The sequence below is a fragment of the Balearica regulorum genome, chromosome 5, assembly GCF_011004875.1.
Source record: "Balearica regulorum gibbericeps isolate bBalReg1 chromosome 5, bBalReg1.pri, whole genome shotgun sequence".
Classification (NCBI taxonomy): Eukaryota; Metazoa; Chordata; class Aves; order Gruiformes; family Gruidae; genus Balearica; species Balearica regulorum.
Genome location: NC_046188.1, coordinates 45744985 through 45805932, shown reverse-complemented (window position 1 = coordinate 45805932; position 60948 = coordinate 45744985). Strand labels below are relative to the sequence as shown.

Sequence of the window (60948 nt, the reverse complement as noted above, 5' to 3'; positions counted from 1 at the left end):
CATAGGTCCTGGCAGCTTGTGATGGGAGAAGCCCTGCTCGTACGCACGGTGTGGTTAAATGCGAACTGGTTCCCTCTGAGTACCAAGGGAGGCACCTCTTAGCATTTCTGAGGAGAGAAAAGAGACAGTACTACTGGTCTTTTCTTATTCCAATAAATATATATGACATTTGATCTAGCAATGGTGTATCATTTAGGTAGCGTAGGGCAGTCTAGGCACTATAGAAATACTTGTATACCTTGTTAACCTGAAACTTGACATTTGGTTGTAGCTTATTTGGAGCCTTTTCCAAGACCACTAAATATTCCTGGACCTTGAACTACAAGATCCTCTAACACTGAGCGTGAGGAGGGAGGGTAGGGTGACACACAAATTTTTATGGGAGTAAAATCCTGTAGTTCCCTTGTGAATCTCGGAGACAGCTGCCTCAGCTCAAGCTGAGCTTGCATAGCCACACTGCTAATTCAGTGGGGTAAAAGGACATTCCAGAATTGCTCCGGGCACTACGAGATCATTGAAAAGTTTGTAAAAGATTTAGCCTTGCAAAGGAGATCTTACTTAACAGTTAGTGCTGTGCAGGTAAGAGCACTGGGAGGGAAAAGCAGGGAGGCACATTGGCTCAGGCACACACCATGCAAGTTCTGGTGTCTCCTGCATCCTCTGTGAGATGAAGAGGATCTGAGGTGGCTGGAAATGGGGCAGCATCGCCTTGTCCAACCTTGTGTCCCTTCCCAGACTGGTCCCTGTGCTGCCCCCCCTCCCCCCCGAAGATGCTCGCAGCGGCTGTGGCAGCTGGGCCCTGGCATGGAGGGCTGCATGGAGGAGCTGTCATTGCACTTCTCTGGCCCCAGGACAAGGTGTATGAGGAATACAATGGCCTCACGCAACCATGGCCATGTGCTAGCGCTTGAGCTGTTTCTCAGAGCAATCTCTTTGTGGACCTGTGGATTTACACAGCAACTGCACTCCCCTCCCATACCTTCTCCCTCTAAATTGAGGAGAGTAATTCCCAACCCAGTGAAAGCCAGAGGAAACATTTTGCTGCCTCACCATGCACATGAGCCTCGACACTGACCATGACTGTGGCAAAGCAAACACCAGGCGCTCCCTGGGGCAGTGAGCTGTGCTGGGAAGCTATTGTCTGCTGGGGTGCACCTCCAGCCAGGTGACCAGAGAGCAGGCAAAGACGCCCAGCATGGCGTCGCTGTGCTGTTGGGAAGAGAGGCATTCCCTTCACAGGCCTCTACGGCTCCGTGCTTCACCTCAGACTGCAAGATGGAGAGGAAACAGGGTAGAAGGAAACGGGATAAAATTGCTTGCTTTCTAGCCTCAGGTATCTTCCCAACCCTGTTCCCCTTTCAGCTGTGGGAAGCCGTGGCTCCTGCTAAGAGGATGGGAGCAGCCTGACAGGTGTCTCTTTGCTGGTGCCAGAGTCCCCTGCCCAGGGCAGAACAGATCTGAGCAACACTGTCGACAAATTAGGAGGGGAGGTTGTGTCTGTGTGTCTATGGGGGGTGACGGGATGGGGGGAGCCGCTGAAATGCCAACGGGCTCTTGCTCTTTGGAAAGGCAGAACTGGTGTCAGAAAAAGGAGTGGGGAGAAAAAATGCCCAGGTTATTGGGGAGGTGGCAGTGAGAGGGGATGCATCCCAACCCAGATCTCACTGGAAGAAGTGCTGCTCCACAGCCTCCCTCTCCCCGCCTGATCCCAGGAAGCTGGGAGCTGCCGTGTTCATGCTGCAAACACTCCACTTACGTTAACATATGTACTTTATATGCCTAGGGTAGCTAAAAGTGCTGCATTCAGATCCCCGAGGAGGCAACTACTGTCTGGAGTCCAAGCGGATGGATTTATTCGGCTGTCCCCATGTGCTCTCTCCGTGTCTCGTGGGCGCTGCACTGCAACCCTGTCATGTCGCCCAGGAGATAGCGGCGCTGTGCTCCTTCGCTTTCATCCTCAGGGCAGCGATGCTGGACGTCTTGCGGTCCGGCTCGCTGTTCAGCTCGTAGCCGTTGAGGCCAGGGCTCATCCCGGCTGTGCCGAAGAGGCCGCCCATGTGAGTCTGTCCCACGTGGCTGCCAGGGCCAGAGACGCCGAGGAACTCGGAGACGCCGCCGGCCGCGTGGGGATGAGCATGGGGGGACATGCAGGAGGGCACCGTCTCGCAGGGGACGACGCAGGCGGGCACGGGGGAGGCAGCTCCATTGTTGCCGATCCAGGAGGGGTTCTGGATCTGGGGGTGGGAAAAGAAGCGTCAGGGCAGCCTTGTGCATGAGGGGCAGCTGGTGCTGTGAGATGAGGTACACTGGCCCCCGCCAGCAGCATCCCCCCCCAGAGCCAGTGGGTGCCCTCCAAAATCCATATGCTAGCCCAGACAGGGGCAGAGAGTGTGGGAGACTAGCTCACAAGAGGGCAGAACTGTGCCCCTCCTCTGATGTAGTGTCTCCCTGTTAATCTGTTCCCCCTCCCAGCCATTTATCTTTTATTTTTTTTGCACCATGAGCACTTTCTGGAGCAGGGTTGCTCTTGGCACAGAAAACCCGGTGCTACCCACGGTGTTTCTGTGGGCCTACCCACTACAGAGGGAACAGGCAGAAGGGGCTGCTGCAAGACTGCCGATCCACCCTCCTGCCCCAGCTGGGGGTAGCTTTGCACAGGCAAAGGCTTTTTTGTACCACGCAGACATGTCCATCGGAGCTGAGCTGCCTGCAGCCCCCAGTACAGGCAGTTTCCCTGCCCCTCTCCGCAGCAGGGCTTGCTCCCCGTTGCAGAAGCGTCACCCTCCTTGCTGCAGAGCAGAGCCTTTCGGGACCGCCTCGCACGGCCGTCCAGGCTCCTGCAGCGTCACTCATAAAATGGTATTGCAGAAGAAGAAGAGAGGGGGGCTCAGTATTTGCCAGCAGGAGTAGGTGTGCTGCGGCGGGGGGGGGTGGGGACGGACATGGGCATGCAGGATGAAAGCAGGGACAAGGCGAGCAGCTGGCTGGAGCAGGAGAGCAAAGGGCCCTTCATCCCACCGCCCTGCTGCACCGCTCACCCTTGGGCCCTCTCTGATCTCTTACCTCCTGCAAATTGCTTTTCATTTTTTTGATCTCAGGCTGGGAGAGGAGGGCGGTGTGGAGGGAGGGAGCAGTGTAAGTTACAAAGACAAGAGAATGGAGTGCTGAAAAGGCTGCTGAGAGTGTCCTCTGCTTGAAAAGCTGCTTTGGCATCTCTCAGCTGTTTTATAAGGGCTTCTTGTTCAGTTCAGGGGAGACACCAAGCAGGAGAGAGGTCAAACGCTCTTGGCTTAGCTGCGAGGGAGCTTTGGTGCGGTGCTGGCTGGGAAGGTAGCTGACAGCCAGGGTGTCAGAGGGGGAGGACTCCCAGCAGATCTGTGAGGACAAGTCAGGTTCAGAGCATCATGCCAGCAGAACTGCGCCCTCAAGCAAATTCTGGGTAGTGGGAAGAGGAGTCGGCAGGATGGAAGGAGTGCTTGGCGGGGGCACAGCCTAGCCCTCAAGCTAACAAACGCCCGTCTGCCCTGTCAGCATCTGAAGGCAATGTTGTAAAACAGAGGCTGGCCCAATGCTTAGGAGGCTACTGGGGTGACAGGTTTCCCGGGACGGGAAACTAAGGCAGGGAGGCAGCTGTGTCACCTGCCTCCTGGGCCAGGGCAGGAATGGTCTCAATAGGCCTCAGGAGCAGTCCCAGATACCCCAACAAGGCTGCTCCCACTTCCCCCTTCCTTTGGAGCACAAACACACAAGCCCCTTGGGAAGCATCCCCAGACGTCACCGAGTGTGCTGCAGGTACCACAGCCCATCCCTGGGAGATGGCTGTGGGAATTTGCCAGGGAAAATTGCTTTTGTCCAATTGCCTGAAGAAGGGGCATGGAAACCTAGGCATGGCAACAGGAAGCCTTCCTGGGAACTGCTGTTTTTTTACATGAACTAGCCTTTTCAACCTCTTCCAAACCAGTAGGAAGTTAGTGGGTAGCGGCGCACGTGATGGAAGGAGGACAGTGTAATAGGACATGCTGAGCAGAGTGACCTGTGTCCAAAGGGTGGCTGCACCATGTCACACAGGGCTGGGCTTGGCGTCTGCTTTAGAGATGGTTGCTCTGGGCCAGGGCATGAGGGAGCTGGGCAGGACACCCAGCTAAATAGCTCCTGACCCTTCGGTGCTTGGCAATACAGCCTTAGCGTTCTTGCAGCCTTGCCTGAAGGCAGGTGGATGAACCCACGAAGCAAAGCGTCACTTGGTGGGGACTGGGAGCAGAGGCGGTGTGTCCAGAAGGCATTGGGAGAGACGGACCAGAGTGGGGGGATGTGCTCACCTGGGCGTAGTTCTCAGCACGAGTGAGCAGGGGCAGCTCGTAGGCAGTGGAGAAGTGGGTCCGGACCTGCTGCATCTGCCCGAACCGCTCCCGCTTGCGCCATTTTGCTCGCCGGTTCTGAAACCACACCTGGGGAGAGGGCAACAGGGAGCTGTGAACAGGGCGGCCAACAGTGGCTGGGAGCCCGGCAGACCTGGGGACCCCACCAGCAGACAGCTTTTGGTGTCCTGCCTCCCACAGCCTGGTTTGCCCTGGGATAACCCATCTTCCCCATGCCCCTAAATCAGTGTTACCTGGGGCTGCCCACAGCTCTCATGTCATCAGCCAGCCTCAGACAAGAAGTGTGAATACATCCATGTGTGCTGCTGCCAGGCTGAAACCAGCAGCGCTGAGGCTTTCCCCAAGCCTAATCCTGGCTATGATAGTGCCACTGGCTGAGAGCTTGCTTTTCTCACTGAACTCTCAGTCTTATTTTTCTTAACTGTTAAAAAAAAAAAAAAACGCATAACACACCTTTCCTCCTTAGCCGCAGGAAAGGACACATGCCCTCTACAGAGTTACATGTCCTTTGCTTTACACCAAATTTTCTTCGCAGGGTTTGCAGCTCTCTGCTTCACAGTGCTGCTCAGATCCCTTCAAGGCAGAGGAAAGACCAAAACTGTGTTTCTACTCTTATTTTTACTGGCTTGACATCAGTGTGGATTATTGCACTGTTGTCAGCACCATTGCTCCTGATTTGCATCAGCATAAGAGAGATCAGAGCCTGGCCCAGTGTCTTCAAAGCCTCTTGAAGCTTGTGAGTCAGGGAAACACATCAATCAAGAACCGCTTTGAAGACACTGAGAGATGCAGGCGATCACCAGGGGCTGGGTTGTGCAGGTCACGCCAGTGGATGAAAGGAGCAGTCCTAGAGCCGCTCGGTTCTGCTTCGAGTTTTACACGGTGACTCGCGGGGCAGGGGGGGGCATCACTAACGAACAGCTTGGCCCTGCCTGTGCCTGGCCGTGGGGCAGCTCCGCTGCTTGGCAGGGACCTAGGGAAACCAGACACCGGGTGGGAAGCTCACGTCTTTGGAGTCTAGCGGGGCGAGCCGGGTGCTCAGCACAGGGTAGGGCGGCAGGATGGCTTTCGGGGGGCAGGAGAGCGGTGGCATTTGCAGCCTGCATCAGCTCGAGGGTCTGTGGTTTCTGGTCTGAGCTGACCTCCTTGCTTGTGATAGAAGAGTCATTTAAGGCTCTCCTGCTCCAGTTTCCCCCTCCCCACCATGCAGGCAGCCTCGTGCCGGCCTCTCGCAGCTCCCTACTGCAGCCAGCCCTGTGATACGAGTGGGCAGCTGAGGATCTCGCCACGTGTTGTGGTCTGCTCGGTGCAGGGAGTGGACAGTGCAGCACCCAGGCCTGTTGTTCCCATGTGGGCTGTGGATGGTGTAGGGTTTAGTGCCCTGCTTCGTGGCCATGGCAATGTCACTGGCATGGGCCATCCACAACCTGGCCAGACTAGCCATACTCAAAGCACCAACCTGATATTAACCCCCCACCCCGAGTCAAAAACCCTATGAGGATTTTCAGCAGGTGCAAAAAGAACCAGCAGAAAGGTCCCAACTTTATCCCAGCTGAGCACACACTACACATGAAGAGTGTCCTACTGGAGCAGGTTTGATGCCCCAGGCATCTGTCTGCTTTTCTTCTACATCTTCTTGGCACAGACACTCCAGCCCAGCTGCAGGCCAGTCCCAGGGCTGGCCCAGATCATGCCGCTTTGATCTGCAGATTCAAAGTTAGCGGTGGTGACCCGGTTCCTCCTCGGGCGGAGGAGGCCCCGCTGTGCACAGAGGGGTGGAGAGCAGGTAGGGAGCAGAGCACTGGCTGTGCGCAAGGCTGGGGCGAACATATGCCAGGCATATGCGGCCATTCCTCTGCCCAGCGAAGGCACCGGCTGGCCTGCCCGCCAGCGTGGCTGCACACCTGTGCTGCCGTGCAGGGGAGCCCACCTGAGCATCCCACCTGGGGCACCTGCCCAGGAGTGGGGCAGCTGAGCGCAGGCTTCCACGGTGGTGCCTGGCTCCACAGTGCAACCTCCAAAGCCATCAGCACAGGGTTTGCACGCTCGGGTTCCCCAGGACGGCGTGGCAGCTGCCCTGCCGAAGCTGCAGGGGCCGGCTGAGGTGGAACAGTGTCTCCAGCACAGGCTTTTCCTCTTCTGCTTCTCTTTTACACCTTGGATCTAACTGGCACTAGCAGAGCAAAATGGTTTAAACTGGCAGCTCCCAAATTGCAATCCCCACGCAGCTGGTGGGCTGGGAAGCTGTTAGGCTGAAGAGTGTCTTCAGTCCAGGTGCTGGTGCCAGGGGCACTGGAGATGCTCTGAGGGCTGGCAGTGAGCCACTGCTCTGAAACGCTTGCAACAAGGTTTGGACCTCTTTTTAAATTTCGCCTTTCTCCTCTGGTCCAAGACCTTTTAGGCCATTTGGTATCTTGCAGTCAGGTTTCTCCAGTGCTCCAGGGGAAAGAGGGCAGGCAGGGCAATGTATAATGCGAAGATGTCAGCAAAAAGCCAACTAATCCTAAGTATTTCTTGGCTTCCTCAACCTTAGAAGACACCTGCTTTTAAAAAGCAAATCTAAAACCCAACAAAAGTCCATTTTCCTTTCATTGCCTGTCACCTTTCGTCAAGAGAAGCAGCTTTGGGATGGGGTGTGACAGTTGAGGTTGCAGCAGTCAGTGCAGCGTGTCCTCTGGGGTCAGGATGGGGTACTTCGTGCAGGGATAAGCAGTTGCTGCAGGCTGCATCTCAGTGTTAACAATTAGAGTGGGAGTGTAGGGTAATGTCATGTATCTGACTCCTGCAGACAATGCTCTGATAAGCCCTGATGTACCCAATCAGACCTATAAAAATCTACAGAACAAAAAATGTTTCATGTCTCCATAAACATTCAGCCATATGCTGGTACCTAAATCCATATGCATACACAGCTGACATGCTGCGGGGGGTGGAGAGGCCAGGAACAGCCTAAGACAAAGAAAGCAGGAGGCTTCTGCTCGTTGTCTTGCTGTGGCCACCCTGGCACCCACCCGGTGCTGCCGGTCCGGCCCTGCCACCAAGCCCCACGCGCCCCGCACAGGGTGTGGGTAGATGGGCTGAGCTGGGACCTCACCCAGGCCCCTCTGGCCATGGCTGGGGACTACATGGCTGCATTCATCCTTCCTCTAAGTTAAAGAAGAAGGTGAATTCCCCTCTCTCCTACCCGCCCCAGCGCAGCAATGCAGGGGGCGAGGCTAGCCATTGCATGCGCGACGGTGGGCTGGTGGCAGTTGCGGGGCCAGATCCATCCCGGCGCCCCATGCCCTGTGCTCAAGCCACCCTCGCTACGTGGCTGCCCGGCTATGGGCAAGAGCTGCCCACCGCGTTCAAGCCTCACGCGCTCCCGCTCTCCTCTGGCAGCCTCACAGCATCTGTTCTGCCCATCCCTGTCCGCCAGCCCCACTGCTCTCCTCCCTCTGCTCAGCCTCCTGGCTGTCTGTCTGTCTCCAGGACCCCATCCTTCTGCTAAAGGCCAGGCTGCTTCCCCTCTTCCCAGAGATGGCCACCAGTCCTTTGCTTTCCAGCCTGCAAGAACAGAGCCAGAATTCATCCTTGACTGCTGAAACTGGACACCATTTTATCAGTGGCCTGGAATGGGAAATTGGAGCCTGGGATGAGAGAATTGAATAACTTGAGCTTGTTTTCATTTCATGTTTAATTTCCTGCAGGCTTAGCTCAGTCTTTCCGCTCCTTCCACCAGCCTCCCAGGGTTTTATGGGGGAAAAGGGATCAAGATATATTACTTCTTGCTTTGCTTTTTTTCTTTTTTTTCTGAGGCGGTGATTTTGCTACAGCAGAGTTTGACATTTCCCTCTCACTTTCAAGCCCCTGCTGCATCACAGGGTCACCGCCGAAAATATTTCATTAATGGTCCCAGCAATCATAATGCTGGCTCTGAGGGGGGCTGGCTGAGGGGTTATATTCCCTGGTCATGAAGCCTCCTTCCAGCCCCATCTCTTTCTCCTCTGCCACAGGGCAGACCAGGAGGCAGAGATACTCACAGCCCAAGAGAGATGAACAGCCAAGGCCAGGCTGGCGTGGGCTTGGAGGTGTGTATATGTGTGTGCATGCAAGGGGAAGGAGCCACATGTGAATATACATGTGTGCCTACCATGTTTCTTTAGTGTCACCACCTCGGACATCTGCTGCAGCGCTGGATGGGCTGGAAGAAGCTCAGGCAATTGCTGGTACCAAACAGGAGCTCTTTCTGGGGCTTTGCAGCCCCCGACATGGAAGAGGAGGAGAAAGGAATGGGATATGCACGCTGTGTGGGACCTACATGAAAACAGTGCCTGCTGCACACCCTTGCAGATTTGTTTGAGCCCTAGCAGCCTCTCCTTGGCTGGGTGGCTCTGCGCAGGACTTACGCGTGGCTCCTACTTCAGAAAAGAGGGACCTGCAGTAGCTTAATAGTACTTGGCAACAAGGGGCAAGATCGTGGGGGGCATCAGGGAAAATGTTGCATAACACTGCAGGGGGAACTAGCTTTGGCGTTGTCAGACACCAGCACTGACAGCTGGAAACCAAGGCAGGCCGTGAAATGGAGCAGGAGAGGGATCAGGCTGCAGGATGCCACCACTCCACAGACAGCATGGCCCTCCCTGTGCCCACTACTGGCACGAGCTCTTCTTCAGGCACTAAGATCTCTGTCAGCTATTTCACTAATGAAGCGTGAGCTTGGGAAAGGGATGGGAAAAAACAGAGCTGCCACTTGCCTGTCCGGGCTCCGCATCTGCTTCTGCCTGCAGCGCAGCAGCTGGTTCCACTCTTCAGGGAGCTGAGCCTGGCCAAAGGGGATGACCTCCAGCCAAAAGCTGGCTCAGCCATGGGAGGGAGCATCACACCTCAAACCTGCTGGGCACCTCACCTTCCTGCCGCTCTGCTTTGCCTAGTTCAGTCTCGCAGGCAGCTGAAGGTGGCCTCCATGAAATTATCACAAGATACTCACCACCCCTTAGAGGACTGTACCTTCCTTGGGAGAGGGACAATTGAGCTCCCCTCAAAGTCCATGGGGCTGCAGTTTGTGTGTGCCCAGACATCCCACAGCAGCCAGAGTCCCTGCCAGCTTGATGGAGGGCATCTGAGTACATAGCTGCTTTTTGGCTTGCAGAAGGAAAGAAGCAAGCGACTTGTGGCTTATTTGTGATTTCCGCTTTCTGCCTTGGCCCTGGTTGGGTCCTTGGTCCTTGCAGTAGGCATTTGCTTCGTCATCAGTCTCCTGGGCTGCTGCCCCACGTCCGTGCCTGCTCTTCAGCTGTAAGCTGATGCCCTCAGTGCTGCAGTGCTGGCATGGGGAGGCCCCCGCAAAGCAGAGCCGCCCAGAGCGGTGGGAGGCCAAAGCCAAGCCTAAACATGCTATAACACAACCCTGAGCTGGAGACAGGTGCTAGGGTGATTCACTAAGGCCTTAGTCCTGAAAGCCTCCCTTGTGGGAAGCTCAGCCCTGTACCATCAGAAGAGCCCTATGCCACCTCAGGCTGTGTCCCTGTGCCTCCCGGGGGCTGCCACCACTGTGCTGAAGCTAAGCAGCTTGCCAGCTGGCAGCCCCAGCACCCTGGGAACCCATATGAAATACCTGGTACCTGGGGTCCCCCTGAGCCCAGCCAAGCACCCACAGCGCTTGGTACGAGCCTGCTGGTTCTCGCTCTCCAGTGACACGGAGCCAGCATTTCTACCAACGGTGTGGCAGCCCTTCATCATGGGGCAGTGGCTGGGTGCCAGCCTGCAGCCTGAGGGATGGGGTCCTTCCCAGTGGGGCTGGGGGAAGGAGTGAAATGCAAGTGCTAACCCCTTTCACCCTGGGGTAAGTGCTCAAGCGGCCAGGCCACTTAGACAAGTCTTTCAGCTGCTCCATTACATGAGCCCTGTCATCGCCATCTGAAGTGAGAGGTGCAAGGTGGCGGTCGTGAGAGCAGAGAGGCTGTTCTCGGCTGCCCATGGCGGCAGGCTGCTGGGGCATTTATCTCAGGGCAGGGTGAAACCCACGGGCTGCCCCCTCCCTCTGCCAGATTTCCTCCTGGCTGCATGGGGAAGTGCTTCTGCCCTCGGCCACAGTGTTATCCAGGGGTAAAGTGGGGAAAAAAACCCCTGAGATTGTGGGTCATATGTAATAAACTTGTGGATTGCATCTGCCTTGCCTGCCCTGGCTCTGCTAGCCAGCCCTGCGCACTAGCTGGGACGTGCTAGCTGCACACCCTGGCTCAGAGGCGAGCAGGAGCTCGCCACCCTCCAGCACCTCATTCTCATTCCTGAGGAAAAGGAATTTCATGGACTGTGCAGTCAGTAACCCGATGCTGCGCCTGGCCTCCCAGGAGACCCCAACCAGCACTTGTGATGTGTCCCTGGGAAATCAAGGGCTGCGTCCAGCGGCAGAAATAAAGAGCTGACGTTTGTAGTGCTGCCTTCCTCTGCCCATCCCGCAGTGCTCTGCACGTACGTGCAGGACCAACGGGAATCACGCTGCTTTCTACTGAAATGCAGCCATGTCCAGCCTGAAGAGAAACAGCTGCAGGGAAGAAGAGCACACCAGCCCTGCAAACCAATTTAGGCAAGCAGACAAGAAAAATCCTGCAGCTAGTTGAAACTGTTGGTGAATGTACAGAGAAAAGTGGACTTATGCAAGGATGCTGGCCTGACTGCTTTGACTATTTTCAACAATTTGTAAAGGTTAGAGCAGAGGGCAAGCTGGGCTGCCTTGGACCTGGGAGTCTTCCTGGTATGAGAGGATAATCAGATGCCTCCACACACCAGCTATTCTCAATGCTAATGTAGGTTCTGGGGGTAGTGAGCTGATACATGCCTGCAGACGGGAAGTCACAGGATTAGCTAGACTGGAGAATGAGAACCTAAGCTTCAGCGGGACCTTTGATGGCCATCAAGGCGTGAGCTGCAGATGTCCACTCCAAGTGATGGCACTCTTTTTTGCAAATGCTTCTGAGCTCTTCCAGACCTTTGGTTTAACCTTGACTCAAAGACCAGCATTCAGAGAATCATTCACTCCCTTTAATGTGGATTTTGTCTCTGCTGGACCCCCAGGGTAGTTCAGGGGAGCTGGCACCTGTGTGGTGGAGGCAGTGAGACTGCAGCATGGCTGTTTCACTCTCCTGCTCCTCTCAAGATGGTGGGAGCACCTTTTTGCTCCAGATCACCATGCTTTGTGCAGTCTCAGCGCCTGCTTAACCAAGCAAGCGGCAAGAGCTGCCTCTCCTGTATCACCTCATGCTCTCTGGTACTGAACATCCTGGTCAGCTCTGCATCCCCATCTTGCCAGAAAGAGGCCATACTATGGGAAAGCATCCTCCCACTCAGACTAATGAGCCCGTGTCCCCTGCCAAGTCTTCTGAAGAAAGTAGTTTTTGTAATAGATTTGTTTAGGGTGACGGTGAGGCTTACCTACCTGCTGCCCAGCTAGCTGAAGGACAAGACACCTCTCTCTGAACAGTGCAGCTCAGGACACCAGCCCAACTAGTGTCAGACATGGATGTGCCTCCCCATCCTGTCCCTGTGCCTCAGCACACTGGAGCAGCGTGCCAGCCTGCGGCACGGGCTCTGGCTAGGGCTTGGCTGCCTGCAGGCTGTGGTGGGGCTGCAGGTGACCTCAGGCGCAGCATGGGACAACACATTTGCAGGGCTTATGTTTTCATTCCCCAGAGAGCAGGGGCTGGTTTGCAGCTCACCCACCCCTCGGGCATCCCCCGTTACCTGTACACGAGCCTCGGTGAGGTCTGTCCTCATGGCTAGCTGCTCCCTGGCATAGACATCTGGGTAGTGGGTCTTCTGAAAGACCTTCTCCAGCTCCTCCAGCTGGTAACTAGTGAAGGTGGTGCGGTTCCTCCGCTTTTTGCCCTTGTTGCTCTCCGAGTCGGCCTTGTCCATGGGGCTGGGGAGGTCCGTGCTAGCCCTGTCCTGGGGCACTTTCACCCCAGCCTCCTTCACGCTGAGGTAGCTGCTGTCCATTCCCGAAGGGTCAGAGCTCTGCTGCAAGTCGGCCTCTCCCAAACTGCTCTCCTTACCTATTTGGGTGGGAGGACAGGGAAGGGAGAGGAGGGCAGGTTTGAGCAGGGTGAGGGGGGTAGGGGGGGGAAGAGAGAGAGAGAAGAAAACAGATGTAAATCTTTCAACCAATTAATTGGTTCAACCAATTAAAGCTAGCCATGGCAGCTAGGCAGCAGCCCCCAAATGCAGGTAGAGAGGCTGACACCACTCTGGGCAGAGGTGGGAGGTGAGGCAGATGGCTGCCCTGGGTGCAGGAAAGCTGCCAGTCTCAGTGGGTGCTGGAGCTCAGCTCGGAGGCAGCACAGGCACCTGGCTGGGCTCTATTTAAGGGAGGAAGTGGCTGTTATGGTAGGGGCGCTGATCGCAGACTGTGGGTAACAACACAGCTGGGGAAGGAGAGGTTGACATGAGCTCTGCCAGCTCCTCCTGGTCTCCCTCTGGGAGATGGGTGGAAGGCTAAGCCTGGCATGCTCATGTGCATGTACTCCAGCGAGACCCTCCTTCACCCTCCCATCACCCACAGTGGGACTGAACCCCACTGAGTGCTACATTCCTTAGTCCTGGCCACAGGAGAGGTCTGTGAAGACAAAGAGGCCCAAACCTGGGCCTCAGCGGACAGTCCCTAGTCCCCAGCCCATCTGTGCACCCCTACCAACACATGCTAGAAAGCCAGGGGCACGTAGCAGCTACGTGTGTGCTCAGTGGAATCTGTTTTCTGCTCATACATCCCCAGGTAATGGTGGTGTGCCAGCAGAGTGTTCCCGACTGACACCTCATGGTCACCCCCACAGCCTTCTGCAAGGACTTGCGCTGCTTTCGGCAAAGAGGCCATGAACGGCACTCAGCACCACAGAAAAGGCTGGTGTGGGATGCCTATGGAAATGATCCTTGGAGCCTTGGAGGCTGTTCCTGCCTGACTGCCCTGAGCAATTAATAATTAACGGGCCATGACATACGAGAGCAGTATGGCAAAGCAGGAGGTGGATATTTCAACCACTGCAGTGAGCTGGTTCCTCTCTAAGGCTTAGCAGCTATGAGTGAAACCAGGTGTGTGTGTGCTTTCAGGTGCAGGCAGAGGGTGCTGTGATGGGGGTCCTCTCCTGCCCACCTACTGCCTCCAGCAAGGGTGGTGTCCCTTTCATTAGGAAGACCATTGCCATACCAGCAGGATCCTGGTGGGGACCCAGTGGCATGTAGTGCCTCTGATGACAAGTGGCCGTGGCTCTCCTTTGCCTGCTGCCACTGCTTCGTGTAGCAGGTCGTCCCCAGAACAGAAAAAGAAGGATTTGTGTGAGCAGCTGGCCCACCCGGCATGTGCTGCACAGCCTGGTGTCCTGCCTGCCCGCATTTCTGGCTGGGATCTTTCAATAAAAAACATGGTAGCCCTACTGCAAGGTTTAACCTTGAGCTGCTACACTCGGCTCCTAAAGGTCTGGGAAGGAAAGGGTGCAGTGGTACTTCCTATCCATGCTCTCCTTACCAAGCCAAGATCATGCCAACTGGCTAATCTTTTGGTTTTTAAATTTCACATTAGCCTGTTTTCAAATGTTCTCAGTCCTGGATTGATCTTTCTGGGAAAAAGCTCCACCATCTAGTGACATCCCCACCAGAAGATTTCCCTCAGCAGTGTCATATCCAGGGTCATTAATGCCAGCTTAGGCATCTTAGCTCATGTCTTTGGAAGTCACCATTTTTCCCAGCATGCATCCCTTGTTACAACATCCTACCACCTAATTAACTGTATATGTGCAGTTTAGCCCTTCTGTGAACAGCTCTGTCATGGCTTCACAGCCAAAAGCCCACGTGCAAGCTTGTGAGAAGATGCACATACCCTCGCCCTTTTCTCACTTTCGTAGCAGAAAGACTGCATTGAGGTGATCGGCATGAAAACAGGAAGATGAAATGTATCTGTTACTCTCAGGTATGAGGGCAAGGAAGGCCCAGGTTTAAGCTTGGAAGGATTAGCTATATCAAAGAGATTTGAGAAAAAAAATTGCCCAGTTAGTACAGAAGAGTCGAAGGCAGGACTGGGACGAAGGCACCAGAGATGCAGGAGCTATCTGCCACTACTACCCTACTGTGTTTTCAGATCTATTGCTTTCTCTAACACTGTTCCCTCAGGCTTTTGAGGAGCTCCCTGTAAAGCTCAGCAAAGCCTGATGTTTTCTACCTCAACTCTCTTCACTTTGTTCCTTAGGAACATTTTGTCAAGATTTATACTCCCTGGGCGCCAGGACGGCTGTCCAGGCCAGTGACTGCCACCCTGCCTCCTCTTTGGACCTGTGCTCTCCAACGGGCCGAGTTTCTCCGCCATTCCTGGGGGATGCAGGTGGACAGGCCCATCCAAAATGGACTGAGACAGTGCCCTGCCCGACAATCTGGGTAAATCGTATGCTACAGCCATGATATTTATTATTTTCAAAACTAGTGATAATAAAACAGTTCCAGAAAGTCTGCAGCAATGGACTACTGCCTATGAAAGTCAGTAGAGATGGAGTAATACATAAATAAAAGTATTCCAGGAAACTTTTTCTTCCTTTTTTTTTTTATTATTTATGATGTCAGGAAGCTCAGTACCTTTTCCCCTATGCCTTTGTGCTGGCTGCCCTCCTAACTCCCAGGTCCCCTGCGACTCCAGCAGCAGCAAACACAAGACCTGAAGCCTTCTCTTGGGAACTCCTCTGTCGTTTCTTATCTGCTCAAGTGGCTCAGCTACATGGGAAAGGGTCTGCACAAACACACACACAGAGAAAAGCTCTGGGTCTAATCTAATTTTATTGACTGCATAGCCCAAACTGCAGCTGGGAGCTGGGCCCAGGGCTTTCAGCAGCCACAAGACATCAGCCCCAAGGACCAAGCAACTGTCCCCGCTGCACACACGGTGGGTGTCCCCATGCCTGCCTGCCACCAGCCCAGAGCCCTCCTTGCTGGCTCAGCCATGCTGCTTTCATGCTCCCACGCTGCAGCTCCCATGGGCTCCTTCACCTCCAGCTCCTGTGGGCACTGGTAGGGATGAGTTGTCTCTGTGAGAGGGGCAGCGACAGTGGGATAGAGGGCAGGAGGCAGGGAGCACGGATGGTGGCGTAGGGAGGGGATGGCGTGCATCCATCCTTGGCTGAGCATCTCAAGAAGTAACTCTCATTCCCTAGGAACAGGCTCCCTGACCTCAAAACAGTCATGCTAACTGCTGAAGTGAAACAAATTGCATACATCTGCATATGGATATGCCCAGACTTCCTGTAACTAGAGATGGCCTCAAAGTTTCAGTGCAGTTTGGGGTGTCTGTTTCTAATCAAACCTAGAGAGACCTTGAGTTACATGTTGTGAAGATCTCCATGACAAGGAGGTAATGTGAGCATCATTGCACCCTTACAAGCCTGACAGGACTGCTTGGTGCCTCCTTCACTGCTTACAACTCCGTCCTTGCCCTCGGCAGTAGAAGGAGGATATTTTCTGGCTTCCCACACTTACACCCTGCTCTCCCAGTGCCTTGGCTGCCTGCTAGACCATCAGGACTTCCAAGACCTTCCCTGAGTCACCCTGTGTCAGTTGCCAATGGACAGGGACAGCCCAGGACAGCTGGGAACATGAGCCCCGAGCATCACGCTGCTCCTCTTTGTGCAGGAGAGCTACTTGCATCCCCAGTTCACCTGGAGGGGATATGCCTTTCCAATCTCACTGCATCTGCCCTTGGAGGAGGAAGGGGGTGTGGGAGACAGACCATGCTGCACACATGGCCATGCGGTGAGCCCTCGGGACAGCCAAGCATCATGCTGCTCTGCTGACACCTTCCTGGGGGGGAACGGTCATTTTAACCATGGTGTCTCAATCTTTGGATTCACAGCTTATACCTCTTTTGTTCTGGAAGTGTGCTGTTTTGGGAGGGCTATGAAGTAAAATCTTCTCTATGTACAATCTTATCCATGAAATTTAATTTAGAGCAAAGTCAGCTTGGTGCATGCAAGCATGGCAATGGAGAGTGGGACATTTCAAACACACAACTTTGGGCTCAACTTGAAATGATAGGTCTCCTTTGCACAGCACATGAATGACAAGCCACACTCCTTCATGATAGATTCCTTCACATAGATCCTGTGATTGCAGCCCCACAGCCTACAAGGCTGCAAGACAGCTACATGGCCAGCAAAACCCAGGGACACAGCCAGCACAGGGCTGTTTGTTTGCCCCGGGCGCCAGGCAAAGCAGCCAGCAGGATCTTAGCATTGCTAATGCACTGCTCCAGCAGCATCTTGTCCAAGCTATTACGGTCTCAGTGAGGACCCCCACGCTATCCCAGCCCCAGGGGGCTCCGAGCAGAGCCTGGGACACCTGGACACCTACTGGCATGTGGTGGCTCACAGAGGCTGCCCACAGGTGGCCGACCCACATCCAAAGCACGTGGCACGGGCGGCGTGTGGCTGCACCAGGCGGCCTCTCTGCTCCCACACCAAATGATGTGTGTCAGAGCCGTGCCTTCCTGCCCAGGGGTTTTCTCCCCTGCCATCCCCAGATCCCTATGGATTCCTAACACTGGCCATTTCATGGTGCCTCTCCCTCCCTGCACAGTCGTGGTCTGACTCTTACTTTTCATAGCAATGATGCTTTTTTTTTAAAAAAAAACCCAAAACCTCTAGCGCAGATGTTTAAGAAAGCCTTTTAAATCCAGTCCTGGCTCTTAATGTGATTCTCTCAACTCTTGCTTAAATACCAGTGCTAAAATTTTGCCTAGATATGGTTTGGGCAGTGTATTCTACATTTCTTACCAAGGAAGATTTTCACCACTAGCCCAGCCAGCACACCTCCAGGACTTGGCCGGCTGTAGTAACCTTATCCAGTCATCGTGATCCTGCCTTAACACATGCTGAAGCCTTTATACTTGTTCCCAAGTTGTCTGTTGCAGCCTTCTGCCTCCTGTCTGTCATTGCAGTCCAGAAGTCAGCACAGGGCTATGATTTTAAAAATATCCATATTTTTGGTTATATAGGATAAAATGGAGCATCTGGATTTTAGAGGTACAAAGGCCCAAATCTTTAGGTTTATTTCCATTCAGGGAGTGAGTGCTCTTCCAACCTGCAGATCTAGAGAAGAGTTTAAAGATGGAGAGAAGACCTAGAATTTGGAATCACCGGGTTTATTAGCAATGATCAGATACTTAATCATACCTTCACTCTTGAGCCCAACTGAGGTGTAAAACTGGGCAACATTCACCTCTTAAATGCAAGTGGTAGAAGTCTACATAAGACATAAGCCACTGACATTGTTGTGGAAGCCAGTTATCCTTGTTGCTAAGCAGAAACCATTTGGAGCATCTCCATTTCAGCTCTGGATAAGGATGAACACATCTCCTTGTATCCAGCCTACGAGCAGTTCCCTTGAGTTTGCATAAAGCGGAACTGGTTCCTGTATGAATGTCTACTTGTAGAAGGAAGGAAGGGAGATAGAGGTGTTTCTTCCTACTGTGCTTCTCCTGACTGCACCTAGGGCCCCTCTCTTCAAGAACAGACTTATTTTTCTGAGGAGAGGATACAACGGGACCAACACTAAGGCCTGGAGCAGAAATATCTCAAAAACTCCTTCTGCTCCTGAAAGGCAGTCTGGGAACATGGCCTATGGGTCCATAGGCTTTCTGCCACCCCGCAGCCAGTGTATAACTTAAGTCACTGGCTCTGTCTCTGCTCTGTGTGCCTCAGAGATGCTTTCCCAGGAGTCAAAACCACCTCAGCTGCACTTAGACCCTCTTGTGCTTGGCTGGTTACGTTCTCCTGGAGTAAACCATTGTGTGGGTTTGGGGACAGACAGCTTGATAAACATTAACTCTAGCACTGCTGAGAAGTTTACATCACAGCAAGCCTGGGGAACGTGTGCGTGTGTCCACATGTGTGTTATTTGTTTGTGGAAGTTGCTGCTCCTCTTGGGTTTTTTTTCTGAACTAGCTTTTTTTCCCCATACAAACATCTGCTTTTGAGGGCACATATTGCTTTATTCGTTGATTAGCTGAATTCACACACCCTGTGGCTACTTGGGGAGAGCTCAGCACCATCTGTATAAAGGCAACATGCACTGCTTGCTGCTCTTTCATGTTATTTAAAGGACACTAACAAAACTGGTTTTTGTATAAACACATCAATTCTGACAACTCCGCATAGAAGCTGTGGCTAAAGCAAAAAGGCACAGTTTATGCCGCAAGTCCTTCTGGATGTGGCACATTCATTTGAACAGCAGGAAAGAGCTGACTAACAAATTTTGAAGACGCAAAATTGTTTCTAGCAACGTTCTGTAATTGTGGCTCTCTTTCTGGCTCCCAGAATGTGATATAGGAAAAGAGCCATTGCCTCCATGGGGAGAAAATGAAACTGCTCAGTTGCATACCACAGCTTCCTCGCTACTGAATATGAAAGGAGATTATTGTTTATGCCAAATATTCTGGAGCTGGGCATCTTGGTTCTCTCTGATGAACTCCTTGATTTCTTAGTGACCTGGTTCTCTCCTCTCTAACACCTGAAGATGTTCCTTCAGTGGCCGCAGGAGATGACACAGTGCCTTGGGGATGTGCTCTGCTGTGCCAGGACCAGCCACAAGATGGCTTTTTAAGTGACAGCAGAGGGATGTGACAGCCACCTCTGTGCAGCTCAGTGGCAGCCAGACCCTCAGGAGATCCCACAAAGGCAGCCCCAAGCATAGGGCTGAGGGTGGTCAGCTACGGGTTTTCAGCATGCCAGGCTACATGCAAAGTCCTGCTTGAAAGTAGGACAGTCAAGATGGGTCAGCGACAGCATTTTAAAATGTCTCTTTTATTTCCCACTGTAGGCATGTCACAAACAGCTGGGAAATAATTGTGGGTTTCTGCTATGTCCTACTTGGGTCTCCACCTAAAACAGTGCATGTGAACCAAAAGCCACCTAGTACCTCCAAACTGATATATCACCAGTGCTCATCTGCCAAGGAAGATGGATGAAGCAGGCAAGGATCTGAAGGGGGCTTGAAAGGGCTTTCAGTTTCCTTTTGGCTCTGAATTTGAAACATTTTGCATAAGTAGTCTCCTTCCAAAGCAATCCTGCATTGCCTTGCCATGGCCATGGTCACCTGAGGGTCTTGGCTTTTCTCCAGTTCCTCAGAACCAGATGTGAGCACCTAACTGCTCTGAAGATCGGGCTCAATGCTGAATAAGGCAAAATATGGGAGCTCATCAAGAAAAAGAAATCAGCATCACTAATATAGGACAAAGTATTGAACGGATGGTCTCAGTCATAGACTCATACCTACACACAGGCCAGTAGCTGTTTATTGGGAGCCAAGTCCAAAAGGGTCCACAGACCCTTGGATAAATGAAAGGCAGAACGGGCAGGTCCTCATGCTGTTTGCTGAAGACTTCCATTCTCCACAGACAGGTGCTATAGGGTTTTGGACACCTGGATGCACTGACCTCACATGGGGCCTCTGCCCCGCTCCTGTCTGAGCTGAGTGTCACTAACTGACCATCAGCATCTGGGGAAGCACCTGTCCCATCCACCTGTCTGCCTTATTTTAGGATCATCCAATTCTGTCAGGGTTGTGTTTCCTTTAGAAAAACCTAGAGACAGCAAGGTTGCAAGGTCACTCCTCCCCTGTTTGGAAGTTATCTCCAGCTGAGTTACATGGTGACAGTGTTTAAGGTAGCCAGGATTCAACCCTCCTCCCTGCTCCCAGGCATTGTGAAGCCAGGCTCTGTACCTGCAGCAGGGAAAGGTAAGCACTGGGGAGCTTTGGGGCTGATGGCAAGCAGTGACATTCAGTGCCTGTGGAAATGCGAAGTATTGTTCAGATGTGAGTGGCAGATGAGGGTGATGCAGGGCGTAGGGCCAAGCTCTCACTCTGAAAGGAAGAGCATAAGCCTCCCCATCGGATGCTGATTTATGTATTCATCTTAACCTCACCCATGCCCTTTGGCCACCGCAAGGACTGGAAAAGATCCCTTGCCTGAGCACTGCAAGACAAAAGGGGGCTCTTCGCTGCAAGTTGTCATCTCCTCCAGAGCTTTCCCCTACAACCAGTCAGCGCCTCCCTCTTCCCCACAACACGCCCCAGACATTTCCCCTACAATTTCCATCCAAGACTGGATGCTGGGTCAGCAGGGCATCTGCTCGGTCGGGGAGAGAGGGGGGCACAAGGCACTGATGCAACCTTCCACAGTCTCAACACATGTTTGCCTTCCACGTTAACCGCATGCTAAGCGAAGCAACACCGGCCATCACGTATGACAGCAGATACAAATCAGCCATTGAGTTAGAGAAGAATGGGGGACGCTCCTTCTAGCTGGTGGGGAGGCCTGGTGAGGCAAAACCGCCTGAAGGGAATTGAGCCTTGCTCTGATGTCTGGCTATGGCACAGTTTAATTCCCTGCTGCCAGCTTGGAGAGTGATTCACCCCGTCCTATGTGCCTATGCCTGCCTGGACAGTGTTCACACTGTCGGTCGGTAGGTCTGTCCGTCAGTCTGTCTCTCTCTGCATTCTTCTGTCTGCTGCTTTGCAAAAGCAACCTCTTCACAGCAGAGGCAGCAATGCGTTGCTGAAGTTCAGCTGCCTCCCAGAGGTGACTTCCAGTGGCCTGTTTTGTGCTGCTGGTGACAGGACTGAAGCTGCAACCTGAAATAATCGGCAGAGCAGAGGGGCAGGAGGAGGAAGATTAGAGCCATTTTGTCACGAGCTGAGCAAGAGCTCAGCTGCCTCTGCATTATGGAGTCCTGTTTCAAATTAGTGACAGACGAACTTCAAAAGGCTTGCAGGCACTGGCCGGAGAGGCATCTGAGCGGGCTCTGCCTAGCTGAAGCAGCCAGCCTGCGGCCCTAATCCAGCAAAGCACTGCAGCATATGTGTGTCCCTGGACTACCCTTATGCTTAAAGTGACGCATTATGTACTTCAGACGGGCAGTCAGACAAGCCCAAACAAATCCGCCCAGCACAGCTCCTGTGCTGCTTCTCATGCTTTCCAGCGTGGACCCCCAGGTGCCCCTGTGGAGAAGAACTGGGGACTCCGAGTCTGGATGAGATGCTGCGGCAGCCCCCATTGCTACCCAAGTACAGCACATCGCAGGGGGGGTTTGGGTGCTACCATTTTTGCTTGGAAATTGGAAAGCAGTAGTGATGGGAAAGCTGAAGTAAAAACAGAAAACACCCAAAGCTGGCTGAACCTCACTGAACCACAGAAAGGGTTGAGTTTAAATGTTGGGCCAAAGTTTGGGCCAGGTTCTTTAAGAAAATAGTTCTGCTGTTCTTCAGTTTTATACAGCTGATTAGTAAAGAAAGGCCTGGACAAGGGAAGAAAAACATTCAGCCTTCCCCAAACCTGCCCATTCTTGGAAGCACAGCCAAAACTTATTTCCATTCTGACTGCACATTGCAAAACTCAAGGCTGGCCAGGTCTGGGAATTGCTAATGTTCCTACAAGCACTAGGCTTTTAGAAGTGTTCCAGAAAGAAATTAGGTTTCTGGCTACCAAACCCACCAATTCACAGTCACTGGGACTGCGTGACAGGCTGGCATCAGCTTTTACTGGCAGAGAGAAAGAGGGCAGCAAAATCACAAACTGAAGCAAGAAGCAGCACAACCAAAATGGGAATTTGCCAACCAAGAATGAAGAAAAAATAACTAACAGCAAACCTGATCGGGCAGGTTGTTTCCCCCAACCTCTATACCCCTCCTCACTCCATCGCTCAGGTGAACCACTGCATGAAATCTCCCTGCCGTGGGGTCAGGAGATGGGAATGGTGCAGCAGCACTGTGGGGTTTTCCTGCCAAGAAGATGCGGGTGCCGAGGGAGAGAGGGAAGCTTGGACTCCTGACAGCATCTGAGGGCACTGGCCACCCCTGCTAGCCAGGGGCTGTCGTCCTTGGTCCCCATGAGCCCCCCATGCAGTACAGGGGGTGCACGGTGGCCTCAAGGTCTCACTGACCAGGAGAGCTGTTTCAAAGTGTTGGGGGGACATAGGTACGCTGTGCGGCCTGGCCGTGAACCGCAGCGTGTCTACGCTATAGCTGGGGAGAAAGGGCAAAGAAAGAAAAATCCATCTGAGACTGACCTGCCAGGAAACTCCAATTGCCTCTTACACAGTCTAAACAAATATTTATTTAAATTACTCAGAACGCCCCAGTCGTCTTATATGTATCCCCAAAGAGTGTCATAAAACATCTACAAAAAGGACTCCATTAACCTCTGTTGCCCTGCGTTACAGGAACATATTTCACCTCCAGTTAAAGTGAAGTTTAATAAACTCTCGGCCCTGTAGGCTCCCTCCAGCCTCTGCGGCAGCTGGTCCTCCTCTGCCCCAGCCTGGGTCTGGGTCTACGTCCACCACTGGCATTTGTCACGAAGAGCAGCGGCCATGGCAGTGGCTTGTAATCACTGCTCCAGCCTCTGATGGGAGCCCACCATCAACTGTGGCTGCTATGCTCTCACGCCTTGCATTTCTTTCTCTTGGGGCCATGGGGAAGAAGAGAAGGATGTTTGAAACTCTCCCCCATTTATGCTCAGCCCTGAAATCTAACCCCCAGCTTAGTGCACTTTTCTCTCTGGAGGCTTAGCTCCGCATCCTTTGTATCACAGCAGAGATAAGGTGCGTGTTTCCCATGGAAGACAGGATAATCTAAGTCTTTTGAATAATACCAATCGCTGGTGCAAGCTGCTCTGGTCAGGAAAACATTGGGAAACCCTGCTTGCTTCACAGTTTAAGTGTAATGCTTTCTTCATCCAGAAAAAATACATACGTGCAGTTTAATAATCTCCTCTTAATGAAGTTTTGACAGCTTATCAAGGAGTAAAAACGATACTACATGATTTGACCAATTACTCTCCTGAGACATTTGTGCAAGAGCCCAAGCACATGGTTCACAAAGAAAAGGGATGAAAATGATTTACAGAAGCAGCAAGGCAAAGGTTTATTGACAATGAGGCACAAAGAGGAAATGGGATGAATGTGTCTAAGATTCCTCTGGTAAAGGAATAATGAATAGTATTCACAGCCAGCAACTTACATTTTTCATTTTGAGTTGAGAATAGCAAGATGCAGGACAAATGACAGTTATTAAAAAAAAAAATAATCCATTAGGTAGTACTGAACAAGGAAAACATCCACAAAAGTGTGTTCTTACTTGCGAAAGGGGAGCTGTGAATTGCTCAAAGGGTAAACTGTGCTTGTCAAGTAATTCAGAGCATTATGCACTTCGAGGCCTGAGAAGGGAGATTTCATTTCACTTGAGGACTACTTCACCTTGCAAGATGTTTAACTGTCACCAGGGGAAAAAAAGAAAGAAGTAGGTTTGCATGAGCCAAGAGAATTCGACCTTTACTTTCTTCTCCACCTCTGTGGCTCACTTTTCCCCCCAGATTGCCCATGCCCAGTGAGCCGCACTCCCACAGTGTCTGCCTGCCCTGTGTGTGTTCTCCAGCCACTCGACCCTGACCACTGAAGTTACCAGGGTCTGGCCACTGCACTTGGTGGTGACCAAACCAGCCCAGGATGTGGATCTCTCACCATTACCTGCAGCACTGAATTCTTTACGAAGCTACTCTGGGACCAAATTTTTCTGGAGACGGACTGGACTGGAGAGGACATTTGCTCCTGATGCTGTTGTAGCTGTGGATGGCATCTGAAGCGGTGTGGCTCCACCAGCACTGATGGACTTGATGGACTGCAGCTGCCTCTGCTAGCTGGGGTGGCCCCTGGCTGCTCAGCACCATGATTACACCCAATGCAGGGACCAAACATGTCTACAGGACACAAGGAGAATGAGCAACGAGAGCACCATGTGAAGAGTTTTTGTGCCTTTCCTTGTATTTCTTTTCTAACATATTTTTTTTTCCTGGGTCTTCAGATCATATGTATTGCATCCCTACCACTGGTGAACAGTTCTCCATTTTCTTTTCATCGTCCAGCATGTGAAGGCAAGCCTTACTGCATGGCATCCACACCCCGTTCAGTAGTGTCCTCTGGGTTTCCTGCAGCATTCACCAAGCTATATCAGAAGGCTGCACAGAGATGCCTGTGCCACAACAAGCCCACTGAGACAAGACATCACTACTGCTCATGTTGTAGGGATGGCAAACCAAGATGGAGAGCCACCAACCACAGAACAACTGCTCTGAGATACATAAGTCTGAGTTTTATAAAGTACTTAGCATTGTCTAATATTTTTGCACCTTGGAGATGAATGTCCTGCTGGCCTCAGTATACTTCTCAGATGCCTTGAATCATGCAATACCTTTGAATCTTTGCCAGCCATTCCTAAGCCCCCTTTCGGTCTGACACACTCCCCAGCCTTCAGACCATTCTGCCACATCCAGATTTCTTATCCCAGCCTTCTGCTGCTTCCCCAGATACAGCTTTTCTCATGTCTGTAGTTACATCAAACAATGTGCTCCCCTACTTTGCCTGTGTCCAAGGAACGCTGGACCATCTATTTGAATAAACGGCCACTGCAAGAAGAGTGACTTCACACCTGCCTGGAAACACGCCCAGAACATGGGAAATTTGCAGTGTATTTAGGTGCGAAAATCAAAGCTGTCGCGACTGAGCAAGTGAGAAACACGGATCCTTAGGGCTTGTTCTTAGATAATTTTTCAGAGGAAACACGGGAAGCACTTTTCCTACCCAAAGCCCAGCTCCATGGTGAGCCTCATGTTCTTGCTCGACAGCAGAGTGCACCAGAACTTTTGAAAAAGTCATTGTCATTTTTTTCTGACACGGAGAAAACAAAAATGTGCTTAGTTTTAGCTAGGTTCTTGGAAACAGCTTAATTGATTCAGATGAACTTTAAAAAAATAGTATTATAAAAACAGCCAGAGGCAAACAACTGCTGTGGGAACTTTTAGGCCAAATTGTTAAGTTTTGATTAAGTTAGAAGCAACCAGAGGCAGGATTTTGGTAGGAAGTGTCAGACAGTAGACACAAACAACAGTGACTCTGGTAATACACTTCCTAACAGAGAACAAAAAAAATCATGAATCTTGGAAACAGTGAAGCTCCTGGAGCACTGCTAATTCTCAGCAGAACTGGCTGATTACGTGAAAGATGATGACCATGAAAATCGGCCTAAATTAAAAACTGTATCCACATCAGCTGATCTCATGCCCACTTTTGTGTTTGTTTCCAGTTAACATTCCAGGATGGGATCATATCGACAGGAATGACTGCAAATGTCAAGTAAACATTAGCAAATATTTACAGAAATCATCTTTAGGAACTCGTGAAAAGGAGTATTTGTCCCAGAAACGTGCTTCTGCCAGTGATGGTCATCCATCCAGGGAACAGAAGACTCATTTCATGTGTCCACCATGTATCTACCTTCCACTCACCAGCACAGTTCACCTTTCAGCTGCCTACCTCTTGCACCAGTTGACACACATGCACCATCTGCTGACCAAAGATTACTCATAAACATCATCCCAAGAACAATCCTGGGTCCCAGGCAGACCTCGAAAAATCATACCTGGCTCACAATTTGCAAACATAACGCAAGGGGTGTTCGTTCCTCCTGCCCCGTCTCCCAAAATACTCCCTTAGGCAAGCCCTTGTTTTGGAAGATTTCTGATTTACATGTGGATGTCCTTGTGCTGACACAGCCCCCAGCTCAGAAGAGATCTGCCTAAAGAAGATGCCATCCCTACGCCAGTGCCACAACCAGAGCTTTGGTGTTTAAAAGTTGCCTTTTCCAGCAAGGTGGGAAGCACGTGGAAAGAGTGACTGCAGGCAGGATGGCCTAGACAGGAGAATAAAATACTCAGTTATAAAACATGGGCTGGAACCAATACATGTCAAATGCACTGGTCTGAAAGGTACATGCTGTTCCAGAGTTTCCTAGCTGAGAGTAAGCAAGACCCCTTTTCACCCGTTCCGTCTTCCTCTACTCTTTAGAAATAAGCCTATCTGCAAGGTTCGGGAAAGAATGAAATTTGGGAAGAACAGATAAACACTCCAGTTTCCAATGTCTGAGGACTCCTGGTATTTGTGGCACCACTAGGCACTGGCTAGCCTCGGCTTCCCAAAGCATGCCCAGCTCTTGGGCTCAGAGCGTCTGCAAGGAAAACTGCTGAGAGGTGCAGTAGGTTGCTTTCTCCTCCCTTCTCATCTCAGAAGAGGCTTCTTGCACACTGTCTTCTCAGAGTTACTATCTCGACATACATTTGGGTCATGATTTTGCGGACTTCACAAGAGGCAAACATCCCTGTATGTGAATGTGTGATTTCTGCTGCAATTCATTTTGTTCATAAGGCTCTCAGGAGAAGATATACAGTCAGATGTAAACAATGGGGCTCCAAACTACAAAACTCCTTCAGTGAACACAGTTATGAGGCTGTAGCTTTCAACAAGCCAGAGGTTTAGAGCCAAGGTGTCAAGGTTTTAGTGCTAGAGGAAACTGCAGAAGCTCTCCATCCCAAAGACGTCAGAGAGCTCCTGTGCTGCATCTGCCTGTACCGAGAGGCTTGCCTGGAGTAAGAGACTCTCTGAGTACTTGCAGCTTGTGTCCTCTGTTTTCCAAAGCAAAGATGAAGCTTCCTAAATCATATTAAATCACACTGTTCTTCCCCATTGACACCTCCTACAGCTGATGAAGCTGAGGCTTATAAACAGGGATAGCATAAGTGCTATACAGTCCAATTCGCTTCAAACTGTATTACACACTGGACTAAATAACCTTCCCCTGTAAGTAACTCCTTTGTAAAACAACTGAGATGTGTGTGTGTGTAACGTTGTCAAGAACATGACCTGACACAAGCAGAAAAGGAAACTTTGGTGCTCCACCTCCTGTCAGTGGATGGACTGTGATGTTCAGATGCTACAGTAAGAAGCTCTATAGATTACTACCAGCCAGGCACAGTCTGGAAGCCAGCATGCCATCTCTTTATTTAATGGGTCTTGCCTCCAGTGGAAAGCTCAGCCAGGAGGGCTGGGGGCTGTGGAGCAGGGCTGCCCACCTGGGAGAGGGGTGGCCTGGCTCAACATCCCTCCCTTTCTACAGGACACTGCGGGGCGAGGAGTGAGCAGGGACAGCCCTGCTGGGCTCAACCACGGTGCTACGCTGCTACCGTCACTGCACCACCGGGTCCCCTGCTTACCCCTGCCCCCTGCTCCGGGCGTACCCAGCCTGTTCTGGGATGTGCTTCAAGCAGTGTTCAGTTTTTCAGTGCCTTCATCTGCTGATTTCATCAGCTTGCCCATGCTCACACTGCTGTGTCAGTACTTCTGGCATGGGACTGAGCAAAAGGGAACTGCTTCGCCCACCACTGCCAGGCACCCCTGCAAAACCACCCCCTGCTCAGCTTCCTGCCAGCAGAACCCAGACCCATGGGCCTGCTTCATCTCAGATAGATGGGGAGGAAGAGTGTCAGAACAACTGACTTAGCTATTTACATACTCATATTGTGTTTTCCTGTCAGGCCATTTTCACAGAGCCAGCTCAGACTGACTCTGCTACCCCTGGGATGCCACTGCAGGCTTTCAGCTGCTGCTGCCTTTCCTTTTGACCCCCTGAGAAGGAGTTCTCAGAAAAATTTTTTGGTTTAATGAAATCTGTGGGCTAAACCAGGCCAGTCCCTATTTTTCCCCAGTGGGGAACTAATTTCTGTCAGACTCAACATCCACAGCTGTATTCTTGGCTTTTGGGACCCACTCAGTTCCCCATATAACTCCTCCTCTGCCAGGACCCACTGGCCTCTGATGTGTTAATGCACATATGTGGACATTGCTATACACCACGGTTTATCTGCTTTGGGCTCCTGATTTCTCCATCTCCACAGGATGTGGAATCAGCCAGGTTTCCACACGTTAAGCCTACTTCAGAGAATGCGTATGCTGCCTGAGGCAATACTCGCATTTGTTTTTCTCAGGAAAAATCCGAGTCATTCCATTTGATTTTTTCAGAGTCCAGATAGGGCAGACCAGTGCATACTACATGGCTCAAATTTAGGAACTTTTTGCAAGGAGTGTACTATGTTTCTTGGCTAATGTCTAAAAAGGAGGACTGGGGTCAGACTGCACTTTCCCTTTTCTGCTTCTCTGAAAGTCATTAAAATCAACAAAATAGAAAATGGGTTGGATTAGTCCTGGTCTTTTTGTCAATCTCATATAAAATATCTGTGGGGTGATTCAGTTGCCCACTCACAGGTTTCTGGTGGCGTGCAAGATGCACTAAAGTCTCTCAGATGCTGACATGGGGTAGGCAGATACCAAGGCCTTGAGGAGCAGTACTGGGAGACCAGGCAATGTAAATGGGGGCATCTAGGCCAAGCATCATGCACTTGGCTCAATGCCTCCTCCCAGCATCAGCCAAGCTTCCCCACTCCACCATCCGTAGGATCCTGGATACCTCCTATTGCATTTATTAGCATCTGACAAACCGAAATACTTTGGCCTCAAAGCCTCTGCCTTATTGCACGCTCTTCATGTCTAGGTCCCCAAATTTGGTGAAAAATTCATCCCTTAGAAGTTTGGTTGCAATCACAGCCTCTTGGTTCCTTTTTGGATAAGCTTCAGGTCATTTTCTAAAGAAATCCATAGCTACCAACAAATATTGTCTGGCAGATTCCATCTCAGGCAAAGACCCAACAACATCAACAGCAATGAATCACAATAAGGTCCCCAGGAGACCCTGCTCAGTAGGGTTTCTCCCCATCTTTGGGGACCCACTTTTAAGATATATCATATGCAAGAAATGCATCACATTTCCTGTAGTAATTTTCCATCATCTGTCAGCACTTTCCTCAAAACCAGTTCTCTCCTGGCTTGACTAAGGATTTTGCAACCTCAAGATGTCCAACAGTTTTGACATCATAACGAAACCTCAGAACCTCCTTTTTGAATGTTTCAGGTATAATGAGCTCTCATGAATACTCATCACCCATTGTTTTATTTCCCCATCTCCTATACAACATTTCGTCTTTAAATTCCAAGCTTTCCCACCATGACCAGAGAGCTTTTGTCCTGCTACTCTGAAGACAGTCTATCCTCCAAAGCTGATATGGTTACAAAATGAGGGGTTTGCTTTTTTTCAGTAACACCTTGGTTTGATACCAGGACCCTTTTTGAGGGATACTTTTAGCTCCTTGAACTCTGCTCTAGCGAACCTACATCTACTGGATGAAGCAGGAGCGTTTTCATTCCTGCAGACTGTGAAGGAAAGGAGAAAAAAAAGGATGCAGTCTCAATCTTTTCTTGCTGTCCTGTTGAGGGAGGTGTCTGCCCCAAAAAAGCCATTTGAACAAGGCGTTGGCAGAACTAGCCTTTGGTGACTTCAGTCTTGTGTCAGTGCCATCCCCACCCTACAAGCACCCCCAGCTGTGTTCAACAGAAACTGCTTCTGCTCTGAAGATGTCCAGCTGCTCTCCTCTGGCCACTGAGGCAGTTTTCCCTTCTCACAAGGAGCATGTGAAGCTTTTGTAACCCTGGCAAGTCCACAGCTGAGCCTCCAGCAGCAGGATCAGTGCCCTGCAAGGCCAGGCAGGCTGACAGTGCCCTGCTGCCCTCCCTTGCATCGGGAAAGCACTGTCCCATCACCCCTGGCTGAGCGTTTGCCCAGGGTGTGTGTTATACCTCTTTTCAGCTGGTCACCTCACTCTGGGTTCAATTTCAGATTGGCAGCCTTGAGTGCATTACAGCCTGCTCATAAAACATTATCAGTTCCTGTTAAAAGGTTTACCATACACCAGGATACCCTCAGCTATAATGGAGGGATTGGATGGCTGTCCATATGATGCCGGCTCTGTTGGTCTCTTGAGTGAGGGTTGCCTTATACAGGTTGTGGGACACCCACACTACAGTTTGTGATGGACTTGTCCTAACACGAAAGCCATTTTCACCTTCAGATATCCACTGTGGAAACCAAAATGAATCTAGTAAGGCACATCCCAGATACTATCTATTAATGGTATGGCATAAGCACCCTTTGATTAACATATTAGACAGCAAAGCTCTTGCTAGCCTTTTTTTCTAACCAGGACAACAGATAAAGTCCAAGAGTTGGCTACAACCTCAAAAAGACAGCTCAGGGGCCTGCCCACGGAGGCAGGCACCACAAACAGATTGCCCAAACCTCTTTCTTTCACATGAGCCATGTCTTTAAATAAAACACTGCAGGCTGAAAGGCCCTGATACTCACTGACAAAGTACCAACCACAGTGATGTGCATGCAGAGTGTTAGTTCACCTCCCACCTTGGCTATGCTGAGCATTTTCCTGAATCCCGGTGATCCAGTCTCCTGAACGCCTTTCTCTCCAGCAAGGACACTTTACCCAGTCCTTGCCTTCCCTTATACCCATGGGGTGGCTCCATTTTGGACTGTCCCATCATCTCCCTCTCTGTCTAGTTTCAATTAGCAACTGCAGTACCTGAACGAGCAGCTGCAAAGCCTATTAATCACACACGCAGCAACCCCTCGCTGCTTGGCTTTCCCCATGGGCATCCCTCTGAAGTGAATTGCTGCCAAACGGAGGCAAATAGGTTGTTCAACCAAAAACTACATTTTTTGCCACCAAGGCCAAGGAAAAGGGGATTTCCAGTACAACCAGCCACAAAAATACCCTTCCCAAAACCAAACTAATTAAAGGCTACAGGGAAGAGGGGGGTGCTCTGAACTCCAACTTAATATCCAGTCCTGGGCACCACAAAGCCTTGCTACAGCCTCAAGTCTAGCTTAAAACCAGTATCACCCAGCTTTGTAAGTGCAGCTTCAAGTCCCCCTGTTTCCTGAGTTGAGTTCGGGCCTTTCAGTAGATTTTCATGAAGCTCTGTCCTGACTAGCCATATATTTATAACAACTCTCTCTGTGGATATTTCCCCTCCCCATCAAAGCTGCACTTAACCTAGCCGCTGCACTCATCTTTGATGTTGTAGCCAATCCTCCATTGCTTTCTATCCAGCATAAGTCCCCTTTTTCTAATACCCTGAAGTGGTATGAACTGGACAGAAATACTCTTCTTTAGCACAGGTCCTTGTATGACTTAAAGCAACCAGCTTCCCTCTCTTCCAGTAGCAGCTTTCCGACTCCCATTCAAGGGCTGAAATGCATTATTTAAGCTCTGCCATAAATCCCACAGCTTCATAGAGTGTTTCTGGCCTCCTCTTACTCCACAATCTGCCTAAGTGTCTAGCAATTGGTCCATCGGCTATTTATCTTGGAAGTCCTCACTGGCATCTGGAGATACAAGGAACACAAAATGTCTGCAGGTCCTCTGCCAATTTAGGTGGGTCTCTTCTTCCTCTTGCCTTCTAGCATTTGGCTGTGTCCTGTCTAGCTCAGACTGATATCTGGCTCCAATCTGCTTACGAAGGTTCAGACCAAATCTTGATAAGCCAGGTTATGTCTATAATACAGTGCTTCTCAGCTCTCAGGTATGGGTCCTTGCCACAGTTGTGCTCCTGACTCTGCTCCAGGATAAGGTCTGGGCATGCACCATCCCAGGGAAGGCTGGAAAAGTGCTCCACACTGCTCCAGAAGGTCTCACAGCCTCCCAAACCAGAGACCAGCACCGTGGTCCAGGCTACGGAGCGTGCCCTCACGTTTGGCCTCAGGCTCTTCTCTGTGAACAAGTGCTGCAGAGTCGGGCTCTGTCTGGTCTGGCTCCTCTTTCCAGCTGGCCACACAGATGTGTGTTGGCTTCCCATGGCGTCCTGTCTCAAGTGGCATCACTGGGGCTGGACAAACCTAATGCTGCGGAGCTCCTTGTGTTTGTGTTACAGAGCACACGTGCTGCAAATGGCCAGTCCTATGGGTGACCCAAGCCGTGGGTGGCAGACCTGACAGCCTGAGAGCAACTCCAAGCCCAGCAGTCTGGTACCTCAATAATCCTTTGGTTTCCTTTTTGAGATGATTTTCTACCCTTTCAGAAACCTTGCTGTGACTCAGGCCTCCTATTAAGTTTCAGGCTGAACAACATTTTCCTATTATTTCCCCTGTTTTGTGAAACATCTTCTGGCCTGTGTCATGTGTGCTCCCCAGCATCTTGTGGAGTTGGGGTCTTGCAACTGTGCCTTTGGATCTCTCTGGGCACTGTCCCAGCACAGAGTTATTCTCAGATTGTTTTCAACCATTTCTGGGAATATTCCCAATATTGCCCTTACTCCCTGTGCACAGTTTACAATTATGTTTTGTTTTGATTTGATTCTGATGTGAATTCCTGTCACTTTCTACTGCTCCTGAATAGGTTAGACAGCTGCAACACCTTTATTATCTGATCCTTCTTGCATCAAAAGAATTAATACAGTTCCCTGTTTCCCTCTTTGTAAACTGCATCCTACCCAACACCAGCGTCACCCGACTGAAGTGGTCAGCCAATATACCAAGTCTCGAGGAGGCAGTTTTCACTACAAGGAGGAACTAAGGTGGCCCAAGGTATTTGTTTTATGCAGCGGTGTTTGCACACAAAGCTCTGTCTCCCTAAATGCAGTAGGTAGCAATCAGATAAGAGTCATTTCGAGACATTACAACTTTCTTTTATTTCCACCAGACAGAAGCCTGCCCAAATGTTTGTTCTATCTCTTCCTCAGGTTCCTCATTTTGATAACATTTCTCTGATGGGCCTTGACTTTCTATTGACTGCCCCTCTTTGGTTTCATAGTGTTTTCAGACTTTTACTGAATAAAGGCGGTTGCTACCTTCATAATCCCCACAGAGTTTTCACCCAGCCTCAGCGTACAGCACGTCTATCAGTAACTAAACCAGCTTACTTTTCAGGCTCCATCACCAGCTAAAAACCCACTTGCCTGACAGCTAATGAACACAGTTCTTGCCAATAAAGAGTAGATTTAGAAATAATACTGATTCAACCATCTGTTTCCAGCAAGCAGATTAACTGCAAAGGATAAACCTTTAAACTGCATTTTCACCAAAAAAAAAAAAAAAACCCCAAACAACCCACCAAACAGAAAACAAAACAAAAAATCAGGTTTAAATTGGCATTTAACTGCTGAGTTAGGCAATGCAATGGTCTTCAATCAGTGCAGATAAGGACAGAGCATAGCTCATAACATACCAGCTTGTCATGGCTAAATCCTGCTGGGACCTGAAGGTAGTAGCTACTAAATATTGAATCACAGCTATTCTCAACAGAGAGATAAAGAATTGGATGCTGGTAAATTCATACTTATATAGTCCATAAAATCAGTTGCAGACCACTCTCCATAATAGTAGTCAGTCTGTCACTGCTCATCATCCCTCCAAGATAGCTCCTCTTCTTCCCTTGCCTCTTCTCATTCATTTCTGTTCCTTCCTCCTTCCATCCTTCTCCCCTATTCCTCATTGACCCATCTCTCTTTGATCAAAAAATGGCCCTAGAAGTATCACGGTGATCACAATTGATCTTTCACATCATGCCTATTTATGTAACAGTCAAAATATGAAGACGGTGTGCAAGTATGAATGAAAACATGACCAAACAGAATCACCAATATGTATAATAGTATTAGTTCATCTGAACTTACACAGAAAAAAAAGTGGAGGTTATTTATTTAATATATGTAAGCAGCTTTCCTGCTTTACTTAGGAACTTTCATTTACAAGTTGAGGCAGCTGACAGACGTGTAACTATGGTAAATTACTCTAACGCTTAATTCATATGAAATGTTCCCATCCATCTCTTAGTGATTCTCAAGTCACAGGGGTCCTATATTAGCTGTGTTACTGCTCAGGCTTCTCCTAATCTAGACCTCTTTCTCTTTTCCTTTTGAAAATGTATCTACATGAAGATACTAGACATACGCTTTCCAAGCTGATTAACAATTGAGATGATGGAGTGTTTTGGTTTTGGTTTTTTTTTTTCCAAATGTGTAGGAGGAATACCTCAGAAACACGTGACTTCTGGGGCAAAGATTTCTCAGCATTTTCTGAAAAGCAGTGACCAACCCATATCTTGTTTTGGCCAATATAGGTTGCCCAATGTTTTAAAAATGAGACCATTTGTGTGGATTGGCAGGTTGAGCTTACTTTATGTACTGGGAGACCTGTTGCTACAGTTTCTTGCACCAAATAAAGACCTGGCCATCGGGAAACCTAAGTTCAGTCCCCTCCAAAATCTAATACAAGACCTCTGCTCTGTGTGTTTTCTGACTGCTGCAGTGGGCTCCATCTCCAGCCCGCCGAGATGCTCGTCCTGCCCGAGCCCGGGCCCCGGGCAGGTCACACTGACGCCACTGAGCGGCGGCAGCCTGACCTTGCACAAGCCACTCGCAGGTTCCGGCTGCAAAATGGGAAGAGTCGTCCCTTACTGCTACAGGATGCATCACGCTTTTTACCTGGGGAAATCGCTACAGCTACCCAAATGCCCTGAACAAGATTTACAAGACTTAAGGACTCCAGGGAGCGAAAGTGGCTGAAAAGCCGGGAACTAGGGTGACTGAATGGACAGGGCTGCGGCTGGAGATGTCCTTTAGCAGCAGACCTTGGCTCCGAGCCTCCCAGACACCACCTCCCTCTTACAAAAGGAAACTCATCATGGCTTTGAACGAAGGGCTTGGAAAAGGAATAAATCTTCAAGATCTGAGGGACTGAAGTCTGCACATTAGCTCCCCTTAAACCCTGAGTGCATTTAACTTGGGAGGTTAGAAACCACAGCCAAAGAAATCTCTTTTGATTCACAACTTGTTTTGAGCAGTCACCCATAAAGCAGCCAGTGAATCACTCCAGCCAGTTAGTCATGCAACCACACTGAATGTACACTCAAAAGGCAGCACAAAATAAACAGCCTGCAGCTCCAGATAACACACACACAGCTCATTTGCACTATCTGGCATCAGCATATATTGTTAATAGGACTCCTACACCAAACCCTTAGGAAAAGACGCACTCAGTAAGCATCTCCAAATCTCTCTCCCCATCAGTATTTTTCTCGTCTGCTTCGCACCGTGTTGCTTTCAAAACAATTAAGACTAGTAAAAGTTTTAAGACTCTTTCTCTTTCCGCACCCTTCTTGTTGCTGGTAACGTCCTGCTGGGGTTACAAGCGTGCGCTGCAGAAGTGAAAGGCTAAAGCGGAGTTAATCCCAATCAGCAGCGGACAAGTCGAAAATAAACAGCTCTAGTGCGAAAAGAAATCTTCCTGCAAGGAGGGAGCGGCAGTAATACAGGGGGAGGGAGGCTCCCGGTCCTTTGACACATGAGTGTTATAAACAGCTCGGGTCAGGAATCCTATAAAAGCTTCCAGCCAGATCTACCGTCCAAGTCAAGAGAAGCGCAAAACATCTTTGGAAAGAGCCGCGAATAAATCTTCCTGCGCAGCCGGGGTAAGGAGCGTGAGCCCTACCTTCGCGTCCTGCTCCCTGAGGAAATCCCGCAGGTTTCCGCGGAAGAGATCCCGCACCTCGGAGTGTCTGTTCAAACAGAGGCTTAGCCAAACTCCTGGCGAGAGCTCCCTCCCCTCCCTGGGAGGGTGCCGGAGCCCTTGAATGGCAGATCTGGTGGCCCTATTGTGGAAAAGAGAGGGCGATTGCCAGGGCGGCGTCAGCAGCACGCCGGGAGCCGGCCGCCGAGCCTCGCCGGGCAGCCGGCCGTCCAGCACCCGGGAAGGGGCCGGCCCTGCCGCCCCGCTCCCCTCCAGCTCGCCTCCCCGCTCTCGCGGGCTCCGCTTGCCTGATTTTTCTCCCCGATGCCCGCCAGGGTCCCGGCCCGGCCCGGCCCCCCGGCCCCCCTTCCCCCGCTTCCCCACTCGCGCCTCCCTCCGCATACTTCTCCCCTTTATACTCTCCTGTTGCTCCCCGCGGGGATCAGGGCAGCAGCATCTCCCCACCCTTGGCCCCCCCGCACCTCTCTCCGCCGAGGTGCGGGGGGAGCCCGCGCACACCCCGCCTGCCTCCCCGCCGGCGCTTTTATCCGCGGGAAGGAGCCCGGGCAGGACCCGAGAGCCGAAATCAAAGCTGCGGGGAGAGGGAAGGGGGGATAGGACCGGGGCGGCCGCCGCACCCCATGACCCACAGCCGCCCAAAGCCCTCTGCACCCCGTGGCCGGGCGAGGAGCATCAGCCGCCCCCCCCCCCCCGGGCCGGTGGCGGAGCGGTTCCCGCGGAGATGCGCAGCTGGGCGGGCGGAGGCCTGGTGGGGGGCCGTAACAGTCCCAGACCCCGGAGGGGAGGCACGGCATCGCCCGACGTGGAGCAGCCCTGCAAGAGTCCCGGGGAGAGCACACGGCCCCTTCCCGCCCCGAGCTGGAGCCGGGGGAAGGGTGCAGATGTCGCCGGTCCTCCCCGGCGCACGGCGAGCCCCGCAAAGCCCTTGAACATCGGCGGGGGCTCTGCGCGGCGCCGCGGGGAGCCCCGAGCGCCTGGCAGCGAGCGGTCTCTCACAGGAGGCGGAGGGGGGACCGCCAGCGAGCTTGTTCCTGCCGTGCCTGCAGTTTACATTACGGTCGGGGGAGGAGGAGGAGGAGAATTACATTAAAAGTGTCAATTTAAAAAAGCACCCAGCGAGCCGCTGATTCCTACGGCAGTTGCTTTCTGCACTTCTATTAATAACGCACTTTAGGCTGCACTTTTTATTTGCTCGCTAAATAAAAGAAATGGTCGCTATTTGCATAACCCGGCACTTAAAGAATTTCCTCTGTTAGAGAAAGCCCGTTTCCTTTCTCCTGTTTCCTTTGAGCAAACATCGCCATCACATTCGCTTTCACTTCCCAAAGGATTTTTTTTTTTCAGCCCGTATTTCTAGACAGCAATATACGTATATATTTGTGTGTGTATATGGGTATATGCATACATACGTTTCAAGACATATAACTTACTTCAGCTCCACGCAGTAGAAATAGCAAGTCAGATTACTACAGCACATAAATCACTCCAAAGCTTTTTCCCCTCCTAAGCCAAGATATATAACCTGTTCTGAGGGGTTTTAAGATCTCGACTTTAATTGCCGGTGCCGGTCTGCGGGATAACCCGTACCCCTATGTACGGCGGGGGAAGCCGTGCGAGGCCGCCAGACCGTCGGCACCGCGCAGGCAGGGAAGCGAGCGGCGAGGGAGGCGGGGAGCCCCGCCGGGAGCCCCCTCCAGAGCCCGGCTGGCAGCCGCCTCTCCGAGGGGGCCGCGGGGAGCCCGGCCGGGAGCCAGGGCCACCCGGTGCCACCGGCCATGCCAGCAGCCGGGCTGGAAGCGCTTCAGCGACTGCCGCTCGTGTCCTCCGTGTATTTACGGCCGCAGCTCTCCCTGGCCTATATTTATCCATACAGTGCAATGGAAGGGCTTAGATCTAGAAATAGAAGCCGAGAGCAATAGATGGCAGGCACGGGCTTTTTATAACTCGAAACGACTTGTTTATCAAATAATTAAAATAAAACTAAACAAACAAAAAAAAGGGACACCCACAGCCCCCCCCCCCCCCCCGGCTCGTGGAGTGCCCGCCGTGCCCGCCGTGCCTCCCGCCGGCCCGGGCCCCGCCGCACTGCCCGGCCACTCCGCGCTGGCCTCGCCCGGCGGCTCTACAAGCGAGGAGGGAAAAGGCGGAGGCGAGGGCCGGCTGCGGGGCTGCTGTGCGGGGAGCGGCGTTCCCCGGGCAGTGCGAAGACCGGCCCGGGCGATGGGCCCGCAGTAGCTCCGGACGCGGCTCTGGGCGCGGGGGGAAGCCGGCCGCCTGAGAGAAGAGCCTGCCGTTGTGTCAGCCTCGGTTTTGGGGTTGTTGGTTTTGTTGCTGTTTTGGGTGGTTTTTTTCGGGGGGAGGGGGGGTAGGGGGTGGCTTTCTTTTTAAATTGAGGTACTTACGGGCACGACGTCCCACCATCCCAGCATCCACCTCAGCCCCGGGCAACCGGGAACGAGGGGAACCAGCAGTCCGCGCCGCGCTCTTTCCCCGTCTGCACAACGCGCACGGCAGTACCAGCACCGGAGCGGCCGCGGGGGCTCGGCGGGAGGCAGTGGGGCAGCCGCCTGCTCCCCGGCTTCCCTAGCAAAACCCTCCCGTAGTTCTCCCCACCCGTCTTGCATCCCGCCTGCGGGTTAGCGGGCCGCGCTTATGCTCACTGTGGAAAAATAGAACGGCTCTTTCTTCCCCGGCTCTCACCCACGCCGAGGGTGTTTACTGGGGCTCGGTCCCTTTAGGCGGGCGCGGTGGGTTTAGCCATTTGGGAGAAGGCATAGAGGCGCCTACGGGTGCTGCAGTCGCTCTGCGAACCCCCGATCTGGCTATTTTTAGCGAGTCTCTCTCTTCAATCATTAACCATTATTATTATTATTGCTATTAATTATCCTCGCGGATCCATGTGTCTCTTATTACAGCCCATCGTCCCTAGCCACATCACACGGGGCTCGCAACGAGCGCGGGTCTGGGCCGGGCCACCCGCCGCCACCGACGCGGGGCTCCCACTGAAGTCAAGCCTGGAGCCCCACTTTAAAATAAATCAGGGGGGACCCCGGTGGCGTTAGGGAGGGAGATAAACTTGTGTGGCTCTACCGGGGGTTGTAATGTGTCATCACAGGCTAAGCCGGCGCCCCGGGCTTTGCAACCTACGACAACAAGAGAGCCGGTTAGCAGGGAGAGGATAGCAGGGTGGCCGGGAAAGCACCGCCGCCGCGGCCCAGGAAGGCACCGGGGGCTCCCCTGCGCTCCCATTCCTCCTGGCGGGAGGGGGGAGCAGGTCCCTCCCGGCCGGGGCCGCGCGGCGCCGCGGGGCTCCCCGGCCCCACCGTGCCCTGCCCCGTGCGCCCCGGCCTGGCCCCAGAAGGCCTCCGCGGATGCGGACCGTGCCTTGGCGCCGGCGTGGGGTTCTCCGCCCACGGGTAAGGGGCAGAGGAAGAGAGGGAGCAGAGGAAAGGGAGAAAACCCCAGCCTAAGCGCTGGCCGGAACAAGCGCGAAAGCAGCCCCCCAGTCAGAGCCCTCCTGCCACTCCGGGGCCCGGCGGGGAAATACCCGGGGGGGGGGGGCGCCACCCGGGTGCGGGCCGGAGCCGTGCGGGCCGAGGCAGGAGCAGAGCGCGGCCCGAGGTGAGGGGGGGACGGGATTGACCCTTGTCCGGCCCGGCGAAAAGCGGGCAGCAAGGCCGAGCGTAGGGCACTCAGGCTCTGCCTGCGGTTCCCGGGTACGGCTGCCTGGCAAGGAGTTAATGCCCTTTCCCCGGGAAGGGAGTCACCTGTGTGTGAGGGAACCGGGTCTGTGGGCCTGGATGCGGGGACACCTTGGCTGCACGCAGGGGGTGATGGACGACGCCTGGACGCAGCCCGGCACGCCGGGGTTTACGAGACGGGCAGGGGGAAGGCGCCTCCGCCTTTAAGTCTAGAGATGGAGGAAAGGGAAAGGAAAGTGGGCAAAAAAAGTACCCAAAATGACGGCGAGAGCGTAGAGGTGGGATCGCCGGCCTGACCCGGGCCTCTCCCGGCTTCCCAGCGCCCCCACTCCACAGTCACCGCCGGTCTTAGGGGCTCCCCGGAGACCCCGGCACAGCCCTGTCGGTGTCCCTGCCCGGCGGGGTCACGGTGGACCGGCTCATCGAGGATGGGGACACGGCCGTCCCCCGTCAGCGGCGACGTGCTGAATCCAGGCCGGGTCAGCCTCTCTGCCCGCACAAAGATTACCGGGAGGGAGAGGAAGAGATTTCATTTCCACTTTCTCTTCCTCTGAAAATTATTGGGGGAGGGTGTGGGAGTGTGTATTTGTTTGGGTTTTTTTGTCGGTTTGAGTTGCCTTTTTTTTTTTTTTTTGAAGGGTGGTTGTTTGGTTTGGGGTTTTTTGGGGGACGGGTTGTTTGTTTTTTTCTTTTGCCTAATCGCCTCGATACAGCGGAAACCTCCCGAAGAAGCCTTTTAAACCTTTTAAGCTCGAAGACGACATGAGAAGCGACCCCGTTCCAGGCTGTCCTGCCGGGAGCCAGTGCAAGGGAGTGTCTTAATTGCCGCTAATGACCCGGGGAGAGGATTCGAGTGGTTTATCTGCAGCCGGGCAGAAATCAATTAAGGGAGTGACAATCAGGGGAGGAAGTGAGAGACAGGAAAAAAGAAGAGACTGTTACAGCGTAAAATTAAGATTTCCCAGAAGTTCTCCCTCTGGAAGACGGTCCCATAGAGAATATTTTGCGCAGCCCGGCAGTCCGCTCCTTCTTTCTCTTTCTCTTTCTCTCTCCGTTTACTGCGGATTTCCCTGCATTGCTAACGCTTTCCGGGAGCGCATCTGCCCCGCTCAGAAATTACGATTAAAATCACCGCAAAGCGGGACGGGGCGGAAGCGCCGCTTCCCACGGGTACCGCGGGCTCCAGACCCGGCTGGGAATAAAGATACTCGGGGGGCGCGGCGGTCCCCAGCCCCGCACCGCGGCGGCGGGATGGGGCTGCCCGCGGGTTCGCTGCGCTCCGCCGCCGCGGCCGGCAGGGCTGCTCGGCGTGCCGGAGCCGGGCAAGGTCTCCTTGACCCCGGGAGGACTTGTCCTGCCGGCCAGCCACCCCCACTCCGCCTCCCCCACCCCACCCCCCCGCACCCGGGAGGCCCTTTCCAGCCCCGGGATCTCTCCGGTTTCGCCCCCGGTGCTTCCCCTCGCCGCACGCCAAGGACTCACCGTAACAGGAGACCTGCAGAGCTCCGTTGTGGCTGCTGCTCTCTTGCAGCTTGACGTTGCTCTCCGGGGGGGTTTTGCAGGGGCCTCGCTGCATGTAGAGGTGCGGCGGCTGCTGCTGCGGAGGGTATTTGTTAAAGGAGGCCGGAGCCCCGGCGGAGCCGGGAGCCTGCACGCTGCCATCCAGGGACTGACATTCCTGCTGGCTGTAGCGGCTCCGGCACTTAGTGCTGCTGTCACCAAAGCCTTGTCCTTTGCTGGCCAGGAAAGTAGGGCTGAACTTGTCACTTGCTTGAAATGCCCTAAAAGGCGAGGAGCCTTCTGTGCCCTGGGAGGCTGCGTTGTAGTAGGAATCCATGGCAGCCGGATCACAATAAGAAACACAAGTATCAGCATTCATTCCTAAAATTAAAAGGCCCGAGTGTCCTTAATGCGCTTGGAGGGGCACCAGGAACCTCTCTTTCTCTCTCCCTCTCTCATACACACACAATCACAGCTGGGCCAGGGAGCTCTAAGAGGATTCAGATGTTCTTGAAAGCTGACCAGATCTCCAAACCCCCTTAAGATCTCGCACAGTAAAAGGGGTCTTTTTCTTTCCCTCTCTCTCTCTCTTTCTCACACACACACGCACGCACGCACGCACACACACACACACACACACACACACTTGCCCTCCGTCTCTCCCTCCAAACTATCTACACTCTAAAGAGGCTCTTCTCCGCACTTCCCCCCCACACATAGGAAAAAGAAAAAAAAAAGGAAAAAAAAGAGACCTCTCCCCCAATTAATATGTAGATGATGACAGTGGAGGGGAGGGGGCCCAGGAAGGGGGGGGTGTGTATGTGTATGGGGGTGTGTGGAAGCAGGGGGGGATGGAGGTCATACCTTTTGCGTTAAAAAAACCCCAAACAACTCCAAAAGTTTTTATGATTAAAAGAGTAAAAAATCAGACAGATGACATGAACACCACGAAGGCATAGATGTGAGATCCACTCAGGCGGAAGCACCGGGGACGATTTAATGGTCGTGACACGCTCGGTTCGCTTCGGCCCTCTCCGCTGCTCACTGCCCCCACCTGCGGGGACCCCCGACTCCGTGCCCCCTCCTCTGTATTAAAGGCAATACGGATTTCCCCCGCAGCTATATGTCTTTAGGCCTCCTCCCCCGGCATTAACCCCTGCAGGGTCGGCAGCTCTCGCAGCGCTGCCGTCAGCCCTTTGCGTCCCTTGGCAGGGCGGTGCCGCGGTCGCCCAGCACATCGCCAGGCAAGCTCTCCGCGGCGTCCCGCTGCACGTTTATGATCGTCATTATTTATTTACCTCTAAAAACGTGCTCTCTCCAGGTGTGAAACAACTGGGTCAAAAGCGGGAGGGCAACAGGGAGGGATTTTAACAGGGTCGCCAAGCACACAAAATTGGCCCCGGCTTCTGGGACTGCCAGAGGTGAACTTGCAAAGGGACAGAGGCTGGCAGGAGCCCTTTTTGGTTTGAGGGGTCAATTGCAACCCAAAAAGAGCTTAAAAATAAATCAATACTCACCTTCCGTCGTGCCCCCCTCCCGCCATTCAACCTGATTCCCCTCCTCCCCCGGTTAACTCCTGCTACCCCTTACACTTACTCTTACCCTGCCTTCCTCCCATCCCCACATCTGGTTTCTATTGCTCGCTTACCTTGAAGTTTTCAGTAATAAAGATATTACGCAAACTATATCCACAGTTCTTCAGTTAAAAAAAAAAAAAAAGAAAGGGAAAAAAAGAGAAGAAAGGAAGAAAGAAGGAAAGACAGAAAGAAAGAAAGAGAGAGAAGGAAAAGGGAAGAAAATAAGACCCTTAACTCCTTCGGGAGCGCGGGCCGTGGCGCAGCCGGCTGCGGGTTGGGAGCCCGGGGCATCGGCGGCGGCTCTGGGCTCCCAACGGGCTCCCCCCGGGGCCCGGCTCATGCGTCCTCCCTTCTCCCCTCGGTTTCCTCCCCCCCGTGCAGTGAGGGGGAAGACTCGTGGCTTTCATCTGTGTGTGTGTATCTGGGTGCGCGGTGGAGAGCGGGATGCGGCTTGGGGGAGCGCGGGGCGGCAGGGCGGGGGTGCGGCCCCTGGAGCGACGGTTCGGGGGGTGGGGGGGGGGGCTGTGGCCGTCGCCTCCCCCCAGGGCCTTTCTGCAGGAGCAAGACCAGTACCACCGTTTTCATTAGCTCGGATCTGACAAGAACAGCCCCCCCCCCCCCCCCCCCGCCCCCCAGATGCAGAAGGGATTTCTAGCGAGGTCGTCGTTAAAAACAGCCAGAGACGGATTCATTTACTAGATTCCAAACCAATTTTGCGAGTCTCCCTCAGAGCAGCGCTGGGCTCGCTCAGCTTTCTGGTCCAAGAAAGCTTTCAGCGGATTTGCCTTCCTTATTCTCTTTATTACCTTGCTTAATTCTTTCCTCGTCGTTTCTGTCTCCCCTTCCAAATTCCCCCACCCCACCGCAGCCGCCCCCTCCCCCCCCCCCCCTTCTCCACGACTTAATAAAAAAAGCAAACCAACTCAATGCAGGAAAGCCTTTCTAAAAATCATTTCGGGCGGCCAGGGGAGCCGGGGCGCTACCGGTACCCGCAGCCTGCGGGCTCGCAGGCTGCGGGTACCGGTAGCGCTCCGGCTCCCGCATCCCCGGCTCCACCGCAGCGGACTCTCCGCCGCGCTCACGGCGGTGACTATCTGAGGGTGTGAGCGCGTTAAATACGGGTTTTCCAGCCAGTTGCATCCCGAGCAATTATTTTGACGAACGAAGAAACAGCGTGAAAGAAATGATGTGAGGGTAGTCCTCGATGCTGCGGCGTTATACTCGGCCTCGGGATTTCTGTTCGGCAGAGTTAAATAACAGCCAGAACAAAAACTAAAGGGAGAGACTCCGGGATCGGGCAGGGGATGATTTTTTTGTTTTATTTTGGTTTGTTTTGGGGTTTGGTTTTGGTTTGGGGTTTTTTTGTTTGTTTTGGGTTTGGTTTTTTTTTTCAGAAGCGCTGCGGTGCAGGGGCTCGCAGAGTTACTCCGGCTTGGCCGAGCCGAAGGAGGGCTGCCCGGGGTCTGCCTCTGTCGGGGCGCTCCGCCAGCCCTTGCTTGCATTAAACTGTAACGAAAAGTCTATTAGTTCCCAATCAGGACTAATCCGCAGCCCCGCGAAAAGGACCGCAATAAAACCCTCTCTCTAATGGCCAATTTGTGTCCCTGGAAGCGGGAGGTTAATTCGGGAATCGTTACCGGGGGAAAGGGTGCTCGCAAATACCTGGCGATCTGGCAGGGGGTGGGGGCAGTAACCGGGGAATCGCTTTTCCTGACGGTTTTCGTTTGGCTGGGTTGGGTTTTGCGTGAAGTCCTCTCAGCCAGCCTGACGGGGGATTCCCCCAGCCCCCGTTAGCTTGGAGAGGAGCCTTGTGAACATAAAAGCAAACAGGGAGTCTGCAGCCGCCCTCCCCGTTAAACGAGGCGATGGGGCTGCGCGTCGCGGCGCTGCCGGGGCGGCCGTGTCCGTCCGGCGGTGGGGCTCTGCCCTCCCGGTCCCGCCGCACCTCCGCCGAGAGGGCTGCGGGCTCCGGGGCGAGGGGAGCATCCCCGCCTGCGGGAGCGAGGATCGGCAGAGCAGGGGCAGAAAGGGACACGCACCACTTGAAACCCGATCTCACCATTTTTCCTCCGAATGACCCCAAACCTGCCCTGTCTCTGCACCAAATGACTCCAAAAGGGAAGGGCGAAAGAGCGGCCGAGCGGTCTGCGCTCCGCAGCAACCGGTTGCCAATTCTGTATGTCTATGTGCTTTATATCGAGACCATTTTCAGGTACAGTCGCTGTTGGTTTTGGAAGGGGTCAGTCCCGAGGGTCCCTTCCCACACAGGGCTGAGGGCTGGGGACCCCAGGTGAGAGCCTACTGGTCCCGCGTTTAGGGACGGCAGCTCCCACCGGGGAGTCACTGCTGGGGGAATCGCCCGGGTCTCCAGCTTCGGGCGATCCAGGTGTCCTCTCCCGGCGACACTCCCGGGAGAAGGGAGCAGCCCAGGGCAGCCCTGCCTGGCTAGTTTTCGAGGAGCCGGTTCCTTTCCACTGGGGCAGGAGCGGGCGTCGCTCCCGGGTGAGAACCCGGTGAGAGGGGCAGGCGGTAGCGGTCAGATCCTACCTCTCGATCTCTGCAAGAAGAAAAAATCTTTATTTCCGTGCCATTTAGACACTTACGCTTGTGTTACGTCCAGGGAAAAGGCAGAGGTGCCCGGCGTCCCCTGCACACCGGGCTCGGCAGCGCAGGGCTGCGGGGAGCGGGCAGCTGGGAGGGCGGCGAGGACGAGCCCGGCTCTCGCAGGGGGCCGGGGGGAGGAGGCAGGAATGCGCTTCTCCTCTCTCCCAGCCATAGCCGGGAGAAACCCGCCGTGTCCTCCCTAAGCCTCCACCGTCCGCCCGGGGCTAGGGCCGCTCGGGGCCGGCCCGGGGCTGGTGCCGGCGGCTGCAGCCGGCGCGGCGGCGGGTCGGCTGGGGCGAGGCACGGCGCGGCTCCGGGGTGCCCGGTCCAGCACCCCAGGTCCTCCCCGCTCCATCCGGGGATGGGAGAGTAAATATCTCGGTTCAGAGAGTGGGCTCATTTCACTGGGAAGGGGATGGAGAGAGAGGGGGATCTTTCACACCGTTCCCTCCCGGCTCTTTGGCAGAGCCCTGCTCTTGGAAATTGCCTCCTGTTTGTTTCCCCATTGGGTTGGTTTGTGTGGTCACTTCAGAGCTGCTGGGCTCCTTTTGTAGCGGACCGAGATCTGAAGCCGACCTATTTATAACACTACTGCTGGGGGAGTGAGAGGGGGGGAAAAAGTATTCGTGCTAATCTCCCAAACTTTTTGGGTTTTGTTATTCTTTTTCCTTTCCAGCGGGACGAAGGTTACATCTTTATTTCGGGAGCGGAGCCTGCCGAGCGACAGTCCCGCTTGTACCTGCCGCCCGCCGGGCACTGGGCTGGGGCCCGAGCTGCGCCGGGGCGGGGGCTTTGCTCTCCTGCTCTCGGCGCCTTTCCTCGGGGATAAACGTATATATGCGATGTCGATTGTTATTAAAGCACGTTCTTCGTGTCACGAAGGAGCTGACAGAGAGATGGAGCTGACCCGCTCCTCTCCTTCCCGGGGAAAGCGGGGCACAGGGGGCGGCGGCTGGAGGGGGCCGGAGCTGCCACGGCCTGCTCCGCTCGCACGGCCCCGGGGCAGCCCCCGCCTCCCGACGGCGGTCGGGCTCGGTGGACCGCTCCGGGCCGCAGGGACTCCGTTCAGGCTTTCTAGCCAAGCTTTGCCCCCCGCCCCCCCCCCCCGCTTTTTTTCTGTTTTTGTTGTTGTTTTTTGGATTTGTGGGGGTTTTAGGGGGGTTAATTTTGTTTTAATTTTGTTTTATTTTCCAGGAAGTGCCGCGCTCGCGTCAAGCTGCAGGCGGCGGAGGGCATTTATTCACCGGCTTCTGCGCTCAAGACCCGAGGCCCTCGCGGCCGGAGAAGGGCGGCTGTGCCCGCTGCGGCGAGGCGCGGCCGGGCCGGTGGCCGGGGGCTGTGCCCTGCGCTGGCGCCCCAGGCGGCAGAGGAGCCCGGGATCCCCGCAGCTGCCCGACCCTCTCGGTCCCGTCCCCAGAAACCCACGGAACATCACTGCTGTGGCACCGCGCTCCCGGGGCCCCCGATGACGCCACTCCGTGAGAGCCAATGGGAAGGCGGAGCAGGGGCGGCCCCGGCGCTCCTCGCGCCCCGCTCCGCGTCCCGCCTCGGGTCCCGCCGGGCGCGGCGGAGCGCGCCCACCGGTGCGGGTGCCCCGGCCCGGGCTGAGCCAGGAGGGGAGGCTCAGGCCGGCGGCCTCCCTCGGTCCCTGGCATGGGCTTAGGAGGTCGCGGCGGGCTGGGTTGAAGCCCTGCCGCGCACTTCGTCCCGCTTCCAAGTACCCCGAACACCGTCTAGGGGCGTGTGTGTGTCATTTAATATGCCGTCCTACGACTGAAATTATCAGTGGCTATCTGTAAATTCCTTCCTGCGGGGAAAAATCCACTTGCTATTGATTTCCTCGATACTTTCCGTTTGCGTGTGACCTTGCCAGACCTCTCTCTGAAGTCAGGGGCTATTTTTCGCTTGAATCGGAAGCCCCGGCGCAAGGCAGGCAGAGCGGCTCGCAGGCTCTCCGGGCGGCAAGGCGGGCTAGCGGCCGGGGTTGCCCCGCGGTTCCTGCCAGAGTCTCCCCGGGAGGGTGCACGGCAGAACCCGGGGTAGCTGCGGGAGGCGGCAGGCCGGGCGGCTCGGCGGGGCAGCGGAGCCCGAGGGGTGCGGCGCCGCGCTCTGGGTACCATCTCGGCTGTCCGTGCTACGGAACCGGGACGACCCACTGCCCCAAGCGCCCAGCGCCGTGCTCTGGTCCCGGGGACAGGACAAGGGCAGCCCCCGGCGCCAGTGACCTTTCGGGGCCGGGGCCGCCATGCGCCGCGGGGGAGGCATTTCCCCGTGGGGTGCGCCGGCCTGGGAATGTCCTCTTTGCCCTGTGCACGAAACAAAGAGGTCGAGGAGGAGGGGGGTCCGAGCCGAAGGCATCCAGTGGCAGTTGGTGCACCTGTCAGCGCGGCGAGAGCGGCTCCCCCTGACCTTCACGAGCAGGGCAGAGCCGGGAGAGCCCGCGGCGGCGGGGGTGGGGGTGGGGAGCGCGGAGGGGGGGACACACGCTGGGGCAGGCGGGGAGGCCGAGCGAAGGGGAGCTCGCCCCCGGCCCGACACGCTTGGTGCTGAGAGCCCGGCGACCCACCTCCAGCATCCCTCGTTGAGGAGCAGCTGGTGCCTGCTGCCGAGAGCGGATGCGAAACGCTCCCAGGGAAGCTTGGAGTTTTTAAATTACAAATATGAGGCACTCCGGGCAAGGCGACCCCAGGCCTCGGAGAGGCGGCGGCAGATCCGCGCCCGTTTCCGCGCTCCGCGGTGCCCGGCTCGGCGCCTCCGAGCCCTCGGGTCGCCGCGTTGGAGAGGCCGGCTCAGCCCCGTCCCCGTTACAGCCCGACCGTTGAATTTCGTTTGTTCCTCTCCTCGCCTTACGCTCCGACAGATATTTCCACCCCGGGTCGTTCGTAAAAAATCCACCTTTCTCCAAGCAGCTCTAACAGCTCCCCACAACCATCCCTAAACCAAACAAGGACAGATCTCCTCAAATAAAGCAACTCCCGATCCGTTGCTAAGAATAATAACCGTTATGATTCTTATTTTTTTTTCTGATTATAATCACGTCCCAATTACAGATATCACAGCAACATGTTGGGCGGTCAGTGCACCATGCACAAACTTATTTTCCGTGTGATTTGCGCCAAAATCTACTGACCCACCGTGGTTAAAGAGCTCAGGGCGATGGCTGCAGCGTGCCTCGGAGCTCCTGGCCCGGGCGGGGAGCGCCCGCGCTGCGCTCCCACGCGTGCCCCGGGGCCACGGCAGCGGCTTTGCCCCCATTCCCGCGGCTCGGAGCGCCCGTTTCCAGGGCAGTGTCGCCGGGGAACCCTCCCTCCCCCCACTTTCTTCAGCAGGTTCATTCGGAGAGGGGTACAGGAAGGGGAACATCGGGGTTTTTTTGGGGGGAGAGAGAATGTTCAGGCAAGCCGTGGAAAAGTCCCTTCCAGAAATGTCCCGAAAAGAGAGAGGAGCAGGACAAGGGGGATTTGCAAATAACGTGCTCGGCTTATTCGCACGGCTTCTTCTCTCGGGACACGCCGCAGCCTGACTGCCGCCCCGCCGCCCCCTCCCCGTCCCGTCACTAGCGGCCGCGGGGGCCCGGGCTCGGCGGCCCCGCCACGGGCACACACCGCCCCGGCTCTCGGGCTGCCCGGCCCCGCCGGAGCTTCCCGACGGGCTCAATTTTCCAGCACTGTCGGGTCTCGCAGCTTCTGCGGCGGGATCTCCGAGCAGATGTGATTCCTAGCAGGGGCTTAATGCCGCTCTTCGAGCCTTCTGGACCATAACTGTGACCTTTTCTTTTCTGTTACTCGTTTGCTTGTTTATTTTTTTAAGCCTTCCAGGAACGCTGCTTTTCCTTTTTTTTTTTTGAGGTCCCACAAAAAAATCCGATCAAGGCTGATTGTGTCAGACCCATGCCTAATTAAGGAGGAGTTGGTTCACAGGGTTCCCAGATTTCCTCCACAGGATGGCCCAGGGTTGCTCGCTCTTATAGAAAGCATCTAAGAATTTTTGCAAGCAGTGGAGCAGGCTGAGGAGTTGCCGCTCATTTATTGCAAAGTCTCACGCTGAGGGAAGCACCCTTGTTTTAAGGCACAGAAACTGAGTCTCAAACAAGTAATTGCCCAAGCTCATACTAAGCCTCAAAATCTGCTGTCTACTGGGAGCTGGGAAAGAATTCAGGAGTCCTGCAGGTCTCTGCCCCTCTCTCCAGCAAGCAGCTCAGCAGCACCAGCCATCCTCCCAGGTGAACAGCTCAGCCAGCCCCTGAGCTTCAGGCAGACGTACTTTCTCTACTGACAGACACAGGGACAGAAGTGGCTGGGATTTCCCCAGATCCTGAGCTTCTTCATCTTCCCCTGGAGCCAGCAGAAGCTGCAGCAGCTCAGACAAAAATCAGGCTGCTGTGGTTTAGGCTACTGAGTCAGAAACCCTGGTGATGTGCACCCCATCTCCAAATTGCATGGCCAACAATCTTTCTCAGCCACAGTGAGAGACCGCTGCCCAGCAGCCATCCTCAGCTTTTAGGGGTCATCCACCCAGGAAACCTTCTCATCAGGACACAAGTGCAGCCAGGACAGAAGAGAATGTCACCAAGAAAGCTCAGAGAGGAGTCAGAACAACATCATTAGGAAACCCACTATCAAGGCAGGAGCAAGGACTCAGTGTGACTTGTTATCTTTGGTGGCTTAAAGATTGGAAGGACAGAAAAGAGGGACTACAACCAACAGCAACAACAATTACAGCAATGAAACAAAAGCAGAGCCTCCACAGCTATTGCAGTCTGGGACGGAGACAGTCCGTGGCTGTGCTGATGCTGGGACAGGGCGGGAGGACGGTCAGACAGACCTTCCTCAAGTTAGAAATGACAGTCCGGTCAGCTGAGCCCCAGGGCCACCTGTGTCCTCCCTGCTGCTCAGATTTATAGAGTGTAACATTTTAATAAAAAACACACACACCTCTCCACTTTGGTGCATTAAGAGATTTCTAGCAAAACACAGTAATGTTGCTATAAATTTCCCTCCCAGCACCCTCACAAGTAATAACTCAAGCCCCAGCATTTTGTATTTAATGTTTATTTTGATGGCTGCATTCCAGAAAGAAAAGGGAAAAAGAGGCAAAATCTACTCAACCACTCTCCCCGTTGCTATTAGCCTGATGTTTTCAATAAAATTTAGTGCAAACTGGGAAACAAACACTTGGAAAAAGAAAGGAGGAAAACAAGCACACTTGGGCAAAATTCTCCCAGACATCTGCCAAGGCCTGGGTTCAAATCCTGGCTTAAATTACAGATGTCCTGCCATGGGTTCTCATTATGTCCTCCTCCCTTGGAGTGTTTGAACAGCACCCCAGGGAGCCGTACCTGTGTTAAGCAAAGCTCAGTGGTGGGATGTTCCAAAGGATTGAGATATATGGAGGCTCGAGGTTAAAATAGCCAAGTCTGGAAGTTAAATTCTGAGGCTTCTTGGCCAAATAATGCAGGGCAGAATACTAGGAGTGCTGCCAGTCATGTTTGAAGTACATGGCAGAGCTATTTAAAGTTTTCAGAGCACCTGTGAAGCCACCAGTGCTTCACTTGCACCAGCACTAAGCTCACAGTTGTCACTTAAAAAGGACGAAACCATGAGGACAGATGGTGGTACACCCAGACAGGCTACAGCATCTCCTGACCAGAGTGCATGCTCCAAGAGATGACTCTTGACTCCATTGAGAGTAGCTTAAACTCTCATAAAATTGTGAATATTTACCCAGATGCGATTTAAACTTCTGATTGCTTACCCAGAAGTAGCAACCCTTGAATTTGACTTGATTCAGATGTGGTTAACAAAAATGTGCTGAGAGCAGCAGCACTAAGTAACCAGGTTGCTAACTAATGAGAGATATATCCCAGGCTTGCAGTGAGCATGTGTGTGTGAATTTTGCATGGGCTAAGCCTGGAGAACTGCACATCCAGAGCACGTGAAACCTGTCTTTGTGCATCAGATCAGAAGAAGCCAATGGGCTTACGGAGTAACCAGATTTAAATGATGCAGAACCTTGGGCTGCCCTTTCTGCAAGGCACACTTCGCCTTGCGTTCCCTTGTCCAGTAGCCTGGGCACATGCCAGTACGGCTGTGTCTCTGCCTTTTGGTGTATTAATCCAATTGTGGCTTGATCTGGATTTTCCAGATTTCCTTCTCTCCCCACATCACTCCAGGCCCCAAGCAGATTCAGAGACTGACCATACTGCTACCTTGATGTTTCACTGAACCATCAGTGCCTCCAAACACTCACTTTGGACAAGCTCCACTGGTCCCTGAAGGCTCAACCAGCTCAATCAGTGCTCCCCTTTCCACGGGGTTTCTCTGGTCTCTGAATGCTTAAATATGGTATTCACTTCTCCCCACTTTTCAGCAGGAAAATTAGAAAGATTCACAGCCCTGGGTCGAGGGTGCTGAATCTCATCAACCAGTTCTGCTATGGTTGGCACAGGGGTGATTTCAATCCCTTCTTGCAGCCAGGCCAACCTCACTCCTGAGTTCACATCCAACACTGAGGTTTCTATGGACAAAATTGCTCTGTAGATTCAACCTCCACTGTGATGTGTGGCTTATGACATTAGATTAATTGGGCAAGTGGTATCTAATGAATTAGATATTATGGTCATGACTTCCAGAAGTGGAGGGATCTATCATCTCACATTACTTCTTTTATTTTGATGTAAACAACAGATTTGTGAATAATTGTTCACAGCACCTTACTAGGAATGAGTCTTGTTTCTCCTAAAAGGGACTTTGTGCTGTCTGTGACTCTCTGAAATTTCCATGCCATCTGAGTGGACTTCTGCATTGCATCCTGTCATATCAAGCAATCAAAGTAAAGAAAAACCAACAAAACCAACCCCAGCAAAACCCAACCAACCAAAAAACAAATCACAGAGGGCCAAAATATATTACTCATGCCCATGGTGTTTTTCAGTGGGCCTCTGTTTTTTTCAGTGGTATGAAACAAGCATCAAGACTTGGTCCTGAGCACACTGATCAGAGCGAAGGTGCCACTGCCCATAAGGGTCAAGAAGGCTTTCTGATCTCCGTTTTTGAGTTAACGTGATTATTTCCAGTTGAACTAATCCTAGTCACACACGTGTCATACAAGGTGTGCATAAGGTGCATGTGAACTCATGTCTACTTTACTGGAACCAATAGGCTCACAGTGTTGGTGAGCTGCCCACCAGCAAGCTCTCTGCTCACAGGAATGGAAGAAGCTCTTAGCTCCTTGCCAATGATTGCCAAAACCATATTTGCAGCCAGAAGAGGGCTGGAAAATATCAGAATTTTCCTTACGTCAAGTTGCTTGCTCTATTGACTTCAGTGCTGATGAGTGGTTTCAATGAGGATAATACTAGTTTTACACCTAGAAACTGGTCCTTTACTTTCTTTTCACTCTTCTCTTGAACAGAAATTTAGTTGAGCAGCCTACAACTCTGTAGGGCAAGGCTGTTAAATACGCTGGCAAAACAGTATTAATCAAACATGTCTTTGCTATTAACTGGAGAACATCTGTTCAGTGAATAAATCCTATTTTTGATTCATTTTAAGAAATGTATCAGTTTGTGCCCCGATGGGTCTGAAATAAGAACCTGCTGTTTCTAGAGGGATTAAGATACATCTTTTCACCTGTTCTGTATTTTCCCATCTTCCTTCCCAGCAGAATTGTCTACAACAGGCTTAGTCCATTGAATACCCAGGCTGTTTTTTTACCTCAAAGAAATTGGCATGCCTCTGATGACATCATGGTGATCCACACAAGGCATTTGACTCCTTGGTATTTGTCTCAAAAAAGGAGAAACCTAATGATGCTTAAAAAGCATTAAAAATATTGCTGTTCAGAAGGAGGGCTGCATGGGTTTGGGTTGATTGCGTTGGAACAGTTAGAATCAGCAAGAGTCCCAGCCAGCCTGGGCAAGGGGAAAAAGTTCAGGGATGTGTCCATCTGAATTTTTTTTTTTTTTAAATGTAACACATGGCACTGCAAAATATTGGAAGAGGGATAGTAGTTCCTCTTCAAGGCCTCAAGCAGCACGAAGGAAATATATTCACTAAAAACCTTAAATTGACCCAGTGGACTGATAGCCAGTTCCAAGAAACTCAGCATTTTATTCTGTATTCTTCTTCTTTTTTTACTAGGTTAATATTCTTTTTATAAGGAGAATGGGAATAACAGTTCACTCTGGATGACCGGCATGATTTACTTCAACTGCATCAGCACTCTTCCAGCTCATATTTGGGGCAGCTCTTGGGTGATATTTCCAGGAGGTGGTGTTATGCCATTTAAACAAAACAGAAAGCTGAAACATGATTTTTTTTTTAGATTTCTTGTGGGACGAGAAGAGATTTGTTTTAAAAACCTTCAGTCCCCTTAAATCCATAAATTTATTTTACCTTGGGACAAGCAGCGAGGATGAGATCACTGAACTGGACGGATGAACAGAGACCTCACAGATACCACGGAAACAAGAGTCTGGTTACTTCCACGGTCTAGGATAAAATGAAACTCTATCCGTTGCCTCATGTCCAGCTCCCCCTCCTCAGGGACACCATTTCTGTGTTACCCTGGGTGCAAGCCTGGCAGGCTGAGTCGCTGCCCTGGCTTTGGCAACTGCCCGGGAAACCTGCTGCAAGAGGCAGCGGGGATGATTTGGTGGTGTCCTCTTGGACTCTTGGCCCTGACCTCTGTTTCATACCTGCACAGGACAGGCTGCCAGGCACTCCCTTGGTTTGGTAACAGAAGCTAGCCTGAGTTTGCTAAGCTGATCCTTTCAGACTGTCCTCCTTGGAAATCCCTAAACAACTATAGCAGCAAAAGAAAAATGGTGTGGTTTTGACCAGGGCTGCAAGATTGTGTTCCTGTCCTTTCAGCTGCAAATAGGGGATCATGGGGAACTGAATTTATCTGGAAATTAAATTAATCCACTGAAGAAAAAAACCTTCACTAAAGCTCAATGCAGTGATGTTGCTATTCAGATCTGCTGAGAATACACCTCTTGTGTTGTCTCCTTACAGAACCAAAGGCCAATTCAAGATCTTTGTACTGACTGTTAAAACTCTTGAGAGATTCCTCTGGTAAGAGTATGAAGGACCACATACAGCAGTGTGGCCTCCCTACAGCAGTGGCTGCTCACAGTATTAAACCAGGGACCTGCAAAGAAATATCTGAGCTGATGGGTGCAAGAACATGTAATAGTTCTGACAAGTGTTCAAAAACCTCATTTCTCCAGCCCATCTTCCCAGAAGAAGTACACACGCACATATATGCAACTGGTACAGGCACATGGACTTTAGAGTTTATTTTCTACCAGCTAAAAAGAGGTATCTATGTATTTTTTGGAGCTGTCCAGGAAGCATATGTCCAGGTATGTGAGGGAAGTTAAGTTTTGAGAAGTGTCCCCTGCCCTTAGTCATATGAAACTCCAGTGTTTCAAATGTTTAGGTGGACAAGTTTCCAAAAGGATATCTTCTCCCTAGCCTCCTGAGACTGCCTTGTGTTGGTTCATACAATCTAGGTAGTGACTTGTCCTAATTTCTGTGTGTTTGGGCCCAAACTGGCCTGCACTAAAGTCAATAAAAGTTTTGCTGTTCAGCTCCTTGGCAGCAGGATTAGGCTTTCTGTTTGTATTACTTTTTTATCTGTGATTTAGTTTTTCTGTCAAGGCCTTTAACCATTGATGTCAACAGATGATAGGGAAGGTGAAACGAGGGAGAGATGATTTTTTTTTTTTTACTTGAAATACTATATATTGATCATTTAAGCATCTTACCAGTTGTGTACAAAATTTTCAATTCTTTATGCAAATGCCTACCTTCCCAGATTAGAATATCTCAGCAAAATTACTCTGTACTTCACCTTTGTACAATAGCTCTTAAAGATATTTGTATATCTTAAGCCTTTTGAGTATTATGCAAATCATTTAAGACCCAAGAGCAGGAATATGGCCATGAGTTGTTCTTCAAAAATTGGGTAAGAATAGTCTAAAGTTGAAGTTAACTTTTTTCTCTCTTTCTCTTTCTGTGCCTCATATGGGTCATAAACCAATATCCTCTATTCTCCAGAAGCAGCAGGAGCAGAGGCTAGTAGCATAAACATGCAGATATTAAAATTTGAACTCATTCAACCATAATTGACCAAAAAGAAAATGAAGTGAAAACAAAAAGCTTAGTAACACAGCTAAGAAACAAATAATGTCTTTCCCAAACACATAAGGATACCTTTCTCTCTCTCTGATCAGAAATCCTCAGGAGATTCGAGTTTCAAGTGGGGTTAAAAGCTTTATGATTTGTTTAGTCAACGCATGTAAACCTCAAGGCTATTTTTGACCAGGAGCGTATCCTTGGTGCAGGGAGCGTTTGCAAACAGACAGTGACACTGTCGCCTCTGTGCTGCTTGCCCAGCTGTACATGAACATCCTTTCCGTGCCGTGCTGGGAGGCAGCGGCTCGAAAAGCGGCTTGGGAACGGCAATTGTGGGAGCGGGGTTTATTGCACAGCACGGACGAAGACCAGGACGGCCAAGGGCTGCAGCAGTCACTGCAAGGACACCGTGCCCTGACGGGGCAGCTGAGTTACCCCTTGCGCTGCACGGCAGAGAAAAGAAGACCAAGTGCCTGAGGGTTGTCTCTGGCTCCCAGTTATTCCTCACTCCCGAGCCAGAAAGCCTCATGGCCGGTACTGGGCTGGAGCCTTAACGCATCCCAGCTCCCCAAACCTTTGACAGACAGATGCTCTTAGGAAAAAAAAAAAAAAATCAAAGGACAAACCCAATTTTCTCTAACAAAGTAACAGACTTACAGGCACAGGAATTTCTTGTGGTTTGGATCGCTGCTGCAAAATATTACTGTGAAAGTATCCTTGCTATGTCCCTTCTCCGGCACGTATGGTGAGACAGAACTGCTTCCAGTTGCCCAGACTGGGCTTCCAGTTACACAGAGGTAAATCTAGGGCAAATCCACAAGACTCCAAGAATAAACAATACGAAGTCTGGGACTGAAAGAGAAGATTCAGGGAGCTATAGACAGAGTAGTCTGATATCGGTCATGGATTAAATAGTGCAATGGTTATGGTAAACAGCATGGACAAAAGTCTTTTGCCAATACGTGGCTTCACAGGAACGGTCTTGTAAGAGGAACCACTTGTCTTTTTCAAACAAGAATACAGCCTGCTTGGTAAAGTCAACTTACATTAAATCTGCCTACTCATATTTCTTGACGATGCCTGTCTTAATACCGCCAGATTAAAAACTTGTAGTATGTGGAATTATGATGGAACTTTTAAAAGTAAAAGCAAATTTGTTCATGGATTTTAATGGAAATACTACCAATGTGACACCAGTAGTAATACTGCATATTGCTGGGAGCAGAGGTTGTATGCTTGGTAAGGCTGCTTGCTACTCAAATCTTGCACCCAATTCTGCTCTACTCTGGCTGCGCAAGCGCCGGAGGAAGTTGAAAAGATTTTTGGCAAGACAAGCAAATAAATCTCATAGTGGAAGTCTGTGTAGCGCATGATCTAGTCATCTTATCGGAAAGAAAAGATAGGGAGATCACCGGCTGTCTGCACTTGCAAACAGAAATGTCTACATACATGGGGCTTTTTCATCCTGCAAGTGAAAATGCATCATAAAATGCAATGGCTGGATGCTGGAGTCAAACCAGCTCATCCTTGGAGCAAGCTGTCATTTCATTGCCACTGAAGGCATCTCTACCTGTCCTGGGGGCAGATGGGCTTCTTGGCACTTGGAGACTTCAAGACTAACTTGGGCAGCTTTCGGAAAGACATGCTTTAACCCAGCTTCTGGAAAAAGCCTGTGTAATACAGGAAGCAAACAAGATGATCACAGCAGTCCCCTCTGGTCTGGGAGCCTGGGAATAAAAGAGTGGAGGCTCTTTGCTTTCACAGTGGCATGTGGCGATACAAAAGCTCCTTGGTCATTTAAGCATTTTGGGGTCTTTATTTTATAGGCAGGGATAATGTCTAAATACACATTATTTTTTTAACACCGCCACCCCCTCTTGTGCTTTGTAGAGTCCCAAGCTACAGTTGCAGAGCTGTGGTCAGGATAAAAGCCGACAGACCAACCATAAATCAGCCAGAACCGAGTTCCTTAACCTTTCATATTAACCTCTTGCATTGACTTGAGTTAGGTGCTACGCTCTGCTGCTATAAATCATCCTGCAGTGAATTTATGAGCTTCAGCACAATAAAGGGGTTTTTCTTTATCCCCCCCCCCTCACCCCTTTCTCTTAGTGCATTTTAGAAATTACGCAGGAAAGGCCTAATGACTGGGATCTGTGAATATTGCTAACTCTCCTTCCCTACCAAAGGGATCTGGCAGGAAGATGTGGGGGTTGGGAGTGGGGGGGAGAGAGACTCTTAATTTCACTTACTGGTGACACGATCAGGAAAGCCTGTTCTAAAAAACCCAAGAAACCATTAGCTGCCCCTTGGAATAGGGGAAAAAAATCTAGTAATGAAACCCATTTGGGGGTTAAAGTAGCAATCTATTCACTCAGATGCAGTCATCACCCCGCTTCCCCCTCTCCCCAAAGCACTCGGTGCATAAGGTGCTTTGCCCCGCGGACCCTGAGCGCTCTGCTCCAGGCACCCCTGCACGCTCTCCAGGTGCAGAAACGCTTTGCTCGGCCCAGCCCCCTCTGTGCTCCTGAGCCATGCGTGCAGGAGCAAGCCTGCGTCAGCACGAGGAGATCTCTTAGAAAATCACTCTCCTCTCTGCATTTGTCGAGCGAGGCTGTGGCGCTGAAATGAAAGCCAGCAAGATCCCGTGGGCCCCGGGGCTGCAGATGTGCCTCGCTGCTCCCAGGGTGGCACTCAGGGAGACGACCTGGGGCTGGCACCACTGAAGGAGGGCATGCAGATGGGGATTGCTCTGCAGTTTCCTGATGCTACCGGGAGGGAGGAGATAGTTTTGCATGGACAGAAAACACCATGGATGCCTTTCGGTGCGAGTGGGAGCCCGCCAAATCCTTCCATTACTCTGTAATGCTCCGGTTTGCTGTCTGCTGCCCTCCGTCCCAGAGCTGGCTGCATTTCTGTGTTGTTCAGAGGTTTGGAAGTATTTTGAGATATTTATACAGTGATAAAGTACGTGACTCACATCTGTGTCCTGGCATCTTTCAGCCTGTCTATCTGCAGTATTTCCATGGTGCTAGCAACTGCAGCATCTGGTCCAAGAGCTAAGGAGTTTGGTGTCACTACCACTGAGTTTGCTCTTACCTCTACCTCTGACATTGCGAGGCAATTAATGCTGATGAACATCACATCACAGGGGTGCCCATGACCTGCTTGGCTTTGCAAAACCAGTCTCTCTGACCCCAGGGCCGAAGGCAACACATTGTGCCCACTGAAACTTTTGGGGGCTTCTGCACCCTGATAATTTGATGCCTGATGTGGGACCTGCTCTCTCACGCAGGAATACTGTTGGGGCTGGGAGGGCTGGAGGAATAGCCTCATCATTCCCAAACCAGCACCCCTGGGCCCCGTACCACAAGGTGGTGGGGATCTTAGAGGTACCTCAGCTAACTCTGCCACAGCTACTTCGGGAGCAAAGCGTTGGCATCAGCAAGGCTCGTCACCTTCCTGAAGTATCTGCTTTTCTGCAGTCCTGTCAAAAATGAGCAGCTTCCTGTCCTACCTGTGGGATGCTCCGTGCGTCCACGTGGCTCTTTCAAAGATAAAATGGCCACTTCAGTTAAACGTAACTGCTGAGCTCCAGAAAGTCTTCTCTTTTTCCTGGGGGAGGTGATTTCATTCCATTATTTGTATTTACTAGTACAGCTGGTACTCCCTAAAACCAGAGTGAGCTTGCTGAGGTGCAGGGAACTGGCCGGGCTCTCCTGCCTGGGGGATGACGTGGAACGGTGGCTGCTCCCCAGAGCCAGGGATGGTTTGGGGGATTGGCATGGTGCTCCCTATGGAGAGGGGTGCTCCCGAGGGCTCTGTTCCCCTGCCCCGGAGCGCAGCACAGCTGCTCCATATCTAACTGAGCAAGCGAGACAGCATTAGGGAGCAAAGCAAATACTCTGCAACAAAAAAATTAAAAAGAACAGGTTTCCCGGTTACCTGCAAGGTGGGGGTGAGGATCCACATAGTTTTGTGTTGGGTTTATTTGTCTGTTTTTTTTACGATGTGCAAAGAAAACTGAAGAGGGTTTGGCTGAAAATTTTTCTCATGCTTTCTGTTTCCCCTTCCCTTGCCCTTTCTCCCGTGTCCCTCTGTCTGCCTGTGAACTTGCTGCTTCTCACCTCCCCCGGGTTTCCCGTAGCACCCCCAGTGCGTGCCCTCTCGTCTCTCACCGGGATGCGCAGCACGGCCAAGCTGTGCCCCAGCCCCTCAGCCTCTACGGGCTCCTACACTTGCGTTGGGCTTCACAAGCATCGGCGGGCCCTGTCGAAGCCAGCGGGTAGGGGAGAGACCACGGCTTGTGAGGGTGAAGAAATACTCCCATTGCCCTGTTTTACAGCGGTCTCAGTTTATATTGTCCTCCTTTGAGCATCTCGCATCTAAAAATTTGGAGTGTGCCCGGGGGAGATCTGCCCTGGGCTGCTCCAGGCTGCTCCCTGGCCGCCGTCCCTGAGGCGTGAGGAGGGGAAGCGGGCGCCCATCCCGCCCCGCCGGGCTGCTGCGGGTGGGACAAGGCTGGGCTGCCCTCCCCAGCTGCGTGGGTCCCCGCAGACCCCAGCGTGGGGGGCACCCCCGCCTCCTGTCCCTGGAAAGGGGGGAAATGGCACCAAAATAAAAAAGGGAAAACAAAAGGCTGGACCCTGCCAGCCGGATCATTCGCTGGGATATTTCTAGTTCCCCGTTTGTTTACCTTATAGAAAAGTTAATTGGCTCCTTTTGATCTTACAGTGAAAACCACAAAGGAAATTTTGTTAGAGTAGGAGCAAACCGAAGCCTGTGAGTTCCTCTGCTAGCTCTAGATATTCATTAAAACAATTCTGTTTGAGTCTTAATTTAAAGAAAACATTAATTCCCCCCCCCCCCGCTTATTATTAAGAGCCCACTACGTCCCTAGGCTAAAGCACTCGCTCCACAAATAACCTTCCTGACAGCTGCCAACTTGGTGCAGTTTATAACCTGCCTTTAGAATATATATATATATATGTGCATGTGCATGTGTGTACAGAAAGAGCTGTGTTTATATGTTTATAGTGGTGTCGTCTTTAAAAATTGCCATATAGGCAATTCAAGATTATTAGAAAGCTTAATGGGCTAAAGGAAAATCATGATAAGTTTAAAGAATGTTACTTTATTTTTTAAAATATGAGTTTTCCCAGTGTGCTGAAATTAAAACAATTTTTAATTCCAAGTTTGAGGCAATTAAGCTGAAGATGTGACAAGAAAATATTTCTTTTTTGAGGTTGATTTAATTAGCAGAGCTATATTAGGAAAGCAAGTAATGCAATCTATTTATGGACAGATGTGTTTTTACATAATAATAGACAATAAAAATAAATTAAAGAGAATCATATAGGCAAAAATAGCTGGCGCTTTTTCTCAAGTCTCTTCTGGTAATTTCTTGGGGGCAGTAGGCAGCAGATCTCTGCTGCTTGCATTATTTTTGTTTCAAACAAAATTATTCCCTCCTCCTTTTCATGAAATCTCTATTTTTATGAATATAGTTGTGGGCAAAACCAAGTCACCAGGCAGCCACCCTCCCACCATACACACACATTTCAAACTATATCGTAGAGCAGCAAAATGGGTTTAGTGAAAATATGGCTTGTGACAAATGATGTCACAAAACAAAAAGCAAATAAGATCTGACACCATGCTCGAAGGAAAAAAACCCTCACGCTTAAACCAGATAAAAATCAGGAGGGACAAACTCAGAGGAAGTTTT

The 60948-nt window shown here is 52.1% G+C and overlaps 1 protein-coding gene across 2 annotated transcripts; it reads right to left on the bottom strand.

The window, feature by feature from the left end:
- Nucleotides 1-791: 791 nt before the first annotated feature.
- Nucleotides 792-41276, bottom strand: ALX4 (ALX homeobox 4). Of its 2 annotated transcripts, none has more exons than XM_075754688.1 (4): nucleotides 40880-41276; nucleotides 12102-12412; nucleotides 4320-4448; nucleotides 792-2234 (listed from the first exon to the last, which is right to left on the bottom strand). In XM_075754688.1, the coding sequence occupies exons 1-4, from the start codon at nucleotides 41274-41276 to the stop codon at nucleotides 1911-1913; spliced, it is 1161 nt and encodes a 386-aa protein (XP_075610803.1). In that variant the 3' UTR covers nucleotides 792-1910. The 2 variants fall into 2 exon arrangements, with proteins under 2 accessions (XP_075610803.1, XP_075610805.1); XM_075754690.1 differs by lacking the exon at nucleotides 40880-41276 and adding an exon at nucleotides 35658-35781.
- Nucleotides 41277-60948: the final 19672 nt, after the last annotated feature.

What these genes read in the sequence shown, in the direction of transcription:
- ALX4 (XM_075754688.1), bottom strand. Translation starts at nt 41,276, where the DNA reads ATGAATGCTGATACTTGTGTTTCTTATTGTGATCCGGCTGCCATGGAT. An exon ending in TCTGCAGGTCTCCTGTTACG is followed by an intron (nt 12,413 to 40,879) that starts GTGAGTCCTTGG and finishes CCACCCAAATAG; the next exon opens with GTAAGGAGAGCAGTTTGGGA. An exon ending in GTGCTGAGAACTACGCCCAG is followed by an intron (nt 2,235 to 4,319) that starts GTGAGCACATCC and finishes TCCCACCCCCAG; the next exon opens with ATCCAGAACCCCTCCTGGAT.